Source organism: Cyprinodon tularosa, unplaced genomic scaffold (genome assembly GCF_016077235.1).
Source record: "Cyprinodon tularosa strain WSP-4 unplaced genomic scaffold, ASM1607723v1 ctg131, whole genome shotgun sequence".
NCBI classification, from domain to species: Eukaryota; Metazoa; Chordata; class Actinopteri; order Cyprinodontiformes; family Cyprinodontidae; genus Cyprinodon; species Cyprinodon tularosa.
The window spans coordinates 760626-832714 of record NW_024038126.1 but is presented as its reverse complement, the minus strand read 5'-3'; the positions used below and the strand labels follow the sequence as shown (position 1 = coordinate 832714).

General features: G+C 36.4%; 5 protein-coding genes across 6 annotated transcripts in view; 2 read left to right on the top strand and 3 right to left on the bottom strand.

Annotated features, from left to right (window-relative positions):
• Positions 1-5879: 5879 nt before the first annotated feature.
• Positions 5880-11321, bottom strand: cenpx (centromere protein X). Its single transcript, XM_038277445.1, has 5 exons — positions 11251-11321; positions 8951-9002; positions 8821-8874; positions 8634-8722; positions 5880-8289 (listed from the first exon to the last, which is right to left on the bottom strand). The coding sequence occupies exons 1-5, from the start codon at positions 11284-11286 to the stop codon at positions 8275-8277; spliced, it is 246 nt and encodes an 81-aa protein (XP_038133373.1). The 5' UTR covers positions 11287-11321; the 3' UTR covers positions 5880-8274.
• Positions 11322-41155: 29834 nt separating this feature from the next.
• LOC119778248 (heterogeneous nuclear ribonucleoprotein A0) lies at positions 41156-42236 on the bottom strand. Its single transcript, XM_038277393.1, has 4 exons — positions 42122-42236; positions 41942-42037; positions 41707-41841; positions 41156-41618 (listed from the first exon to the last, which is right to left on the bottom strand). Exons 1-4 carry the CDS (start codon positions 42203-42205, stop codon positions 41478-41480), a joined length of 456 nt encoding a protein of 151 aa, XP_038133321.1. The 5' UTR covers positions 42206-42236; the 3' UTR covers positions 41156-41477.
• Positions 42237-44304: 2068 nt separating this feature from the next.
• On the bottom strand, positions 44305-57470 carry LOC119778301 (transmembrane channel-like protein 6). Its single transcript, XM_038277467.1, has 20 exons — positions 57228-57470; positions 56757-56881; positions 56527-56658; positions 56298-56447; positions 56037-56187; positions 54003-54090; positions 53664-53921; positions 53410-53582; positions 53184-53328; positions 50460-50603; positions 49835-49989; positions 49136-49226; positions 48880-48977; positions 48708-48803; positions 48547-48622; positions 48316-48449; positions 46662-46838; positions 46495-46573; positions 44695-44776; positions 44305-44579 (listed from the first exon to the last, which is right to left on the bottom strand). Exons 1-19 carry the CDS (start codon positions 57281-57283, stop codon positions 44696-44698), a joined length of 2409 nt encoding a protein of 802 aa, XP_038133395.1. The 5' UTR covers positions 57284-57470; the 3' UTR covers positions 44305-44579; position 44695.
• Positions 57471-61308: 3838 nt separating this feature from the next.
• Positions 61309-66806, top strand: syngr2a (synaptogyrin 2a). Its single transcript, XM_038277444.1, has 4 exons — positions 61309-61532; positions 63638-63875; positions 65469-65602; positions 65690-66806. The coding sequence occupies exons 1-4, from the start codon at positions 61434-61436 to the stop codon at positions 65870-65872; spliced, it is 654 nt and encodes a 217-aa protein (XP_038133372.1). The 5' UTR covers positions 61309-61433; the 3' UTR covers positions 65873-66806.
• Positions 66807-67828: 1022 nt separating this feature from the next.
• The window catches only part of cant1a (calcium activated nucleotidase 1a), a 7653-nt gene continuing 3392 nt past the window's right edge, over positions 67829-72089 (top strand). The window contains exon 1 of one of the 2 annotated variants that reach the window (XM_038277443.1): positions 67829-67965. Coding sequence is in view for 1 of the 2 variants with exons in the window: in XM_038277442.1 (XP_038133370.1) it covers positions 71407-71446 (40 nt within the window). In the remaining variant the exon portion in view is untranslated. Of the gene's footprint in view, positions 67966-71289; positions 71447-72089 lie in introns of those variants that run through there. The other variant, XM_038277442.1, reaches the window with a different exon arrangement.

The following is a 72089-nucleotide window of genomic DNA, read 5'->3' as shown; positions in this document are numbered from 1 at the left end:
TTGTTTTGAGGGGATCAAACCATTAGAGAAATTCTAATTAAAGAAAAAAGCAATTGATATAGTTATCTAAGATTCAGCTGTCCCCTACAGTTGTAATTGCACATCTTGCAATCTATTTTGTAGGATTTTGCAATGTCAACTTCCTGTCATGAAAACATATTAAAAACATTAGAACTGTTCCGCATTTAATCACGTTACAATGAAAAGTAGAAGGAATATGGTACATGGGTCTCAAACTTATAGGCTTGGCCATTCTTTTATGCAAAATAATTGAAACTCTGTCAATAGGATGGGCTATCAATAATATAGAAACAAAAAATATTGTCTGATGAGGCAATGCCTGAGGCCTTCAACAAACTGTTTGAATATGACAGAGATTGAATTATCAAAAGTTTTCCATTTGCTAAATGTGTATTTTAAAAATTGGTTGCACTAGATTTCACTGAGGAGTATCAGAGTGAATAGGGAATAATACAAATGCACACTTGTCAGGTTTTCATTTGAAAAGTTTTTCGCTTTTTTTAAGAGCCGGCAAATTTTCTTTCCACTTAAAATGTAATTTTCATGAAAAACTGATTTAATTTAAATTTGATAGTGAATTTTAAAACAAAATATATATTTTTTTCTTTTTTATTTTCCTTAAAATATCATGGACAACCACAGATGACAGTGTATTGACCTAATGGTCCTTGATTCTCACTTTGTCTTTGATTAGGTTTTGCAGAGGTGAAGCAGCCTTTGTCTGTCGTTCATTTATCTCAGCATTGCCTCCCAACCAAGGGCAAGTGGAGCAAAATGCCTGCTCTTCAACTCTGCGGAAGGTTGCCTCAAACTCTTTGCTTTGAAGTGCATCTCAAGGGATTACATCTCAGGTTTGTGCAACACAGCAGAGAGGAAGCTGTTAAAGACAAAGACCAACACTGCATCCTGACCTCTAACCTTTACCTCCTGACCTTTATTGCATCTGGCATGAGGCCTTGTCTACATGAAAGCTGTCCTGTTGACTGGCCAGGGCTAATTTAGAGTCCCCTGACCACTGTGAGGACAGACAGCCGACATGCTGGTCCTGGACCTGTGGAGAAACCTCGGGCGAACTTGTTTGACCTTATGCTAACACATACTTAAACTGACCTAGTATGGCTTTAAGATAGTTAAAGTCAGAGAGGACACTGCATTGTCCTAATGGTCTAATTTCCATTCTTGTTTTAATTAGAAAGAATTCAGACACCTGCTTGTTTTTCTATCCTGGTACTACAGCACATATTGCTACCGTGGGCGGTGCTCCTGTAGAACTGGTTGTGCAGTAAACATTACACTAAATCAGTTTCATATGATGATGATATACTTTTGCACAGAAACTGTAGCTGATTGATCTCTTAGACAAGTATTTATGTTTTACTTACACATATAATATAATAATAATATAAAAAGTAAGGTTCTTCACTTTTAGCTTCAGATGTATTAGCTCACGATTTTCTTCCGCTAGACCAAGGTTTTCAGTCCCATGAGTTGCTCTTTAACTGTCTTGATATAATAAATGATTAACTATTTCCCTGGTTTTGTTATTTTTCTCTGAGCCCTATAAAATAAAAAGCCAGCCTCACCTTGCCTCCTTACCCCTAGTAGATTTGGGTCTAGAACCACCACTGATTGCTACACTTGGGCCTTTGATAATTTGCTGATACAGTCTGTTAACTAGTTTTACCAATGCCAAACCACACACTGTGCCACCAGCCAGCAGCTAAAGAGATTTCTGTCATTATTTTGGCTCCTTTCTTAACATCTTCAAATATTCGGCCCTTTCATCAGCACTAATGTGTGACCTTCATGTTCACAGCTTATCTAAGTATGATTGACAGACCTTGTGAGTGTTTTTTTGATTACCGCTTTTGATGATTCCTAAAAATAGAGCGCTCTGCTCACCTCCACCCCCCTAACACATCTTTTGTCGTCACTTCTTCTGAACTGGGACTCTATTTTTAGATGCACAGAGTTCATTAATTGAAAGCCCTTGTTTTGTAGAGATTGTGCAGAGTTATGTAAGGGGATTACCCTGTTTTTATCACTTATACCTCTCGCCATGCAGACCAACACACAGAATAGAAGTGTGCAGATAGGCAGAAAACTGGAACAGAGGTGGAATGTGAGGGTGCAGTTGCGGTAGTAGTAGTAATACACTGTTCCAGAAATAACCCAGCTGCAGGCCTAATTGCACTCCTGCTCTATTTTCTTCTTTCAGCTGCGTGCCAAGGTCTTCGACCTTATCATCCACCTCACTGGTTCCGGAAGAATCTTTTCCGCACCCTGTGGCTACCAAAGCTCTGGCCGATATACAGAGCACAGCAGCAGACCATCATTGGCCTCAGACTAACAGCCAAGCGACACAACCATTTAGAAGTGATCCCAACACAGTACCAAGTGCCTCAAACTGCCAGGTATGTTCTAATCACCCCCAGCATGGGCCTCGTGCCTCCCTAACAAAGCTTAGCCCAAGGACCCCAGGCCTCTTATAGGTGCCCTGGGCCTCCCAGAAACCTACATGTCCTGAATAAATATACACATTCACAAGAGATGCTGTGCATGCATTTGGAATCTCTTCACACGCAAGCTTCCTGTGAAATGTATGGAGAGTAAACATCTGTGGCAGGGATTGCTTATATTTATTTTCTTTACAATAAACATTAGTAAGGGTCTCACATGGGGCATCTGTGAGGAATGCACTTATTGTGTCCCCTTCAGCATTCCTTCATAGTAAGACAGTTCTGTGTTCATGGGGGGTCCACAAGGGCCTGTCTTCTGAGCACTAATACACTGTTGCTCAAAAGCATAGATTACTTTACATAAACGCTATCACTCACAAGTTTGGGATGACCTAGAAATGTGATGTTCCTTTCCTTGCAAACATATTGAATTATGTTTAATAAGAACATATTGCAAATGAACCAGGCATTCTGTTATTGTGAGAATTAGAAATTAAGATCTTAATAGAAATGATTAAGTAATCTTTGCATTTAGGGTTTATTTGGAGGCATAATCCTCATGAAGAATGAAATAGGCCCAAATCAAATGCTATGCACAGGGTGGGATATATTGGTGCACAAATCCATAGACAATCCTCCTTTTTTGAAGTACCTTCCAACTCTACAAATGCCATTTTAGCCCTTGCAAAGTACTCCTGAACCGTCACTCTGTTGAGGACTACTTGACACAGTTATTGTTAGGCTGACTTTTTGGACTGATGGTACTGAGAACTGTTCCTCCATCTTCAGTTCAGCATATCATAAATATTCTTCCATTTAATCCAAATACCTCAAACTTTGACTGTCATTAGAATTTCCTATCATTCCATTACACATGTGCCTTTTGTCCCTCTCCCCCTCTTATAGCATGTCCTGCCATGAAGGCCAACAACATGAAATTTGCTCCTTATTGTTAGTCAAAAACACTGGTGTATTTTTGCAGATGCTACCTCAGGATCCGTGAGGCATCTTTATTTGAAGTCACTCTCTAAAAAAGAGTGCGTTTTGAAGGCTGTGCATTGAGGCCTCTACTTTTTCCTGTCTTGTTAGATTGGGCCACTTTGTGAAGGGAACAGCATAATTGGAGCTCTTAAGAATGCTCATGCACAACAACAGACTGATAACTGTCCAAAGAAATCTATTTCCTTCTGCTAGTTCTTCAGATGTTAAACTAACCTTAATACAAAAGCAATTTGCTCCATTATCAGTGCAAGGGTTTTCAGCTGTTTAGATTTTCTAATAATAGACCAGCTACACACACGTGGTAGCCTTTGTTGAAAGAAAAAACAATGATGGTTATAGGAATAACTTTGATTTGAAAAAAGTAATAACCAATAAAGAAATAGGAAAATGAACAAATGACAGTCAGAGATCATTTTTCAGCCATGCTTCAATAGAATAGAAAAAATACACTTAAAATAGCCTTGGACAAAAAGGATGGTATCGTTTGCTTAATATCACTGCATTCAAACCATTCCTGTAGAGATGTTTGGACATCTCCGCAGCTATTTTGGTCTTTCCAGATCGTATGTTTCAGCTCCTTTTGAAGATGAAAAGATTTAGGCCAGGGTTCATAGCTCACTTCAGAATAGCCCGATATTTTCCTCTTGGCCATTCCTGAGTTTTTTTTTATCTGTGTTTTGGGTCATTATGCTGTTACAAGCCCCATGACCTGAGACTAAGACTAAGCTTTCTGGCACTAGGCAGCACATTTCTCTCTAGAATACGTTAAAAGTCTTGAGATTTTATTGTATCCCGTGTCAGATCAAGCAAAGAAACCCCTGAACATAACAAAGCCTCCTCCATGTATCACAGTAAGGACAAAGTTCTCTTCTTTTTATTCTTTTTTTTTTTTGTGAATATAGAGCTGATTTGCCTTAGTAAAAAGTTGAATTTATGTCTCATCAGTCCATAAGAAATTCTCCCTGAAGCTTTGTGGCCTGTCAACATGTTTTGCAAATCCAAGTATAATTTTTTCTTATGATTTATTTTCAACAGTGGTGTCCTCCTTGGTTGTCTCCCATTAAGTTCACTTCGGCTCAGACAGTGATGGATGCTGTGATCAGACTCTGATGTTCCTTGAGCTTAAAGTCCACCTTTACTCTGTCCTGAGGTTTTCTGGGCTCTTTTGTTACCATTGGTATTATCCATGTCTTTGATTTGTCATCGATTTTCCTCCTATAACCACTGCAGGGAGGTTAACAGCAGTCACATGAATCTTAAATTTCTGAATATGTGCAACTCCGTCACAAGAACAAAACTTAGCTTGGTGATGGTCTCATAGCCTTTACCTTTAAATTGCTTGTCGATCATTTTCATTCTAATGTCCTGTGACATTAGCTATTTATTTTGCTTTCTCTGGTCCATGTTGAATTATGTACACACCATGTGACCAAACAACGCAGTAACTACCTGTAGCCTTCATAGGTCCACTGACTGTCTACAAGATTTTAGACACCTGTGATGCCAATTAATGTAAACCTCTTTATTTAAAGGTATTTTGGAGGATTTTCACAATTTTTTTAAATGATCCACCCTATGCACTTAAAAAAAATTCCCATGCTCAACTCTGTACCCGCTTAAGAGAGGAAATGCCTATTAAACGCGTGCAAGAGCCCATTTCTCCTCATTAATGCTCTGTTTAAAAGTTGTTCTCATAGCGCATACAAGCTTACTGTGCCCTTACCTCCTCCTTAACCATTAAATGCCTAAATCACTATATAGAGAGGGAATATTTTGTTGACTTTATAGCAATTTCAGTTAACTGACTATTCGGACAGATGATCACTGCTTTTTGCTCTCCGTTGGTCACGTAACTCCCCTTCCACTACGCGGTGCCTGCTCCATCTTTGTTATTTGTCGCCGCTGTCGGGTAGCTACACCCTATGGCGACAGCTGCCCGCTGTGACAGTAAATCCCATAATGCTTTGTGAAGAGAGATCTCCGCACAAAGCATTCCGGGGTATATCTGCGTCGTCTTATGTGCTCATACACTTTGTAGATGCTTTTTTTCTTACGACCCTCTGCCATTTTCAAAGAACCTTGGTAAGAAAGGTGAGCTTCAATGAATGTCTGAAACCGTAGCTCACCACACATACGCCTGAAAGTGTACATGCACAGAAAAAGATAACAAAGGGACGAGCACGTAGGATGGCCTGACATAAACATATCAGCAGAATGACAATTAGGAGGATTTCTTTTAACTGACAGGGTAGCAATGATTTGTTTTTTTCCCATGTGTTTAAAGACATTACTTTAAATAACTACTGTTCTTCGATCAATAACAGAGACAGCCCATAAGTGTAGGTCTCTACAAAAATAATTTTATTTGTGAAATGGGGAAATGAAGGTCATTCAAACTGCATTGAAAGGTTGATTTATTGAATGTTACTATATCTTCAAAACATGAGCAATAGTTTGGCCTTACAGTAAGTCCCCTCTTCTTGCGGCAGTCACAAATGAGGGTGTGTTATGTTGACTGGTGTTTTCATTTGGAAGAAAGAGGTTATGAGATGACAGAGAGTTGGAAAGCTGCGTCAGTAAGGGCAACCGCAGACTAGTGAGAGAATTAAGGAGAAATCTGATATAATCCTGACGTATCCTCACTCAGACTCTTCATAGTAATCCAGCTAACTCCAGCTCAGAAAAACACTTCTGTAAATCATGAATCTTGATACCAACTTCTACGCAAATCTTTATTGTTTATGTAAAACTTTCCAAGACTTGATAGATTAGAAATTGTGACGATACTGAATTTTGTTGAATATAAAACCAACATGATGGAATTTATTTAACCAGGAAAGTCAATATTAGTTTTAATCAATACAATTAGATAATTATTTGCATGTTACTTTTGAGGCTGCCCAATAAAAGATGTCAGAAAGCTGAACACAGATCAGTTTCCTTCTATAAGGAGAGCTCCTACCTCTGGAGCTTCTCCAAATTGTATGGATCATCTGACAACACTCCTTGCCTTTAGTAATAATTATATTGATAATAATTGAATTTTATTAATCTCACACTGTTAGAATTCACCTCTGCATTTGACATTGAGAGTGTGGGGAACTTGCAAACTTCTCAGAGCACAAGTGCACTGCCCTAAACACTAGACCAACTCTCCCCTGAGGGGATGAAGCATGAAAAAAAACTTTATTACACTTAACTACTCAACCAGTCATTCTTTATCATAACCATTTTTGCAGGTTTAATTAAGCTGTTTTAGTATGTCATTTGCTCCAATATTATATTATTTTGGAACAAATATACCAGAAATAATAATTGACAACAAACTGGACAGCAGACGTAAATGTTAAGGGAAAGACCAGGTTGTTCTTCTTAAGGAAGCTTGAACACCTTCTTCAGTGTCTTATATTTCTGTTGTGGAGATCTGTGTGCATCTGATATCTTTTGCCATCATCTGCCAGAGTAACGGTATCAGAGCAAATGACTTTAAAAAGTTCAACAAGCTAATAAAGAAGGCTTTGGAGATTGTCTAACAAATTAGAATTCTTCATGAAATAAAAAGCATCATGTACAACAGTAATAGTAAAAGCATTTTCCAGATCTGGGCATGACAATCCAATGCAGAAAATCATTTCTAGATCCTAAAATCTGAGAGTTGTGGCATAGGAGGGTTTTAATTATGGGGGCTTTCCAAAGGAATAAAAAATTTCTTTTATTGAACAAAAATGGTGTCACTGTCCTGGTAGATACTATTACTCTAAAATTTCACATCACTCAACCCAAGCACAACTCTTTCTGACAGTGTTCTCTTGAAATCACACCTGGGAAACACTAATCCAATCTGGGCCTTTTAAATTATCAAAGGTTCTGGGTCAAACCCCCAGTGCTATGTCCTTGGACACCTACCAGACCCTGGATTCTTGACTTTCACTTAAGTTGCTTCCAGCTGTACGTGAGCGCAATGAGTCACCCAAGAAGCACACAAATAAAGAGTGAGGTGTTGTACAGCTATGCTGACTCACAGTAAAGATACTTGGGTCTAACACACGCTGCTGGAAAAATATACGAGCCACTTGGGTTTGAAAAACCCTACAAAAGCCTCTCTCTGGTAGGCCCAGAACCCCCCCCTCCCCTCCTGTGATGAAAGCAAAGAACACCTCTACTACTTGCCCGTTTTGTTTATTTACCTTCAGAATTACACCCTGCTCCTCTTGGACCATGTTCCGATGTGTTTTGTTATGTTTCCTTTCAAACAGAATGTCTATGCGTGTGGTCTTCGGCCATGTTTGGTTAACACATGCACACACACACACACACACAAACATTCAACTTTCCTCCCTGTGCCAGAGGTCCCCTTTGCCCTTCCCCCTACCTCTAACCAAACATCGCAGGACAGCAAAAGGGAACTTCAAAGTGGCCGGAGGGGGTACTCCTTTTTTCCTGGCACTTGTCATCATCTAAGGGACTGGCTGCTCCCCTTATTACTGTAATTGCTTCCAACTGCTCCTGGAGGCTTTGATGAAGGGCGCCACAGAGCATGCTGGAAGCACCTGTTGTTCCATAGATGAGCACAGGTGGCCCTTATATGGTGGTTGTGTTTGGACAGCACTCTTGTGTTTTTTTTTTTATATTTATTTTTTTAAATCACAAAATAAATGAAATAAAAACATGACACGCAATATTAATATGAATTAAGTTTTGGGGGCAAATTCTATTTATACTCAGTAAAATGAAATCTCAAAAAGCTTTTAGGAACATGTTAGCAGCCCTCTGGCTCCATCTTGTGGCTCTCCTAGAAATCCAGAAGCTGAAATGGAAAAAGAAATCAGACAACTGAATGAATAAAATCTCCTTTTATTCTAAAACTACAGTTTTAAACTGAACTTTTGGATTGAAGATGGATTGGTGACATGCTAATGTAATTTAGTCCACATCAGTTTATCATAATATGTCCAGTTCATTTAATTGGAATCTTAATCAATTTGGCCTAATTTCACCATTTTTGGTTGTTTTTACACATTTTGAAATATGACTCGCTAGGATAAAACCAGTTCTCATTCATAGGTTAAATAAGCTTTTAGTAAAAGCAACAATGGCTTTATTTATTAACACTTTATTCTACAAGAATAGGAAACCTGCTGAGCAACATACCAGCTGTGGCAGGATCTTTTCAAAATGCTCAAGCTCCACTTGGTTGCAGTCCTCAGATTCGGCCTGTTTAAGCGATCTCAAAGCAGCCTCTTGGGATACAGAAAAAATATACATATACTTTTATTGCTGCGAAGCTTAATATAAGCACAGCAGCTCATCATGTAATGAAGACTAGAAAAATCATTACCTTGCACAAATATTCTCAGCATATCCATCATGAGCAGTGTAGCATCACTACTTACTGTAACACAAAGTAAGATTTATTCAGTTCAGTCATGCAACTGGAACTCTAAAACAAAGAAAGAATATCAACTTACATTTGGTTTTGTCCTCTTTAAAGAAACTGCACAGGAGTTTGGTCACTGTTTGCTGTGGGAAGTAAAACAGCACAAGACCGCATGAAGGAGACCAACATTGCATCTACCTAATCAGATTACCAGTTAAAACATATTTATTACAGTTTTTTATTCAGTTTACCCAAACCCTGACGGAATAATATAGGTCAGGTTGATGTTTCTTGTTTTTAGAAGTTTATGGCAGGAAGTTCATTTACGACACATTGAAACCAGTGTTTCAGAAAATCTAAAATAGGACGGTTACCTTATACATTATGGCTGATAGGTCAAAATCAATTAATTTGACTAATTTTCATCTAACCTTTAATTTATCAGTTAAGACAATATATAACACAGATGACCTAAAATACAAAAAAGAAATGCATACCCTACATATAGGCTGAGCTACTACAGCTGATGGCATGAAAAATAATTGCATTTAAGCATATGAAGGGAAAGTTAAGCAGAAGTTAATAATAAGCATAAATAAGAAACCTCACCGAAGGATTTGCTTCCTACAAAAAAAGTGTGACCTTTCACAGAAGATGGTGAACTTTCACACTGCCATCATTATTCGATTCAAACTAATTAAATACCTAAGGACTCTTTAGCTAAAGTGGAAGTGCATCAGAGTTCACCATGATAAGTGCAGTCTGAATAATGCTGGTAGTAAGGAAGGAGGTAGGAAAGGGAGCATGTATGCTTCCTGTCATAGTTCCTTTGGCATAGAAATCTCACAACAATCCTATCTGGCACAATGGGGAATCCTGCAGTCTTTTGCAAGACATAGCATATTATTCATACATAATACATTCAATTTAACAGAAATACATTACTGTTTTACATGTATTGAGCATTGCAAATGAAAATGCAGCACCTTAATATATTTTGGTTCGTATTAAAAGGAGAGCTTCAGACATAAGGTTTGTGTCACTTGCACACTTCACACATCAGTTCTTTATACTTGAATTGACACCTGAGAATCGTATGGTAATGAGCATGATGATTACTGTGGTTCTATTGATTGTTAAAACTGAGCTAATGATCACTTATTTAATAAACTGTAGTACTAGACAATATAAATGGCCGTGTAATGTTTAAATAATGATAATATAAAATACTAAGAATCAATACGAGCGAACAAATTCTGTTATAAGGCAGGTTTTTTTGCTAAATTCTTAGATTTCTAGCATCTTCTGTCTATATATTTTTGAGGAATCAGTATTAAGGGATCATTTCATAACGAGCGGGGGCTTTGAAAGCAACAGAATAATAAAAAATACCACATTCACTTGACAGTGAGTGGACTCACTGTTTGCATCCTTTATTTTCTCTAATAAAGGGAGCCAATCTTACTTTAAAAACAACATCCATGTGTGTCTTTGTCATACAATGACATTCTAAAGACTTTCCTGTTTTCTGGACATTTCAGGGATCATTTTACAAAAAATGAAGAGTGTCTTGATGTCATAGAGAATGCAGATAATTTTTGCTGATTTTATTGGAGCTCGTATGGAGCAGTTGCTTGACAGCATTTAGTGCTGACACTTAAATATTTAGTATAAATATATATTTTTTGCATGCTTCAATCAGACTACATTTTGGTGATAGTTCTACTTCTAGATTGCAGATACTATAATTATTAATTGACTACTTTAAATTAATTTTATTTTCATCACTGATGGTATGGGAATACATACAATTAGAATGATTTAAATAACATTTTTATCTATAATGAAAAATTTTAAGCTTTGTGTGTGACAAATTGCTTTCTTGATCCTCCCTTTGCAGAAAACTGTATCATAAATGCAACATACTGCAACCATCTAAATGCGAAAATAAGTTGAGCAACTTTTTTCTAAGTCAGAAGTGACTTATAATTTATTGGTTTTGAATAAGTGAGTGAATCATAAGCAAACATTAAGACACGCGCTCGCTTGTCTCTATTAAACCAAACTAGCCTTGAAAAGTGCATTCTTTTAAATATCACCGAAGTTTCCAATTTGTATCAAAAACAGAATTGCATAGAAAATACTTTTTTTAAGTGTTTAGGAAATGCTCGTCAATTCGGCGTTACAAAATACAAAGCTCAATGTCAGCATAATTGCTTTTTGTTTGGTTTAAGTTAAACAGGGAACGCTTTACAGGGTTGGGTTTGGAAGAGGAAGAGCTCGAAACGAAAGCAAAATCCAGAGGTATGAGGCAAGACTTGTTTATGTTCACATTCAACAGAAAACTATTCAATATAAAATGGAATTTATGAAGAATCCTCCCGCTCATACCTTTTTAAAGCTGACTTCTTCCTCTTTATCCGCCATGTTTTTACGTAGCGACTCCTGCGCCACGAATTTGATTGGCTGGTTATGTGTGACGTTACTCGTTACGTCCCAAAATATGGTTATAGTTGTATTTTATCTTAAATAACTATTTTTTTTTTTTTTTTTTTTTTTTTTTTTTTTTTTTTTTTTTTACATCTTACGCCTAAACTAGCAAAGTCTGCTCTAAAAGTGATTTTACTTTTAAATTGCAGTATTGGTCGTTTTTATTAATTTGTTATCAATCGTAATGCAAAAAGATAGAATGATACAACTATTATTTTAATTTGGCCTTCTTCTAGTGCTAAATGTAAACTTTATGGAATTTAAAGCTGCAGGTGTGTCACTTTTTTCCACAAACTGAAAACAATTTAAAACAATTTTTATGGACTACACACCGTTTCACTATCTATCTATCTATCTATCTATCTATCTATCTATCTATCTATCTATCTATCTATCTATCTATCTATCTATCTATCTATCTATCTATCTATCTATCTATCTATCTATCTATCTATCTATCTATCTATCTATCTATCTATCTATCTATCTATCTATCTATCTATCTATCTATCTATCTATCTATCTATCTATCTATCTATCTATCTATCTATCTATCTGAAGTAACGTATTTTAATTATACTGCAATGTCTTTTGTGACACATGTCAGAAATGGACCGTATAGCCTATTCAAAAGTCATAATGATGTTGCTTTTGATCCTTAAGACTCTAAAAATTGCTAGATTTAAATAATGGAGTAACTGATGGAATTAAAAACATTTTCTGGAGTGCATGTCGCTGAACCCACCTAGAAGTGACTGCTCAACCTCAGTATTTTTGAGTCCCAGAGTAAGGCCCTGACTCTAGTTGTTGATTATTATGGGATTCCTTGGTTGATGATGATAATGCCCCTGATTGTGAGCAAGGCTCAATGATGGACAAACTTTTTTTTTTTTATCTTCCTTACAAAATAAATCTTGTATTCATCCTTCTTGGTATTTATCCTGTGATTATTATTTTGTTTTCTTTGTTTTTAGCTCAGCTTGAGGAAATGGACATTCATCTGTGGTTCCTGCTAAAGAAGAAAAAAAGTCCCTTATACACCTGCATTACGTTTCTAAGGAAAATGACCCACATTTCAGCCAGAGATGAGGTAAGCCGTATTACTTCCTTGTACATCAGCTGATTTCTAAATGTTTGAAGTACTGCATCATGAAAATGTTTCCTTTTCTCTCTAGGGGGAATTGGCATTTCCTTGTGGTTTGATAAGCCGACTGTTAAACAGTGTTATCAGTCCTAAGTTGCTTTGACTCTGAAAGCATTACTCATACACAGCGGTGCATATGTTATCTATCTATCAGTGTGTGTGTTTATGTAATAACATATACTGTTAAGGACTAGTTGTAACAGAAACAAGAACTTGCCAAAGGTTTCCGTTCACTGAATGTGTAATAACCAGCACTTGAACAATGCATATGCTATCTTCTGTCAAATTGTTTTTCAATGGCTCCCCATTTATGCAAGAAAGAAGGGAGATTTGATTTCCAAGTTCCATAAACATTAATAACTTTAAGAAAAACCTACTAACTTGAGCACTTCTCAGAAAGTAAAACATGCAGTTGTTTTAGGAGGCAAGGCTTCTTAAAAACTAATTTCTGTTCTCTTTAGAAGTCACTAAACACTACAGGGAGTGAACAACACTCTGGAGTACTTTTTTGATATCTCAAATGCATCTGGAGATCTGGGAGGCTTCTTGCTGTTTGCTGACATTCAAATAATGGAGGTCTATGGTGCCCGAGGCAGAAAGGTCCATAAAAGTCCACAAAAAACGTGTCAATATTCCTCCATACTGCTAGTCCAATGTATTTCAAGTGTCCTGAGTGGGTAGCGTCCATAATTTACTCGAAACGAAGTCATTTAGAATGTTTTTAGAGCATAAACAGTAGTGTATAGGATTTCCTAAAACGAGTCTACGGAAACCGCGGCAGAACAAACCAGACAAAAGTGCGCATTCAGCGTCTGCTCTGCCGATAATGCAAGTGTAGAAGAAGAAATGTGCTGTTTACCTGTGCAAAGAAAGAAACAACGAAAGAAAAATGTCTGAGGACTTCAGTGTTGAGGAAGAGCATGAGTTCTTTGCCGAGCTGAATGCGCACTTTCGTCTGGTTTGGTCTGCCACGGTTTCCGTAGACTCGTGAACGTGCTTTTAGGAAATCCTATACACTACTGTTTATGCTCTAAAAACATTCTAAATGACTTCGTTTCGAGTAAATTATGGACGCTACCCACTCAGGACACTTGGAATACATTGGACGAGCAGTATGGAGGAATATTGACACGTTTTTTGTGGACTTTTATGGACCTTTCTGCCTCGGGCACCATAGACCTCCATTATTTGAATGTCAGCAAACAGCAAGAAGCCTCCCAGATCTCCAGATGCATTTGAGATATCAAAAAAGTACTCCAGAGTGTTGTTCAGCATGGGGGTGAGTAGAAAATGAAGGCTAATCATGTTTTGGGTGTACTATTCCTTTAAGTTATCACTTAAATAGAACCCATCTCAAAGATGGTCAATATGCCAGGGTGGTGAGGATGTGATGACAGAAACATGGGAGCATTATGTAAAATACTTATAACAAGGTAGACAGACATTATACTAATAAGCATGGATTATTTTGAGGTTTTCTTCAAAAAGCAAAGTTTTGTTATTCCTTTAAAAGCAACCATAACCAACCATTTAAAATGACAAGGTGTCACTCTCATTGTTTATGGGTTTTCACTGAAAACATATTGTTATATCAGAGTCACAGGTAGCTTCAACAATATGAAATGTGTAGTAAATTTTTGTTAGTTGTGTCAGTATTCAATAAAATTGGTTAAAAAAAGATGAATTATGATTATGTACTAAATAATATAATAACAAATGTACCCATTGATGTTATGGAAAGACCCTCTTAATACAAGAACAACATTTTTATTAAATTTCACATTTTGATACAACATTCTAACATTCATAGAATAGATATATTTCAGTGTTAAAATGTCATTATTTTCTGATGGAGAACTTAATAATTTTGGTAACATCTGCATGAAAACTTGTGTGAATTTGAGATAGGTGTTAAAACATATAACCCAATTCATATTCACATGATGTGTCATGATTTTTTTCATACCCTAGTTGAGTTCCATTGCCTTTCCTTTCAATTTACAGAAAGATCTTAAAATTGCAAATGTGTCAAGCTAATCATTTTTACAAACTTCAGATCTTGTGAGACAAACATTTTTTAAATGCTCAATCACTCCTTAGAAAGGCCCCTGATAAACAGGTTTTTTTTGCAGAGGGGAAATTTGTGTCATGGCCAACCCCATTGCTCCGCCCCTGACAGCTTAAATAAGGCCTGCAGTGCCGCGTATTCTACATTGATCTCTCACATCTCCACCTGGACAATAACCTACGGTAGGGGAAACCTTTTCTTTATTTCATATTTGTTTGCCAGTTATGTATGTTGGTTTTAGCCTATCTTTATTTTTGCAGCAAATCATAAAACGTGTCCACGTTATTTTTTTTTTCAGAAAACATGGAGACTGCACCTCGATCAAGAGTTTTCATAAGTCTTTCAAAGAACCATATGGCTGGCTTGTCCCACTACTATGATATGGTAATGTTCTTCTAATGCTAAATGGAGCTATTTAAAGCTAAAATTGTAATCATCGAGCTTAATGTTTGTATCTATTTAAACAGGACCATGGCTTTTGCATCACAGAGCTGAATTCCAATATCAGTGGAGGAGATCTGCATGCCTATTTTAATCAATGGGGCAATATCACCATGTGCGATGTAGGTTCAAATACACATTTTACAAATGCATTTATAGCTTTAAGTTTGTCCTTTATTACACACAACTTTATATCTATAATCCAATTAAGATTCACACTTGTGTTCTTTGTTGTAATCCAAGATCAAGGCCTGTCCCAGCTCTCCGGAGAATAAATTGGCCTTTGTGATGCTTTCTACCAAAGAAGAAGCTGACAGAGCAGACTGGGCTGGTCCTCACCGTATCAAGGGGACAGAATGTAAAGTTAGACGGATTGTTAATTTAAAGGTGAGTGGAATCTACTTCTCATAAAGGAGCAAAAGCAATCATGATCACCACGTTATCTGAAATAGAAATGTGTCTTTTAGATGAAGGAGAAGTCAAATGATGAGGCCATCCCATCCCTGAGCAGCACACTGGAAGATACTCAGTGGTTCAACAAAGACGCTGATGACCAAAGGAAGGGGGGCTGAAATGAAAGAGGCTTTTTGAGGAGACTTAAGAAAAAGGCTTTGGGGAAGAATAATGTCCTCTACTCAGGAACATCTTACCTCTAAACTTTTCCCAATATTGTATTAGGTCTGTAATGTGTTGTGGAGACTTAACACATCCTTTATGGTCTAAAAAGGTTCTCACATTCAAATCCACTCTCAAGGAAGCATGTTTGAAGGGGTTTACAAAAATGTGAATTGTGCATCATTATGCATTCTCAGGTTAATGCCTCATATTTATTATTTTTGATTAGTGTTTTCTACATGGAGTTCTAGTAGTCTGTGTTGTGCCGTAGATCGATAATAGATTGAGCAAGTATTTGGTTAAACAGGGCTTCTTTTCTTTTTGTCGAAAATAACTTTGGGTTTATTGTTTATATTTGGACTGCTTTAGATAAGATTTTGAACATTTTTCTGACAGTGTTGCTAAGAATATTTGACCAAAAATAGTCATAATTTTTTGCCAGAAAAGTATAAAGTTAGACATTTTGACAAAACTTTTTTTTTTCTTCAAAGCATGCCTATAGTGACTTATTTTTTTGTAACAGAGAATTCGTCAAACAACTTTAATTAGTGATGGTTATTGATTGATCAAGGTTGTATTCAAATTTTTATGGAAATTGTAAAAGAAAAAGTTAATCTAAAATACACTGTTAGGAGACAAGGAGAAAAACAAGGGAAACCGTATAGCCATAAAACTAAAATAATGGATTTCCCCATCCTAGAGGATGACTCCAAATCTTACTGCATTTATTGTTAAATAGAAATCTGAGTGCAATAGTGCAACTGTAATTTAAAAAAAATGGCTAAGTAACATTTACTTTTTCCTGTTTCTTTGTGCACTTCTATAAATTATAGACATAAGTTATTATCTTTGACTTTTCAATATATACTTAGTAGTTTGTAATGCTAACTCTTCTATTCTTTAATGTTTTACAGATTCATGCTTGCCTGATAATAACTCCTTGGGTAAAAATTTATTTTCTCACACAAAATAGAGTTTGGGACAGGATAATGTGTTTTTACTTTTGTGATCAGGCTTTTTCTTTTGTTCTTTGGTCCAATGTTTACTATAAAAATGTTCTCTTAAATAACATTGCATGTATGCAAAATGCTGTGAAACTACCTGTATCTTCAAAGTGTATGATTTCATGTCTAGCATTAAAATTATATGTCAAACTGAAATGATTGGTCTGTGTTGTTTTCATTTATTTGTAATCAAAATGATAAAAACATTAACTAAAACCATTGAGATTACATTGACATTAACAATAACATGAGTTAAAGCTTTTATTTCCATGTCAAGATACTTTAGCAAAAGAAGCAAAATCATATATAGGGTGAAAGTTGCTGAAATAGGCAAAAGAATGTCTAAAATGCAAGAATGTTTAAGATTTCATCATCAGCTTCATTTCATTCTGATTTTTTTAAGTTGTTTTGTTTTTGCTGTTTTGTGAAGAATGAAGTAATTTGACAAAAAAATTATAATAATAAAATAATTTTCAAATTTTCAAAAGATTAATTGAACCAAAATCATAATTACCAGCCAATCCTTGAGCATTGTTGCAAGAGTCACTGGTGAAAAGGGGTCGATGAGGAAGAAGTTGGCTTTAAAAAGGTAAGAGTGTGATGGTGATCCATTTTCATACTGATTTATTTTCACTTTAATCTAAAATAGACTTTCCTCATAGCTTTGTTAGAAGCTCTGCCTCTGTCAAACTCCACCTTGTATAAGAATTTGTTGGTATTTAAAGCTACAGTGTGTAATTTTCAGCGACATCTAACGTCCAGACTACAGACCGCAACAACATGAACATCTCCCCCCCACTGCTTCTCCCCCCCAACAGTACGGCGAGCGTTACAGGACAAAATGTCTTCCACGATGTCCGCATCACCTACCTTCTCAAGTGATGAGGTTTGTTTACATAGATAATTTTACAGATAGTATTTCATTAGTCTGTGTAGGGTATGGATTTCATGTAGACTTAAGATAATAAATATACCCGTTATTTTTTCTACATCGTTGTGACGTTTTGGTGAGCTGCTTTGCAGGGTGATATAAACAGACGAAGTAATTGTAGTCATTAGTTTAACAGCAAGATTGTGTTCGCTGGAAGAATATATATTCCCCGTTTACAGAGTCCAAGTCTTGTTTGTGGCACGGGGGTTACAAGGCGAGGAAAAGGAAGAGGGCGAGAAGGAGGGCAGAGAGGCCGGGGTGGGCGTGCAGCCAGGGCCAGGCAAGGGAGAGGTGCCAGCGGGGTGACTAGAGCAGAGGAGGAAAGGCTTGAAGATCTCCAAAGGAGCCGGAGAGAGGTAACCGAGGTATATATCCAGAAAATTATTTTACAGAAAATTACTGAATCATTAACTGTGAAACGTCAGGGACGTTGCTGAATAAGTATACTGGAGAGTAACAGCATCATCACGCAGCATGTTATTGTAATGGGCGATCTCGCAATCGCTAGTTTGTTGGCTCTGCGCTGCCGTAGCGCAAAGATGTCTGCCTCCATGGCTGCGAGACCCGCTCCTATGTAATTATAAATAACGAATTCTAAGGCAACGCAAATATTATGGTTAAGAGGCTGCGCCCGTAGATGATGAAAAATAACATAGTTATGTATAATATATTACATTTCTGACTGTATATCCCTGTAATTATTACACACTGTAGCTTTAACTCTCGACCAAATAAAAAAGCTATTCTTTTTTTTTATTATCATTATTTTTGTTTTTTATACAGTGTCCTGACTGGCAATGTGGCAATAAGAATAATTGTTTTGATGCCAAAAAGAGCCCAACAGATTTTACTTTCACAAGAGGATCAGTACAGCTATCGCCATAGTGTTCCGCTTGTTTTATGCATATAAATTGCTTTATTATAATTATGCAGGGAGTTTCACAGACTATATGGACACTGCAATGTAAGTAGAACAGGAAAGGAAAAACAGAAAAAAAGGAGAAAAGATGAAAGAAAGAGGAGATAAAAGAGAGATAACGATAAAAAAATCTTCAGTCTGCTTCATCTCCTGCAAAGAGATGTAAAAAGAGCAGCACAACCAACGGACCTGGTACAAGATATACAATAAAGTAACACCTTGATACTATCGCTGAAATAAACGTTGTATTATGTATTCTGTGTTACCTAAAGATAAGAATATGGGCTTTCTGTGTGGAAGTGAATCTCTTAGTACCTGGAACCAAGCACCTGTAGTTGTTTGTGAAAATGCACTTGTGCGTGTAAAGTTATTTCAAAAAAAGAATTAAAAAAGTAATTCAGCTGGGATTCAGTAAGCGATATATAAGCATTTTAAAAATGTTTTGTCTTTGAAGACATTTCTTGATTTGACAACATCTGAAAACGTTGCTGATTTTTCAAAGAACATAGTTTTTTTTTTTTTTTAGATTAGGTTGTTTTAAAAGAAAAAGGGAAGCATGTACGTTGCTTTTATTTTTCAATCATTATTAAGACCCAGAACAGAGCAGACAATCAGAGTGCAGAGCATCCAGAACGTTGAAGTGTAAAATCAACTTGATCATTGTTTGACCCAGCATCCACATTTCAGTGTTTTATGTTTTTTTGACCCCAAAACGTGTTCAGTGTGAAAGCACCATTACCCTTTCCCAAGGAAAGCAGAGACATTTATCTTTGATTCTGAAAACTCTGTTTTATTTTACTGCAAAATCTTCCAGTGAATTGTCTTTAATAATCTTTTGGCCTGGCAAATAAAGCGTACAGATGGGTATGTTAGAGGGCTTATTCTTTCAGTTTTGTTTGCTGCCTGAGTTGCTGAGCTGGAAGTTCTTGTTTGGAATTACAGGGAGAGTTTTACATGTATCTTTTAGGTATCCAGCATTTAGCTCAGCATTAACCTCAAGTTAGATCGTATATTTTCATTTACAGATTTGGTTTGAGGGTCTTAATTATGATGAAAAATAAAAGCAACATACATGCTTCCCTTTCTCTGTTAAAACAACCTAAACTTTAGACAAAAAAATTTTCTTTGAAAAAACACCAACGTTTTCAGATATTGTCAAATCAAGATATGCATGCAAAGACAAAATATTTTTAAATGCTTACATAACGATTACTGAATCCCAGCTGAATTGCTTTTTTATTCAGTTCAAGGTTAAAAAAATACCAACAAATTCTTATACAAGTTGAAATTTGACAGAGGCAGAGCTTCTAACAAAGGTATGAGGAAAGAGTTATTTAGATTAAAGTGAAAATAAATCAGTATTAAAAGCAGTTCATGAGTCACCATCACACTCTTACCTTTTTAAAACAAACTTCTTCCTCATTGACCCATTTTAACCAGTGACTCTCTCAACAATGCATTTGGATTGGCTGGTAATTATGATTTGGTTGAATTGCTATTATAATTTTTTTGTCATATTACTTCATTCTTCACAAAAGAGCAAAAACAAAACAACTTAAACAATCTGAATGAAAATAAGCTGATGGAGTAAATCTTAAACATTCTTGCAGTTTAGACTTTTTTTTTGCCTATTTCAGCAACTTTCACCCTATATATGATTTTGCTTTGTTTGCTAAAGTATCTTCACATGGAAATAAAAGCTGTAACTGAGAAATTCTATATAATCTCAATGGTTTTAATACATTTTATATAATTTTGATTACAAATAAATAAAAACAACACACACCAATCATTTCAGTTTGACATATAATTTTAATGCTAGACATGAAATTATAAACTTTGAAGGTGCAGGTAGTTTCACAGCATTTTGCATACATGCAATGTTATTTAAGAGAACATTTTTATAGTAAACATTGGACCAAAGAACAAAAGAAAAGCCTCATCACAAAAGTAAAATCACATTATTCTGCCCCAAACTCTATTTTGTGTAAGAATATAAAGTTTTACCCAAGGAGTTATTATGCAGCAACTATAGCATTAAGGAATAGAAGAGTTAGCATTACAAACTACTATGTATATATAGAAAACTGTCTATAATTTATAGAAGTCCACAAATAAATAGTAAAAAGTAAATGTTAATTAGCCATTTTTTGTAATTATTTTTAATACTATTAATATTATTCTTATTATTTTTATTGTTATTATAGTAAGCCTAGACTAAAACCAAACTGCTCAAAGTATATTTCTTATTTGAAAAGGTTGAGCCATATAAAAGCCTGGTGAGGTATATTAACAATAGTATAATACAGTACAGTATACCATCAGCACAATGCTTCAACTGAAAAAATCTTAGAATATAGGTGTAGCATTTGAATTGTAACCAACACTAGACGGATGTTATTCATTTACATATTTTACAGCAAAAGACAAGCAAAGGCTAAGTGTGCACTAAATATGTTTGCACATTCTCACCACCACCAGATTTAATTGGAACAACAAAAGACATGACACTTGTCATTGTTCTTTTTTTTTTTTTTTTTTCCGATCATGAATTTGGCCTAAGATTTCTATTTTAAAAGTTTTTCCCTGGTTTTTGGTCACCCAACTGTGTATAAGAATTTTAATATGACCCTTGATTATTCAGTGATCATCAATGATTAAAGTTGTTTGACCGATTCTCTTTTAGAAAAAAATGAGCTATTATTGGCATGCTTGTTAAAAATTGTAACTCTCTACTTTTCTTGCAAACGATGATGACTATTTTTGATCAAATATGCCTAGCGACACACTGTTCAAATTGTTTAAAATCTTGTCTAAAGCAGCCCAAATATAAAAAATGGAAATAATTCTGTTTTTTTACAAAGAGAAAAGAAGCCCTCTTTAATTAAATACTTGCTTAATCTATTATCAATCTACGGCACAACACAGACTACTAGAACGCCATGGAGAAAACACTAATCAACATCAACAATAAATATGAGGTATTAACTTGAGGATGCATAATGATGCACAATCACGTTTTTGTACGTCCCTTCAAACATGCTTCTTTGAGAGTGTAACTAAATGTGAGAACCTTTTTTGACCATAAAGGATGTGTTAAGTCTCTACACCACATTTCAGACCTAATACAAGATTGGGAAAAGTTTAGAAGCAACATATTCGTTGAGAGTACATTATTCTTCAACAAAACCTTTTCCTCAAAATTCCTCTTTCATTTCAGCCCCCCTTCCTTTGGTCATCAGCGTCTTTGTTGAACCACTGAGTATCTTCCAGCGTGCTGCTCAGGGATGGGATGGCCTCATCATTTGACTTCTCCTTCATCTACAAGACACATTTCTATTTCAGATAACGTGGTGATCATGATTGCTTTTGCTCCTTTATGTGAAGTAGATTCCACTCACCTTTAAATTAACAATCCTTCTAACTTTACATTCTGTCCCCTTGATACGGTGAGGACCAGCCCAGTCTGCTCTGTCAGCTTCTTCTTTGGTAGAAAGCATCACAAAGGCCAATTTATTCTCCGGAGAGCTGGGACAGGCCTTGATCTTGGATTAGAACAAAGAACACAAATGTGAATCTTAATTGGATTATAGATATAAAGTTGTGTGTAATAAAGGACAAACTTAAAGCTATAAATGCATTTGTAAAATGTGTATTTGAACCTACATCGCACATGGTGATATTGCCCCATTGATTAAAATAGGCATGCAGATCTCCTCCACTGATATTGGAATTCAGCTCTGTGATGCAAAAGCCATGGTCCTGTTTAAATAGATACAAACATTAAGCTCGACGATTACAATTTTAGCTTTAAATAGCTCCATTTAGCATTAGAAGAACATTACCATATCATAGTAATGGGACAAGCCAGCCATATGGTTCTTTGAAAGACTAATGAAAACTCTTGATCGAGGTGCAGTCTCCATGTTTTCTGAGGGAAAAACAAATTTTGGACCTTTTAATAAAAACAGGCTAAAACAATTACAAAAACAACAAATATGAAATGAAGAAAAGGTTTCCCCTACCGTAGGTTATTGTCCAGGTGGAGATGTGAGAGATCAATGTAGAATACACGGCACTGCAGGCCTTATTTAAGCTGTCAGGGGCGGAGCAATGGGGTTGGCCAAGACACAAATTTCCACTTTGCAAAAACCTGTTTATCAGGGGCCTTTCTAAGGAGTGACTGAGCATTAAAAAAATGTTTGTCTCACAAGATCTGAAGTTTTTTTTTAAAATGATTAGCTTGACACATTGGCAATTTTAAGATCTTTCTGTAAATTGCAAGGAAAGGCAATGGAACTCAACTACAGTATAAAAAAAAATCATGACACATCTAAGGCTCATCATGTGAATATGAATTAGATTATGTATTTTAACACCTATCTCAAATTCTCACAGGTTTTTATGCAGATGTTACCGATATTATTAAGATCTCCATCAGAAAATAATGACATTTTAACACTAAAATATATATATACTATGAATGTTAGAATGTATCAAAATTTGAAATTCCATAAAAATGTTGTTCTTGTATTAAGAGGGTCTTTCCATAACATCAAGGGGTACATGTGTTACTTTTTTTTAGTGCACGTTGATAGCCAGTTTTGCAAGTTATTTTTTCTTTAGCATGTAGGAGCAGTGGTGGGCGGTCAGGGCCTTCAGGGCCTTCACCAAACATACCAAACACTAACCTACATTCATAACATAAACTTGAATTTTTATGTATTAATTTAATCAAAACAATCCGTTCTCTTAATTCCATAGCATTACTCTTGGCTGCGCTGTTTCCATTAGATTTATTTTGTTGCCATATTTTTTGTCCAATCAGATTTTAGCCTTAGTGCATTGCTATGTCAGTAAAATCTGTCGAGGGCAAATGGAGATACTACGACCATCCGCTTAAAGACAGAAGGATGGATTTTGGATTAGAAATAATTACCATCTCTGGGGAGTGTGATATATTTTCTTTTCATGCTTTACTATGTGTTTTATCTGGTAAGTAGATTCATTTTGAATCTGAACGGCTCCTGATAATGTAATTTTGGCGAAGCCGTGGTTATAGAGTGGAGTTTTACCATTGTCTTAACTTTGCTACTTGCTTAATTGAGCTCAGTACCTCTATATTGAGCTCTATATCTGTGTTTGTTACATTTCATATTTGAGCACTGTTTGGGCTGTATCTAATTAAAATGTCAAAGTGTTGTTATTAAGCCCTTAACATCTATCATTGCATATATGCATCAAACCCTTTCTATTACCAAAATAGTATACGCCTTCCCTAAGTGGCAGTTATTACATATTCAGTGAACAGGAACATTTGAAGATTAGATAGTGAACAGGAACATTTGAAGATTAGATAGATAGATAGATAGATAGATAGATAGATAGATAGATAGATAGATAGATAGATAGATAGATAGATAGATAGATAGATAGATAGATAGATAGATAGATAGATAGATAGATAGATAGATAGATAGATAGATAGATAGATAGATAGATAGATAGATAGATAGATAGATAGATAGATAGATAGATAGATAGATAGATAGATAGATAGATAGATAGATAGATAGATAGATAGATAGATAGATAGATAGATAGATAGATAGATAGATAGATAGATAGATAGATAGATAGATAGATAGATAGATAGATAGATAGATAGATAGATAGATAGATAGATAGATAGATAGATAGATAGATAGATAGATAGATAGATAGATAGATAGATAGATAGATAGATAGATAGATAGATAGATAGATAGATAGATAGATAGATAGATAGATAGATAGATAGATAGATAGATAGATAGATAGATAGATAGATAGATAGATAGATAGATAGATAGATAGATAGATAGATAGATAGATAGATAGATAGATAGATAGCAAGCAAGCAAGCAAGCAAGCAAGCAGCTGGCTGTTCAAACAACAAGGAAATGCCAATTCCCCCTAAAGAGAAAACAAAACATGGCCATGATGTACTGAGCAAAACATGTTCACGATGCAGTACATGAAACATTTAGAAATTAACTCATGTAATGAACAAGGAACTTTAAAGAGAGGGGGAAAAAATATCCCCTAATTATCCTCTCTTGCTGAAATATGGGTCATTTTCCTTGGAACAAGATTTCATTTGCATGAGGGACTTTCTTCCTCAATACACAGGAAAGAGAGACACGAGTAAACTCAGTTTACTAGCACCTTGCAGTGCTTTATCTGGAACCACACATGAACGTCCTTTTCCTCAAGCTGAACCAATGAAGTCACAATCACCAAAATCATAATCACAGCTTAAATATGTAATCTAAATCCCCTTATTGTGCCACAATGGGGAAATACGTTCTCTGCATGGCAGTGGGCTGCCACAGTGCGGCATCCAGGGAGCAATCAGGGGTAAAAGATTTTGCTCAGGAACCCAGAGTGGAGGCTGTTGGAATCTAACCAGGTACTTGCAACCTTCTCAGAGCACAGGCGCACTGCTTGAACCACTAGGCCAACACCCCCCAAAGTAAATACTAAGAAGGATCCAAACAAGAATAATTTTATACAGGAAATTTAAAACAAATCTTGTCCTTCCATTGTAGATAATCCATCTTAGTAAGAACATCTGTCACTTCAATCATACTCAGGTCAAGAATCAGTCACTGCTAGGTGGGTTCAGCGACAAGCACCCCAGAAAATCTTTTATATTCCACTATTTAAATCAGGCAATTTTCAGAGTTCTAAGGGGCAAAAGCAACATCATTATGATTTTGATCACGCTAGGTGGTATTCCCCCTTCCATGCCAGATATTTCAAGCATTATAAAATTGTAAACTTCATTGTTATGTCATCTTTCTTTTGAAGATTCTATCTACAAGTGGTTTGACATGTGTACCAAAAGACATTCCAGTATAAGGAAAATAAGTTACCTCATATCTACTTCAGTATTTAAAATTAACACCCTAGCCCTATTACATTATTATGTTGAAAATAGTGCCTAATCTGCTAACTGTTGTAATGGAAAGCCAGCTTTTGAACATATTTCTATTATCCTTTTAAAAAATAATTTAAGTATCATGCAATAACAATTTGACTTTTAATACATATACATTTTTAGGAAGGTATCTCCAGATGAAACTGTTCCCATAATTTCCCCCACAGAAACATGAGAATATTAATTTGCCTGTACGAGTTTATCGTAAATAAATCACATTTGTTTAAGTGGATTCCAGTGTATGATTCTGCATCTGCCCCTGCTCTGAGTTGCCACCTTACCATGGTACCCTGAGCTGGATTGTCAAGGTTGAGAGATTAAGCCAAGAAATAGTCAGACTTTCCTTGACGCATCATCATCTTGGTGCCTGTATGTTGGGGTTTATCCTGTTGAATGAGAGGGTGGTCTCCCTCCGTTTACATACTGTAAATGTATGGGGATGGGTTCTGATTGTTTTTTGGGCTTATGCGCCAAATGGCAGTTCAGATTTCACAGCCTTTTTGAAATCCTTGGAGGGGATAATGGAGAGTGCTTCTCCTGGGAATTCCCTTGTTCTGCTGGCAGACTTCAATGTACATCTGGGCAAGGACAGTGAGACCTAGGCTGTGGTTGGGGAGAAAAGCCCACCTGATCTGAACCAAAGATCTTTCACTTCTGTGCTCACCATGGATTGTCTATAACAAACACCATGTTCAAGCACAAGGATGTCCATATGTGCTCTTGGTACCAGGACACCGATGGCCATAGTTCAATTACCTTTGTTGCTGTTTCATCTGACCTGTGGCCAAACACCGACCACTACCTGATGGAGAGCTGGCTTTGACGGTGGGGGAGGAATTCAGTCAAACTTGGCAGGCCTAAACATATTGTGAATTTTCTGGGAGCTTCTGGCAAAGCCACCTGTGAGACAGAGCTTTAAACACACTTCATGAGTGATGTTGCCACTCCTACCTTTTTGGAGCCAAATTCTTCCACTTTTATTGCCACATTTTGACCAGCAACACATGCACTATGCACTTGGATTGGTTGGTATTTATGATTTTGGTTTATTTGACTTTAAATGTCAGTTTTTGTTTGTATTTTTTCATATTATTCGATCCTTTAATCCCAATAGGATGGCCGGGAAGGCAGTGGCAAAGGAGAACCTCTGGAGGACGGTGGCAAAGGAGGACCTATGGAGTCTCAGCAGCAGGAACCTTGGAGGCTGGCATCTCAGCTGCAGGAACTCACAAAGAGGTGGCATCTCAGCAGGGTTTCTTGGTGGCTATTGCAGTTGAATTTTCCTATTGATTCAAATGGTAGAGTTGTGTGACTGGTACAGGCTATGATGTTTATACCCAATGTCTTGAAGCAAATGCCTCAGACTGATAAAGCGCTGGGATAAGTCACACTTTAAGAACCAACAGAGGCACCATCCACTGAACATCTGGGGGAGTTTATCTGATGGAACACATTATTTGACAGTTAATTTTGCATATATTATGTTTTGAGTCCCCAGTGGAACACAATTAATGACTGGCAACAATGATGTACCACAAAAACTCTTTAACAAGGAACACTGGAATAGACTCTCCTTAAAGTGATGCTGTTTTGAAGTTGTCATCAGTAATACATTTTTAGTAAAGGAGTTTTATAAATTCTCTGCCCAACAGCATGAGACAACATGACAACTATGACACTCTGTAATACATGTTCTTGGATGATGTTGCCAATATAAAAGTCTAACTCAAAATCCTTTGTATATCTAATACAAGATACTTGTGAGTAATGTTATCAGTTTCATAGGAATCTCAGAACTTCAGAACTGAAAACACAGTCTAGCAGCCAACAACACTTCCTCAAAAAGAAAAGCCTACCTTATCTCTAACTGGATGCTGATGTATTTTCCTTATGACATACGGCTGTTGGGTAATAAGGGTATTTTCTCTTCCTCCTTACATGGAAATCAAAGACCCATTCAAGTCAACTCAGTTTACAGGCATCTTGCAGGTTTACTTCCTTTTGAACCTTTACCTTGCTGACATTTTTCTTTTCTCTCAAAATATTATTATTTTATATATATTTAATTTTACTTCTTGGATTTGCATTCTGAATTGGTTTGAATGCATGCCAATTGCTCTAAATTAGTTTAAATGCTAATTTGACCTCATTCCAAACCCTACAAGATAAACTTTGGTGTTATAAAATGTATACATCCTAATACATTTTTTTTTCATGTTTACATAGTAACTTAATTTACCTGAGGAGTTTCACTAGTTTAGTTTTGAGTTTATAATTCAAATATGTTTGATATTGTGTTGAATAATTTTTGTTAATAAATTATATTAAATTGTATTATTAATCAATAATTTTTTTAATGACTGTTGTTGTGAATGTATTCTGAATGTGTACAGAGTTCATTGTTTGACCATAATTTGATCTTCAATACTCTTTAATTAATTTTCCTAATACACAGCCAGTTGTGTGTGTGTTCAAAGAACAACAGTTTTTCTCTTATCCTGGTATCAGTCATACCATCTTTCTTATTAGATAGGTATTTTGCTGGCCAAATTTACACAAAGATGTCAAAGATTATGGCTCCATCTGAATACCTTAAATTGGTAAGGACACTAAAGGCTGAATTATACTCAGAAACTAGGTCATCTGTGTATATGTCGCAATTAAAACAAATATGCCCCCGCTCCTTCCACAGACACTTTAATGCACCTTTCCGAAATTGGAGTCTGTAGTGAAGCTAAGTGAGGCAGATGAATAATGATTGATTTATTAGTCCTGCTATGGCTAAATTAGAATAGCTTTTTTTAAAGCTAACTACAAACCTTGCTAGAGCCTTTCCTACTTCATCCTTTGTAAACATTGTATTACCTACTAACCAGCGGCAGGGCTGTCAACTCTCCACCATTGGGTGTGAGATCACTTTTCTTCATAAGCTCTCCCTCCAAATCCGCATATTTGGACATTAAAAATGATGGACATTGAAAATAAACTCCATTCCACTTATTTATTTATATATATAAAAAAAAACTACGCTGATAAAAATCAAGTCTGTGTTTTCAACAAAATCTTAGTGCTAAGACACCAAAGGAAATGCCAGGTTTATAGCCAGACCGCATTTTTGCACCAGTCCACCTATTCACTGTACTGAGAGCATCAGAGCTGAAAGACCTGCGCCAGATGTTAAAAAATACTGGGATATCTGAGCATTTATTACGAGGAATGTCATGAACTTTTATCTTATCTTTATTTTATCATGAATAAGATAATTCACTTTGTAAATCAATTACTATTTAAGCAATATGATACTTGAGTAGACTAGAATATAGTATACATATTCAATAGGTATACTATATAATGATCAATAAGTCTACTTATTGATCAAGTGATCAATAAGTAGACTGATAAAATAAAATCTGATTTGATAAAATCAAATTGACATCAAATGGTTTGTTTTCTCTGTGCCTAGTGTCACGTCTTGGTTGTGGTTTAGAGGCCCCAAATGCAGAGGCAGAGAGGCTGAGGTGATTTCTTGTAGTTTTAATGATGAATGCAGTTAACAAATGTAACAGAACAGAACCATGGAGACATCAGGGGAAAACACGCACAAGGAGCCAGGGAGAGACGAGGTGAGAGGACAACAGCAACAACAGGACCAGCAACAACCAGGAACCAACAAGGAGTGACAGCAGAGGAAGCTGACTAAGACAAAGGCAGGGCTAACAAGCTGACAAGGAGCAGGTGTGAGAGGAGACAATGAGGGAGCCAAGAGGAAAGGAAAACACAAGAGGGCAACAAAGGAAAACAACAGAAAAACCTGAAAGCTAACATAAATCTAGAAACTACAACAAAATAGGAATTAAACCAACAAAACTAGGAAACATGGAACAAGGTAAAGCACAACAGAACCAAAACCATGACACCTAGTGCTTTTTTTAGTGACTCATTTTTTTTACACTTTGATTGTTCTATTTCTGGCATCTGATTTGGTCCCAGTTTGAGTCCATGTTTTGCTCCCCAGTTAAATAATTATTGCTCAGTCTTGTTTAATAAACTATCGTTGGAATTTAGGACTAATTAAACCAACAGAAATATCTTAATTCTTAAAGCTTTCAGGTTTGCCTCACAAACCCATAGGAGGTCCACAAAAATAAAAATAACCATTGCATTTTATTTTTCAAAAGATCAGCCACCCAAGACAAGACCTACTAAAAAAAAAAAAAAAAAAAGGGCAGTCGTGGGTGAGCGGTTAGGGTGTCAGACTTGGATCCCAGGTTGGTGGGGAGAGTAATTAACCAGCGCTCTCCCCCATCCTCCTCCATGACTGAGGTACCCTGAGCATGGTACCGTCCCGCCACACTGCTCCCTTGGGGCGCCATTGAGGGCTGCCCCCTTGCACGGGTGAGGCATAAATGCAATTTCATGGTGTGCAGTGTTCACTTGTGTGTGCTGTGTCACAATGACAATGGGAGTTGGAGGAGTTTCCCAAAGGGCTTTCACTACATACAGATAGAATGTGCAGAATAACTCAGTTATCCAGGACTGACAGAGGAGGAACCACAGGAATGTCCCTAAACATATTAATTGTCTACACACCTTTTATAAAGTGTTGTTTTTGACAAGACCGGCTTTTCCCATAATTTTCTTAATAAATTCACTTACTTATCTCTATTGATTTTTGAATTTCACAGCAGTGACTCCGTTACAATTGCCTCCCCATTATGATCCTTGCATTTTTTTGTTGTCTCTCATATCCAGTCTTTGTCATGTCTCTTCCCAAAGACCTGTTCATTTGTAATACAGAAACACCATGGGTCACAATTTGTTACATTCATACATTGGTGTAACAGCCAAATGAATTGTGTCATAGATATTTTGTTAGAATAATTAAATGTAAAAATCATTGTACAATTTTTATCTCAGCAAGAAAAGAAGCGAATGCCTCTTCCCTATTATCTTTCTAGACCATTTCCACAGCAATGATCAGTTACAGTAAGCACAGCCTGACATAATAGTTCCTCATTCCAGACATCTATAAACAGACATCTATAACTTTGCTAATAATGCTTCCCTTGGGTTTATGCTTTCTTTAAATATGAGGATTATCTTGATAATTCTTGGTGGGGAGACAAAATCAGGTCAGGATGAGCTCCAGATAAAACAGTTTTACTTGACAGCAGTCACTTTGAAAACTATCTAATATGTATCCAATGTCGTACTACACAAGTGTGTTGTCAGGTTTCTGTTTCTGTTATGTTTTTTCTTTTGAGTATCCAGTTTTGCTTTGCTCCTTGTTTTCTAGTTTTAGTGGGTTAATTCTTAGTTTATTGAGTTCTTTGGTTTTTTCCCAGTTACTGTCCTAGTCTTGGTTCTGTTATGTTTTCTTTTGAGTGTTTAGTTTTCCTTTCTCCATGTTTTATAGTCCTAGTGGTTTAATTATTATTTTGTTGTTATTTACAGTCATTTTTTTTGTGCCATTTTTTGTTTTGCTTTTCGGATTTTTGGATATTTGGACTCCTGGTTTTCAGTTTGTTTTGGACTTAGTTTTTTGTGTTTGGATTTTGGATTTCACTGCCTCTGTTTTCTGTTCTTCTTTATTAAACCCACAAGATAATCATCTCTGCCTCCCTGCCTCTGCATTTTGGGTCATCAATCCACAAACAAATCATGACGTGTATATAAAAGTCCCACTCAAAAAGACAAAATAACAGTCCCTAGTCTTCTCTTTCTCTAAAGAATGTACATGAACAATAACCACATTCTGTAAATGACTGGTCTTTAAAACCTGAATCTAATAAAGTTGAATAATAGTTACAAGTTACAGGTATTTGGCTCCCTCTGTTGCTTCAATACCAGGTTTGCATGCAGAAAATAGAGAGAATAATGACATTTCAAATGTTTATACTCTACGTGGGCTTTATTATCCTACATCAAGGAAGTTCAGTTTTTAAAATCATTCAGATGTTTAAGCTGTGTCAGAACGTTTTTGTTTTTTTTTAATCTGCCGGTTTACCACCATTAATCCCCCATCGGTACACTTTCAGTGTAACATTTACCCTTCTAATTTCTACTGTCACAGCATGCAATGAAAATAATAAGTCTATATATATATATATATATATATATATATATATATATATATATATATATATATATATATATATATATATATATATATATATCATTCCGCATTACCCCCTACAGTGGGCCCTGGCCCATAAATATTTGCATCACTCATATAAGTAACTGTCATCATGATGCAAAGGATCTTCTTGAAATATTCATATTTTTATTGTTTTTGTTAGATTTTTATATCAGTTATACAAAAAACAAGTAAATGCCAGGTGTGTATAAGGACATTATAGAGGAGAAAATATATACAAAACAGTAAAAGGTTAATAAGTCAAAAAAGAGGAAAAAAAGACTAACACATACATTGAAAACTATTCATTTTGTCAAGAAGGTTTTTTGATTTAACTGCTTTTTGGTTTTCAAATTGTTTCATTGTGATGTTTAAGTTCTATTTGTGCTCTGAATTAAGCCCACAACAGATGATTGGCTGCTGGGTGGAGTGTTTTCTAGGATTCAGATAAATCCTGAAAGCTGGCCTCTGTTCAAAGTATGTTACCATGGTGATTAGCCTCGCTAAGAATGAATCCAGCTTCGTCGTACCGGAAAGTCAGGGTTAAACCTGGATTTATCTTGCTAATCATTCTTCGTGGTACAAGCCTCAGGACACGAGGAAACAGAAAAATATAACTTAGCTTTTTTTTTGGTTTTATCAGCATAATAAAAGCTCTATTATAAGCAAAACCTATCTAAAATTGATTTCTGATATTAAATGAATGACTAAGTGGACCTACTTGAGTGTCCAGCGAGACATAAGAATTATTATTGCTTCAACTCTGTCAGATTGTGTTCAATTATGTGATGTCAGTTTTCTGGAGATTAAGTAAATCACACCTGATTATTATGTACAGAAAAACATTGATGTAATTTATTTACACATTTTACAGCATAATGTGAAGAAAAGACAATGTACAGTATGCATATTATGACCAACACTAGAAGTTGCGCACAGTTTTTAATATTGCAATAATTACAACAAGCATTGGACCTCCAGCACAGGTGTAATCCATGATTTTAGCTCTCTGGATAATTTTTATATTCAACATTTTCAGCATGATTTTGTCTCATGACATCAAATCAGAGTTTAAAGTGAAATTATATCTTCATATACACTATATTGCCAAAAGTATTTGCTCACCCATCCAAATTATTGGAATCAGGTGTTCCAATCACTTCCATGGCCACAGGTGTATAAATTCAAGCACCTAGGCATGCAGACTGTTTTTACAAACATTTGTGAAAGAATGGGTCGCTCTCAGGAGCTCAGTGAATTCCAGCGTGGAACTGTGATAGGATGCCACCTGTGCAACAAATCCAGTCGTGAAATTTCCTCGCTCCTAAATATTCCACAGTCAACTGTCAGCTGTATTATAAGAAAATGGAAGTGTTTGGGAACGACAGCAACTCAGCCACGAAGAGGTAGGCCACGTAAACTGACGGAGCGGGGTCAGCGGATGCTGACGCGCATAGTGCGAAGAGGTCGCCAACTTTCTGCAGAGTCAATCACTACAGACCTCCAAACTTCATGTGGCCTTCAGATTAGCTCAAGAACAGTGCGCAGAGAGCTTCATGGAATGGGTTTCCATGGTCGAGCAGCTGCATCCAAGCCATACATCACCAAGTGCAATGCAAAGCGTCGGATGCGGTGGTGTAAAGCACGCCGCCACTGGACTCTAGAGCAGTGGAGACGCGTTCTCTGGAGTGACGAATCGCGCTTCTCCATCTGGCAATCTGATGGACGGGTCTGGGTTTGGCGGTTGCCAGGAGAACGGTACTTGTCTGACTGCATTGTGCCAAGTGTAAAGTTTGGTGGAGGGGGGATTATGGTGTGGGGTTGTTTTTCAGGAGCTGGGCTTGGCCCCTTAGTTCCAGTGAAAGGAACTCTGAATGCTTCAGCATACCAAGACATTTTGGACAATTCCATGCTCCCAACTTTGTGGGAACAGTTTGGAGCTGGCCCCTTCCTCTTCCAACATGACTGTGCACCAGTGCACAAAGCAAGGTCCATAAAGACATGGATGACAGAGTCTGGTGTGGATGAACTTGACTGGCCTGCACAGAGTCCTGACCTCAACCCGATAGAACACCTTTGGGATGAATTAGAGCGGAGACTGAGAGCCAGGCCTTCTCGTCCAACATCAGTGTGCGACCTCACAAATGCGCTTCTGGAAGAATGGTCAAAAATTCCCATAAACACACTCCTAAACCTTGTGGACAGCCTTCCCAGAAGAGTTGAAGCTGTTCTAGCTGCAAAGGGTGGACCGACGTCATATTGAACCCTATGGATTAGGAACGGGATGTCACTTAAGCTCATATGTGAGTCAAGGCAGGTGAGCAAATACTTTTGGCAATATAGTGTATCTTTGATAAATTCTTAATAGCATTTGGCAAATTTAAAATTGACCAATATAACTTCAAAGTGACAGTGATTAACCAATTACCAGAATTGGCTGAATAATAATCTTATATTTAACTGATTCTCTATTGAAAGATAAATTAGTTAGTAAAATGAGTGGGAAGAAAATAATTTGTCAAAAAATTTAGATTTTTACTTCCCTGCCACCAAATTACAGAATAACACGTGTTAAAATGGGGCAAATGTTGTAGAGAGCAGTCCAAATTTTAATCACCCACACAAAGTTCTGTTTTTTGCAGCCCATTATGAGTAAAAGAAGAGCTTTTAATGAAAAAACCTGCCCAATCTGGCATGTAGTGCAATTACAATTCAATAAAGAAAGCTCAAATCAAAGACAATAATAAATATGTTGCAGTAATGTGTATACATAATGATGCACATTTCCCATTTCTGCTCATCCTTTATTTACACATCCCTAGAACTAACCCAGAATGTGAAAACGTTTTGTGAACATAAAATAAATCTGTCATGTCTCCATAACACATTATAGACCTAACCAGATTAGGAAGAGTTTAGAGGTAGCTCCTCCCTTTAATGTTAAAATTGCTTGCTTTGTTCCTCATCATCGTCTAGCCATTCTGGGTCTTCCAGCATGTAGCACAGCCCCCGAGGACGTTGACGAGGTAGAGATTTTCTTGTTTGCAATGGGACGGGCTCATCGTCTGGTTCATCTTTGCTCTACAAGAGAGATTTGTAATTTAATGATGATCAAGAACACTTAAGCTATTTTATGTAATGTAGATTAAATTCACCTTTGGACTAACAACCCTTTTAACTTTAATTTCTGCCCCACGGATATCATGTGGACCAGCCCAGTCTGCTCTGTCTGCTTCGTCTGCTGTACGAAACCTGACAAAGGCAAGTTTATCCTTTGAAGAGTTGGAACAAGTCTTGATCTTGGATAAAAACAAAAAACACAAATTTAAAATCCGTATGTGAGTATAGAAATAGTTTTGTGAATGATTCAGAATAAAACCATAGTAACAGAGATTTTTTAAAGGTATTTAAAAATGTGGGTTTGGATTTACCTTGCACATGGTGATATCCCCATATTCTTTAAAATATGCGCGTAAGTATCCTTCATTTATGTTGTGACCCAGATTCATAATAAGCAAGCCATGATCCTATTAAAAGATATTTTAAAAAAAACAGTGAGCCTAAATATTGCAACGTTAGCTTGCTTCAAATAGCTCCGTAAAGTAAAAAAAACTGTTACCAAAGGATAGTGTTTGGACAAAGCAGCCATATATTTCCTTGGGAGAGAAATGAAAACTCGCTTTTGAGGTGCAATCTCAAGATTTTCTGAAAGAAATAAAATACAATTTAGGACCTTTTTTCAAATATAAAATTGTAAGAAAAAAACATCCTCAAATTAATAAAATAATGAGCAACAAAACATTAAAACAATAAGAGTTTTTCCTACCAGATGCCATGTTCCAGATCTAGGTGTGTGACAAGCTTGAACAGCAAAGAACATTAATGAACGTAAAAACATGAAACAGGCCTCTTTTATTTTTGACAAAGGAAGCTCCTCCTACATCAGAAGTTGTTATCAGTCAGTTTAATGTTGTAAGACCTGTTAAGCAGCCACGCTTGAAATTTGTTAAGGCAGTTGTGAATGGCTTGCAGCTTTTTCAATTTGAATTATATCAAGGTGTTTTCCAATACACCCAATCATTCAGCACCTAATCATTCAAACATTAGTTTGCCTATGGTGGTGAACTACAATTTTCTCCGAGATTTTTGATAGAAGGAGATTGGCTCAAAATTCCCAGAAACAGTGTTATTGAAAACAAGCTTCTTTTGGAGGAGCTTCCTCACAGCATGTTTAATATTGCGTAGTAGGAGCTACAGCAGGCAACAGACTGCTGCTAAAAAAGGAAAGAATCAAGTGAAATATCCTGAATAAAAAAAACATGGTGGAAAATCATCACAGTGAAAAACAGAGGGATTAATAAGGGCAACCACTTTTTTTTTTATTACAGGCTCTATGTGATAAAAAAAAAATTGCAGATCAAGGAATGCACACAAAGAATATGTGGGTAATTTGAGTTTACCTTATTGATGAAATACATGGGGATTGTGACTGTAATAATATTCAGCTAGAGGGTTTTTCTTTTTGATTTTTAACTGCACCAAAACTTTTAACAATTTAAAGAGATGCATGGTACTTGCCTTTTCTTCACTTGTGAATGTCACTCTGTGACATTCCTGGCAAGCAACTCAAGTCCTTTCATTAAAGTCCAGGTGAAGTGATACAATTTTTGATCTGCAGGAGAGCTACAGCATCCAGCAAAGTCGACAGGATAAGTGTAGACAAAATTAAGTTCAAAGAACTACGGTGGACAGAGCTGGAGAACCTCACTGAACTAGAGGAAGTTACGATGAAAGGGAGGGGAGAAATGGAGAGGGGATACTAATTAAGGGGAGACAGAGAGAGAGAAGGAAAGAAAACCAGAGAACAAAACAAAAAACAAAGAAAATATAAAGAAGCTCCTAGAACTCTGGGCCAGCACCTTCATGAAGAGGGAATGAAAATAAAAGAATGGCAAAAACCCAACACACTAGCCATAAGAAGAATGAGCATCAATAGACACACATTCTAAGCATGTATAATTAAGCAAACTCTATGATGATTAATCAATATTGTTCAGAAATGTAATTATCTGTAGCTGCAGTTTAGAATTTAGTCTTAATGTGTATCTCTGGACACCTGGAACCAAATGCAAAGATTTGATTTACTTCCAGCAAACTCAAAATGAAAGAAACTATTTCTGGTATGAATAGGGGATGCCTGTTGTTATTGTTACAGAACCTCACTTTAAAACTAATCCCATATATCCCTCTTGTAAGTTATTTTGAAAGTAATGGTTGAAATGAAAACTGGAATCACTAAAATAAACATATGTAAAATCTATTTGTTGCCAATGTTATTAAAGTCATCTTTTGTTGTAGGAAAGATAGCTGGGTTAGTGCAAGTTTTCAACACCTGTCTGTGATTCAGGCATCTTAAGAAAAAACAACAGGTCTTTCCTGATTGTTATCTGGCACTTTGAGCACTTTCTATTTCCCATTTGATCATGTTTGTTTGACATCCATCAACACTTATAACAATCCACAGAAACTCTTAAGAAGGCTTTTGTTCTTTTGAAAGATAAGAGCATCATTTAACACCCCCCCAAACACACACAAACACAAACACACGGAATCTTGTCTCACTATCTTTGCAGGGCCTTAATTTCTAAAGACTAACTGTGACCCTAACCCAAACCATTATGGGTTCATACCAAAACCTAACACCCCGGTGATATTTTAATTCACATCATAGTCCTTAATGTGACCTCTAATGCAAAAACAGCAATTCCCCGTGTGGGGTCCAGGCATGGGACCCCACAAGGAGCAGTAGGTAGGCAGTTGGTCCCCACAACGTTTAATTTTCCCTGACAATTGGCCCCACAGTGTTTTAACAGCAAGAGCACCCACACATGCACACGGATAGAAAAAACATATCCCTAAATATTGTTGTATCTTTTTTAAGAAAGATTTTAAAAGTTTAGAAATCAATATAATCTTTTGTTTTTTAACCCTAACCCAAACAAAACTGATGACATTTAGTTGTAGTTAAGACACTAACACAATATGCAGCCGGACAGCGCTTTTTTTTTTTTTTTATCTTGTGCATAAAAGCAATTATCATGTCAATGAAAAGTTTCCGGAAGGCCACTGTCACCGCTCAAAGTGGTAATCTTGACCTTTATACTTAATCAGAAAACAAGACGGAGAAAATGATGTGGAACCTTATCTGTCACCACTATCTCAGAACTGATCGCACAGTTTAAAAAGCAGCATGCCAGGTATGGGGAAATATCATCTTCCTCTGAAGAGAAAAGAAACCAGTACTCTGCCCACTTAAAGATGAGGTTACATACATAACAAGGGACTTTCAAACACTTAAATGATTTGCTGTCCCATCTGTGATGAACACCTCCCTTAGTTTTCATGCTTTAACTATAAAAATCTGTTACCAATACCAACACATTTAAAGTGAAAACATTGCACTTATATAAAGACTGTATACCTGACAAAAATGACAGCATTAGAGATGGGGGAAGAACAGCAAAGTAATAATTAATGTTGTCATGTTAATTACTCTCCAGGGTTTTGCCCTTTGGAGATCAAACAAAATGAAAGAAGAAGCAATCTGTCATTCTGTTTTCCCAGCTATAAGGAAATAGGTTGATCAGCATCGTTTAATAAATTCTAAAGTAGGAGTTTTGCCTTATATGAGCCTCAGCACATTAAGAGCATTGTCAAAAACAAGCTTTCTGTAGGCCTTAATATTTTCTTGAAGAATGGTTATTAATTTCCTCTAGCTATAAATACCTAGAGGAAATAAGGTATAGGTATAAATACCTAGAGGAAATAACAGTCCAGAATATGGTGTCTCTGTATAAACTCCCCTGGAAAATGTGAAACTTCTAGAAAACGTCTAGATTAGAAGTAAAACAACGTTAGGGCTCCATAATAATAACCTTCGTGGAGCATGGTGAAAGAACTGTATTATTCTTTTGTTTTGATATAATTGATGTAGTTTCACATTTCAAATAAGTTATGAAAGGTTTATACGTAGTAAATTTTGTAGCCTCTGGAGGTTGACGCTCTTGTTTTGCAGCATTTTTAACAAGCCAACAGCTACACTGAGCTTCCTAAGAAGACGGAAGCCCAGCATTTTCAAGTTTAACATCCAGGACAAAAACAAGGTCCAAATAATGTTGGTATGCGTTTCCCCATTTCAGCTGCCCCATTGCAATCTATTAAACTAGAATCATTTAAGCTTATATAAGGTCTCAAATTTTGAGTTGTTTTAGAAAAGACTTTTGCTGAACAATTAATGCCAATCAAAAACTCAATGTTTTCTGTAAGGATTGTATAGGCTGGTATTCAGATAGACCCAAACCCAAACTTTTAACTTTTTATGTAATAACAGAGACAAGGAGCTGGAATGAATGAAATAAATGCAAGTCTGACCGTTAGAGAAACTTTGCTGAACTTCCTACCCATTTTGTGTTGAAGATGTAATTTCAATAGTGTCTTGATCTCTCATCGTTATTTCTATTGATGAAATAACAAGAAATTTAACCAATGTTCTCTGGATGCCGATATGCCAGCTGCAGGTGTAGTGACCAATAGGTTGTCGAATAAAAATGTAATTTGCATAATATATAATAAAGCAGCCTAAAAATTAAGAATTGATTTAAAAAAAAAAAAAAAAAAACTAAGTTTGGATAAAAGGTGAATGATTGAACAAGACCCCTACGTCAAGTGTGGAGCACTCGTAAAATGTGTTTGTACCATTTTATCGATTTAAGGACGAATCCGTGGTTACAAACAGTTCTTTCATGAGGCCATTTGATTGAAAGAAAAAGAGTTTACCTCTCTCCACTGTCTTTTTCTCTGTCTGTCCACTGTCAACCAAAAAGCTTTAAGTATACACTGCCAGTCAGCATTAAGCAGCCAGCTTCCCAACCTACTATGAGGTAAATAGGTAGATGACATATAAGTAGCTGAACTAATAGACATTTCATTTTAGGAGAATATGAACAGAATGAAGCAGAAGGATGAAAAGTGTTATCTATGTAATCCAGCAGCCTAAGCCTCTAGCAGCATTACCATAAAAATAGTTCAGGATGACCTGATCCACTCTAACTATAAGCTTTATCAAATAGTAAAGTTTTAAGCCAAGTCTTAAAAGTAGACAGGGTGTCTTTCTAAAGGACTGAAACTAGTTGGTTCCACAGTGGAGTCGCCTAATAACCACAACATCTGCTTCCCGCTCTACTTTTAGAAATTCTTAAAACCACTTGTAAATCTGCAGATTAGGTTGACCTTGTTTATTTGGTGCTTTATACGTACATTCTAGTCTGGATTTAACGATGTGGATCAGTTGAAGGCTCTTAAGAACAGGTTGTAAGATTCCTGATAGTAAAGAATTACAATAGTCCAGCCTTGAAGTAATAAATGCATGGACTAGTTTCTCAGCATCACCCCTGGTCAACACATTTCAAATTTTTTGCAATACTCTGGAGATGGAGAAGTAGATTCTAGAAACGTGCTTCATGGAATGAATTAAAATGACAAGTCCAGATCAAAAATAACACCAAGGTTTTTTACTTTATTTTCTGAATTTAATGCCATCCCGATTACTAGTGGCTGACTCATTAGCTCTGCTCCAAAGACAATATATTTTGTCTGAAGTCAAAATCAGTAATCAGTACAATCAGTATAATCAGTACAAGTCATCCATGTTTTTATACCTACAAAACATTGTAGTCTATGTAATGGGTTTGTTTAATCAGGATTTATTGGCAAATACAACTAAGTATCATCAGCATGACGGTGGAAATTAATCCCATACTTTCTGATTTTATATGTCAGATTTTATAACCCTACATAAATGTAGGGTTATAAAAATAAATGTAAACCAACTAATTTCTGTCAGACAAATAAGATTTAAATTAGCCTAGTGCTTTTTAAATATTGTGATCAACAGTTCCACTAATCCATACTGGTAAGATGAGAAGTAAACCCTGACTAGTATATGATTTGACAGAAAACAGCTAAAACTTGTCTCCAGTAGGGCTTTATTAAGTGTTTAAGAAATGTTCTGCAATTCAATGCAAATGTAAACTTAATGCAAACCAGCATACTTTGCTATTTATCTGGTCTGAAGTTAAAATGGGTCTGTAGGAAGTAGAGCTCATTACAAAAGCATGTGAAAGGGATAAGGCAGGTCAAAAATAAGTTGGCAAAAAATTCAATTTATGAGAATATTATTTTCACCACATTTTCAAGCAGCCAAATTTTGTTCTGTGAAATTAATTTCCCTGTTAATCCATGAAGTAACTGATTGTTTTAAAGCTAACTATTTTAGTTTTAACTTTTTAAATGGAATAAATTTTATTCCATAAGTAGACTTTGCTTTGGTGGCTAAATTACATATAAAAATCAATGCTTTACCTTGAATTGGCATATTTATTCACATGACCAGTTTTAGCAGTTCCTCCAATTTCGCTATCCATTTGACGACATATAAAAAAATAAAAATAAAAAAAAACACACACACCAATAATTTTAATCATTCCAAAATCTATATTTGAAGTTGCTGTTATTTTTTACAGTATGTTACAAATTTGTTTGATGTAATCATGCAGTTAGTGTACAAGCTTGGCTTCTCCAATTTGCATAAACATACAGTGTATACTGTTTATCAGCCCTTGATAATACATTTGGGCAATACATTTTTCAAAAACCTACATTGGCAAACTAAGCCCAAAACATGAGAAACTTTTGTGAATATTCTACATACATTTCAGGACCTGATAGCAGATTAAATGAAGTTTTGATGTATGACGTTCCTTCATAGAGGACATAAAACAACTCAAAGACCCAAAGTTCCTTAAATCTTCTCAAACTCAAGGACCTATCTCAGAGCTTGTTTCCTTGTTCATCATCATCATCCTCTAACCACTGTGGATCTTCCAGTATGTAGCCCAAACCCATTGAACGCCTAGGTCGAGGTTTTTTAATTTCCGCAGGGATGGCCTCATTTTCAGACTCGTCATCCATCTGCAAAACATATTTCTTTGTCAGCTAACATGATAGTAAATGGGAAACGCACACCTTTGCAATTTTGTGTAAGATAGATTCCACTCACTTTTGGACTTACGACCCGCTTAATCGTACAGTCTGTACCCCCAATATAGTGAGGACTCGCCAAAAATGCATCGTCTGCTTCTTCTGCTGTAGAAAACCTCACAAAAGCAATCCTACACTTTGAAGACGTTATGATCTTGGATCAAGACAAAAAACACAAATTTTATAGATTTACTTTTGTGAATAAATCACATTATTAAAGTAAAGGTATTTGCAAAATGTGGGTTTGAAACTACCTTGCACATTGTGATATTTCCCCAGTCTTTAAAATAGGCGTATAAATATCTTTCATTAATACAGGGGTGCAGCTCTGTGATGAACAAGCCGTGATCCTATTAAATGAAAAAAAAAACATTAAACTTAGAGATTACTTTAGTTAGTATTGAATAGCTAAATGAAGCATCAAAAAACATTACCAAAACATAGCATTTGGAAAAAGCATCCATGTGTTTCTTTGGGAGGATGATAAATCTTCTTTTATTTGCAGTCTCAGAGGCCATCTTCCAGATGTGGATGTGAGACAATCGAGATCCGTGAAGAAAATGTGTGTGCAAGCATGAGACAAATCCTTCTTATAAATACAGGAGGGGTGGAGCTAGAGTTTAAAGGAAAGCGGCAGGTTCCTCTTGCTTCTACTTTTGTTTTAATCTCATGTTCAGAGAAGAAAAATGTGTTTAAAAAACATCAAAACCTTTAGCAGGCTGGAAATTTTCATCAAGGGCTTCAAGCACTGTAGTTGTTTAGTAGGAAGTGATAAACACCATATTTTTAAGCAAGGCACCTGATGATGGTAAACAGAAACAAGTAGGGTAAGTTGATAGGATGACAGGGTTAGGATCTGAAAAAAAAAAAAAAAAAAGAAGATTTAACCATTTTTGAAGGGTATGTTAGATGAAATCATACACTGCTTTTCTGCAAATGTCATGTGAATATGAGTGACAATATATAAAACAGTAATAACAGTAATGAAACATTTAATTTTATAATTTATGAAGCCCACATCATAGGTTTTCCATAGCAAAATTCCTGTTTCCCCTAGTCTGAAACAAACAAAGGGATTTTTTGATTAATCTTCTTAAAAAAAAAAAAAAATCCCTTTTAGTCCAGAGTCCTGGCTTCTTTTTTCTTTTATGTCCAACAGGTTTTCTCAAAGATCAAGCCCCTCATAGAAGCTTAATTTGGTGTCTCATAAACCACCTTTGCATTTTTTTAGCCATATGTTTTGGATCTTTGTCCCACTTTTTAAGACCCCTTTTCAACTTTCTGATGCCATATCTTTTTTTTTTTTCTTTTTCTTTTTTTTTTTTTAGTTTTTGTTATTTCAAACTTTCCATGACTTTAATCCCTCTAAACAAGTTTTCAAAGCCTTTTAAAGTAGCTAGAGGTCCATTACATCACATCTTCCACTGTCCCGAAAATGAACATGACACTTTTATTACATATTTATCTTTTTTTACACCAGAAAGCGACATTATCACAGTAAAACTCTGTATTTAGACAACTAAACAGAACAGCAAAGGGCCTTTATTCTGACATGTTTCCAAAAACTGGTTGGATGAACTCAATGACCCCAAGATATCACTCTTTACTAGAGTTTTAATGCATGGTTATTGTTCTAACTGTATAAAAAGAAAAATGTGGGACTTGTACGGTGCTATTTCATAACATATCAAAATAACTTAAACAGCCTCTTTAATTTGGCTTTGCTTTTTGTAGATCGCTCAAGATTATTCATTATTTGTGAAATATTAAATCGATCGCTTATGTAAAATGTCCACACATTTTGATGGATACCAGTGATATTTAACAGCTGCAATATCTTAAGATACCATCATAGGTTGAACTATAGAACAGAAAAAACATGAAGTATAACTATTTTATAAATGTCAATGTTTTATGAGCAATCATTCCAAATGGTAAAATGATTAAAGGCAGGAGAGAAAAGTGTGCCAGGACTCTCTCCCAATGACTGTTGGCAACAGTTTTTTTTTTCTTCTAAATTTAGCACCACTTTCTGCCCCCGAACGACATCCGCATATGAAACATTAGTTGCCAACTGTTTCAGTCTAACGCATCTGATGACTTTCAATTTTAGCTAGTTTCTAACTCTTTGATGGTTTATTTACTTTCCAACAAACTCAAAGGGAAAGGATATCTAATTAATTAGGGGAGCAATTAAAAACAACATAAGGCAAAAAACAAAAAAAAAACGATTATACGTTGAAGTTAATCTTTGAGGAATTGTTGGGATAACCGTACAAACTGATACTTTTTTTTTTAAAGATAAATGTATTATTTAATCACAACCTCGACACACACCCAGAAAAATAGTGTTCCTGTACTCTTTAAATAAAAATTGTTAAAATTAAGATTTAGTCTAGATTTCTGGTTTATGCCCATACCTGAATCGATGAAATATAGAATTGTATTGTTGTTAGGACACTGACCCTACAAAATATTAAATAAAATCTCAGTCATAGTCACTGGAATATTTTCAGAAGGCTTCTAATTTCACACCTAAGAATAATAATCTGGCTTTTTCCATCGATTCTTGATAAATGTTCTTTTAAAAAAAAATGAATCAGAAACACATTCACTCGATTTTATTTTTGCATTTCCATTACATGTATAAACTCAACATAAAGGTAAAAAATGTGTTGTACCTAAAACACAAAGTTTATTTTACAATTACATGCAGAAGTCAGCCTATTTCACCATTTCATTTTAGAAATCCAGAAGTATATCAGAACTTCACAAATGTCTTTGCTACTTATTTTTCAATTCTTTGCTTTGACATTCATAAGTCTCTATGTCACATGCATCTTAAGAATGACAACACCGTTAAACAGTAGGGCAACAGGGAAATATCTTTCTCCGAAAAGAAAAGAAAACATGTTTATTATGCAGTACTTGAATATTTAAGAGATTTGCTCACGTAATTAAACAAGGAAATAGATCAAGACAAAGAAAGAGAAAGAATATGGACTACCTCATGTCTGACAGGAATCCTGATTATTTTTTTCACGCAAATATTGTAGTTGGCTGATGAGGAACTTTTTGTCTTTACCTTCCTGATTACAAAGAAAACACACACAAAAATAAAATCATTTTACAGGCATCTTGCATGTTTTCCCCCTGACTAATAAGCACATATTCCATATGTATTTTTAATAAGGATAGTACCTTTCAGACACACATAGGTACAGATTTGCTCAGAAATTAACAAACTTTCCATTCAACTTTTGTAAAAGTAAGTCTGACCAGCAGACAGCAATATGAGGATATACTGAAATAAGCTTGAGGAATATAATAAACTTAATTTGAATTAGAACAAGCAAGCACAGTAAGTTTAGAAATACTTTAAGTAATCAAATACTAATAAGAAGCTTTGAGAAGCAGCATTTGGCATTTTTGTGAATGCTGTACAAACCTGTATTTGTCTGACAATGAAAATATGAATGCAGAAACCATTGCCTACAGCACCCATGCAATTATATACCAACAAAAAAATAGGCTAAAAAAACGCATATAGATTTTAAAGTGAACATATTTCTGATGTGGGAGGAAACCTTTTAAAAACTGATGGATGATCTTACTTCGATCTTATCAAACACTAGACAGATGAGCCATAGTGCTGTGGCTACGGCAGATAAGGCAACAATGCCCATTGGGAATTTGTTGGTACTGTACACAAAAGCCGAACGCATTTGTGTACCAACTATTTTCCTTGATGGTCTATCAGCATTCCTTCACAATTACTCACCTTAGTAAGTTCTACACTAAGGAGTTTGAGGTGTTAAGAGTCTCGAGATTGATGTTTAACCTAAAGCTGAAAGCACATCATTGGATTAATTCAGGCAGATGGGGTGTCCTAAATGTTCCAGATGTTCGTTTTATTTTGCAGGGTTTTTAAAAAAGTTTTTTTGAAGCATTTGAACTTCTCTATGTTTTGTCACATTACAACCACATTCTGCGATGCATTTTATTTAAACGTGACAGGCCATGCAAGAAGAGCATTTACCCAAAAGGCCCATGGTGACTGTTAGTGTGCCCTTCCACATGTCTGGTCTGTATCAGGGAGTGGCAAAGAGAAATCAATGCCTTAAAAAAAGGGTATAAAATAGCTCCTTTGTTTGGGGCTTATATAGCCATTTTAACACAACCTTTCTGCTGTGAAATTTGGTATTGACAGTATCATGCTGTGGGTATGTTCTATAGCATACGTTGTGATGGAGTTTAAAGCAGAAAAATGCCAGAAGATACCAAATGCTTATAGTGGAGCAGAGGTTCACCTTCCAGTCACAAGAACTTAAACCTTCGTTCAGATCTTTGGAAGCATATTTTTTTTATCAGAATTGACCAATAAAAGTTTAGACCAAAAGCCAACTTAAAGCTTGAGTTATACATTTCAAAGCTGATAAAGGGAAACCTCACTTTAAAATGTTTTTACAACTAAGGTTTGTTCAAAGTGGGAATTAGATTAATGCTAATGTACGACACACTTTTTAGACTTATGTATCCTTTTCCTTCCACTAGGACCAGTTCTTGCTGATCTATGTAAAATTCCAGTTAATTATGTGGTTCTGACATAAAAAAAAATAAATAAAAAAAAAAAACAGTGATTATACAGGTACTTCTTAAACATTTGCAGAATACATTTTAAAATTCCCATATCAGGGTATTACACTTTTTACGAGTGCACCAGCGTCATGCTTTTATTATGCTAATGCTCTCTAGAAAAGTTAGAAGGGCTTGTATACCTTTAAGACCAAAGTAAGATTTCACTTACATTTTCAATCTGCTTTTCAAGCCTTCTAATGATTTTCCTTTGGCCATCCACTACCTGCGCATGGAAATATATCACCAATCTGAAGATGGAGAAAAGAACAACAACAAATAACATTATTAAACATCAGATAAATATAATCCAGTTTAGTCTTAATCATAAGAACTTACAGAAAGATACCAGTTGGCAGAAACAAGAAGATTGGATTATCTAAAAAAGTGTTGTATGCTCTAATCAGCCATGCTAGAATCTGGTGAGAGTCCTTCATCTTCTTGGCCCACAGCCTCCCGGACTCAAACATGCTGGTTAGGTTTCTGAAAGGGCCACATCCTGGTGAAGGTTTGATCCTGTAAATGAAGGCAGTTCTTTGGATTAAGGTCAAGACACGTACTTTCCACTACCCACGAAATAGGTTTAAGAGTCATTTTTGTTTGCCCTCCATTAGTATTTTAAACATTGATTTTTTTAAACAAAAAGCAACTCAAACATTTGACCCTATATATATATATATATATATATATATATATATATATATATATATATATATATATCTCATATATAGAGAATGCCAAGACTGTGCAAAGCAGTAATCAAAGCAAAAGGTGGCTACTTGAAGAACCTAGAGTGTATAATTCCAGATGTGTTAATTCATAGTTTTGATGCCTTTAGTGTGACTCTATAATTTTCATAGTCATGAAAATAAAGAAAACTCTTTGAATGAGAAGGTGTTTCCAAACTTTTGGTCTGCATTATCAGATGTGTAAGATGTAATTACCATAACTATGTAATAAATACATGTATATTATCAATTTAGCACTTTTGAGACATTTGTATTATTAAGCTCCATTAACACATTAACTTTATAGTGATGGAGTTGTATGTTATCTTACATGATTTATAGACTTAATTGACTTCATACTGACTATGCAAGTTGATGTGCCCATTTTTATTATAAGTTAAAGTAATCTACTTATGCTAAAAGGTAAAAGGTAGGCCAAAAGTTTATTCAACTATTGTCCAGGTAGGCAATAAAAAGTTCTACTGGATTCACTTTGTATTAGTCTTTTTCCTGCTTCACAAAGGTAGGCAGCAGCTTGACAAAGCCATGATGGCAATTATTTTACATCCAAGTAGTATGCAGTTCTTCATATATACACACATGAATTTCGAACAGATTGAATCAGTATGGGCCGATACTGCACAGCCAGGTATCGGGTATCGGCATCGGGGCCAAAACATGGCATCAGCGCAACACTAGTATGTGGGACACATTTAAAAGTGGGATACTGGTCCTTGAGGATTTTTAATTTTGAGACCAAGGTTCTTGTAAGCATGTGTGGCATACAGCAGCTAAAGTATGCGTCCATTCGGTGTGTTACACCCAGTTGAGTTCAAGCAGTCCAAGCTATGTCGGTATACCCCTTACTATAAGGGAAGTGAGTTCATGTAGCCATCTTTTTGCAAACCTTCAATGGCAACAAATTCTAAACTTTAAATAATTGTAGTTTAGTTACTCTACAAGCCTTTCTCATATTTGGGGACCTTCATTTATCATCTGTTTATCTGACATCTGAACATCTAAGCAACAGATTGATGCTCAACAGGTATCGTCAAGTGCTAGTTAGTTGTTAATTAAATGAGCTACAGGCCACATTGCTAGTATGCATGTGTGTTAAGTTACATGTAGAGAATCTCTGTATTATAAATGGAAAAACAGCCCTTAGTTTATTTTCAAGAAATTATCCCAAATGTCTCTCTGCTTTGATGCCATAATTACATTTAAACTTACTTTTTTACCATTTAAGAAGGAAACATGGCACTTACATCCAGATTGTGTAACCGACAGAAACTGCAGCACCAACAAATGAAGGGAAGCAGAGCAGCGTAATAAACAGTGTTGTCATCTGAGTGGCTCTCCAAGGCTTTTTGGATGCCTGACAATTATGCATTAGACTGCTCTATGGAGACAAAAAGAAAACGAAAGGAGAAGGAATGTTTGTAATCCTGTTTCTACCAGCTTTAAGGAAACGGTTGGATGAGGAAGGCTCTGCCAACCTTTTTCATATAAAACAGTAAAAACAGCTTTGCGATTTGGACCGCAGGAAGAAGAGGAGCAAACAGCACTCCAAGCCTGGAAACAGCAAAGGGAAAATGTATTATTAAAAAAGGTATTTCTCTTAATAGCTCATCAATTATAAAGATCCCCCCCCAATCACCAAGTAAGAGTTTGTCCGTATATGAGTTCCAACACATTACGAGCAATGTCAAACACGGGCTTTCTGTTCTTCTTTAACATTTTCTTGGAGTAAAGCCTGGAGAGAAGACAACACAATTTGAGCTGAAAATCATTTCCTCAAGGTAGAAACATCAACATGCAGGTTATATTACCTCCATAGAAACTCCCCTAGAAAAGTATAAAGCACTGTGAAGAGGAAGTCCATCAACAGCAGACGGTAAAGTTCCTGCCCCACAAAATTCTCCCAACACTATCACACAGAGACAAAGTTTAATAAAATCCAAGCATATGTTTTTGATTTACATGTGACGGATAGTGAAGAAACATAATTATTCTTTTGTTACAAGATAATTCGAGTAGTTTCACATTTAAATTGACAAAAAGTGACTGTATGGGGAAGTGTATAACCTCCAGAGCTTGATGGTCTTGTTTCACAGCAATTTTACCAAACCATTGGTGACACAGCACTCCAATAATGCTGATCTTCAGAAGCAGGTTCCTATGAAGTCAAGATATGAAACCAACATTTTTACATAAGACTTGCACCTGGAAGACAAAAAAAAGGTGGGTCCCCCCCCCCCTTCTCAGCCACCATGTTGCATTATATATACTAGAAATATTGTGTTTTTATTAGTTTTTAAGTTATCATATAAGCAAAGAAATTTGCTAAACAATTCTTGCCGATTTTTTTTTTTTACTTTGTCATCCTATATTCAAGGGTTCTTGACCCTGGTCCTCAGGGCCCACTGTCCTTAATGTTTTAGATGCGTCTACTCAAGAACACCTGATTCAAATGATTGCATTTCCTCCTTGACAGCCTTCAAATGCTACAAAAGCCTGTTATTTACCTTTTCATTCAGGTTATCTGTGTGGAGGCAGGGAAACACCTAAACCATTTAGGACAGTGGGCCCTGAGGACCAGGGTTAAGAAACCCTGCTATAGTCAATGTATCCTGTAATGATTGTATGAATAGGATCGCCCCCTTCAGGTTTGTTGCTGTCTTACAACTGAGGATGAAAAATCAAAAAGCATGTACTCCAAATTAAACCTTATATAACTGTAATGAGATAGCATTCACATAGGTGAGAATACTAGCACCATCTCACCTGAAGATGGAGACATACACACGTGTGATGGGAGAGTTGTGCTTCTCGAACCAACAGCATAAATTAAAGATGCCAGGCAGCAACAGGTTGATGCCAGACACCACTGCAGACGTCAACAATAGTTTAAGAGTCACATACTCTGAACTGATGGTGTTCTGCAATTAAATGAGAAGGATTTAAAAATATGGGATGAGTTCAAGACAATAAAAGATGCATTTAAAACAAAACATTAATGGTGTTTTCAGTCCTTCTTTTTGTCTACTTTAAATTGTCTTGCTGCTGAAATGTGCTTTATAAATAAACTTGCCCTACCGTGCCTTATTTAAACTGATAAACTGGTAAACTGAAACAGTGCGAAGGTTTCTTAGAGGAACTTTGAAAAGAAGGACCTATACGTTAATCAAATCTACACAGAACAACGACTCGGTTTTGAAAGCCGTAAAAACGTGGCACCCTGTATGAAGAATAAATATAATTGTGTACTTCCGTAAAATGTTCATGGGAGAAAAGAAAAGCGGAACTAAATTATTGTAACAGGAAGTGTGTTTTTGTACGCCTCAGTGGCGATGTGAATTAATGTTCCTATGTATGCATGGAGCCTGTCACATCTACAGATTTTACAAACCTTGGATAAGAAGTAGACACCACAGGCGCTGAGGAAGATGCTGGCAAGACAAATGAGCCATGCTATGAAATGAACAATAAGGTTGCAGAACCGCTGCATGGGGCTCCTTTCATCTTCTCCACTGGTCAGCTCAGATAGTTGCTCCTGTTAGAGAAGTTGTCATTTTAAAGTGGAGCAAATGACCAATGGCTGTATATTAACCACAGACATCTGTCTATAAGTTTATTTCTACTGTATACAAATACACTTAGCATGAAGTTCAGTCATAGAGGAAATAGGTGCAGCCTTCCTGTGTTGATAGGATTCAAAAGGCAAGAAAAAAAAAATACTAGCCCATAAGTAAAGGTGGTTCACCATGAATGGAAGACATCAGCAATGCAAATATCAAAGAAGCCACTTCTTGTACTACAATATGGTTCTGGAAACAATTATTCAGGGTCCTTTGCAAAAAATTGAAAATTGAACATTTATGGAAAGATTAATCAGCTGCCAGTTAAATAGGATAAGATTGACAAAAGTAATAAAGATAAATGCAAATTGTATGAAAATAACATTAATAATGAATTGTGGTTCAACAGAAACTATTAACATTGAGCAACACTCAATCACTGCATTTGGCTTTTTTCTGAAATGTTCAGTCATATTTCAGCATCTGTTGATGGTTTGTTGGTAAATATTCATGAGCAAAGTGCTCCAATGTGTCTGGGACAGTTTTGTTTGTTTTTAGAACCATAATTTAAAATCAATATTTTTAATTCGCTAAATCATAATTTAGTCAACATTTTCATATTTTTTTAGTTTCCTGTCATTTCAATTATTGTTGTGAATTTAGCCTTTTCTTTAATAGGATTTTTTTTTTAAACAACTATATGTTTTCATCTCCTTACATATAAAACTTTTATGATTGTCATTCCAAAGGTGGGTTTGTGTACGAGGGTGAGGAATGAAGTGGGTGCAAATGCAAGGTCAGGAAAAAAATAAATAAATAAATTGACAAATAGGTGTTCCCTCTCGGGAGCGGGTACAGGGTTGTGCATGTGCTTTTTTTTTAAGTGGAAAGTGTGGGTGTTTTCAAATATTTACAAAAATCCTTCTCTATACCTTTTTAATATGGACATAACATCCATGATAAATGTGAAATTACCACGTGAAATGGAGGTTTTTCTTTGTCAGCATAACAGCTGCGGATTGCTCAGCTATTAAACGTATGCGAGAGCGTGCACAAGCCCATTGCTCCTTGTTAACGCTCTGTTTAAAAGTTGCTGTTTGCATCGCTCATACAAGCTTACTTTCCAATTTTTTCACTATGTCAGACTCGCCATCGGTAAGTGAAAATTGGGACAAGCACATAGGACGGCCTTACGTAAACATATCACCAGAATGATGGACAATTAGGAGGACCACTTATTTTGATGATCCACCCAGAAAAAGAACATCCTCCACTATACCTTTAATTGATTTCCAGAAGCACACATATACTTTAGTGGATTTCTGTTTAAACAAGACATCTTTACAGAAGAGGAGACAACATACCAGCCACCAAGCTAAAGGATCTCGAAATTGGGGATAAGTACCGATGCTAAACAGAACTGTTCTAGTTTCCACTCACAGTTTGGAACAACAAAAGCCTTTCAGAAAAACTGGTTCTGAACTTTAAATGGATGAGATTTTAAAAAATTACATAATTTAAAAAAGGAAAAAAAAATCTATGCCATATTCTACAAAAAAAAAAAAAATGCAGCTTTCTGCCTTGCTTGTCAGATATTTGGCCAAATTCCACAAAGCATTATTGAATGATGGAGTCAGTAATTGGCAACAGGCACTGAGCAAGTTTCAAAAACATAGAAAATCTATGTAGAAAAGAGTTACATTTATATTTACTGGCCAGACAACACTATGGGTGCTCAACAACCCTAAACCTCTGCTCCTAGATCCCTGGTTGGAACAAAGGAAGTGGATGTTCCCATTTTGTAACAAACCATTTGGAACTGATGTGTAGAAGACCATCAGGCAATAAATTATGTACTATAAATAAACTAAAACCCACTATCCCACTGTTAAACATGAAGTTGGTAGAATCATGTTTCAGCTCTGCTTTTCTTGAGCATGGACAAAGAAACTGTCCTGATGGAAAGATAGGCGAGATATACAAAGAAGCGCAGAATTATCAACTACTTTTATAGTGGTTTATGAAATGCATCCCCAATAAAATACACCAAAGAGTGGAGTTTTACTGCAGATCAATTAAAAAAGCATTTCTAGGAGTGTGGGTACTTTTAAGACTTTGTTTATGGGAATATGGTTAAATCAAATGAGGCCACCAGCAAAACTCCCACATAAACAGAATGACCCAAATGTTGCAGAAAATCTACAGCAGAAGGTTAAAAGGTGAAAATAATCACATTTCAGACCTCAGCCTGGTTTAAACACTAAACAATGATCGAAAGGTAGGCCAACACTCCTTTACAGAAACTAATGATCAGAAAACGACCACTTCAACTCATTTTTTAAGTTTTTTCTATACGCTCATTACCTTACTATGAAATCTTTTTAAATATGATAATTTCCGTATTTTTGGGATAAAAAAAAAATGCATTAAAAGATCAACAACAAAAAAAAGTTTTTTTTTTAAAGGAACACGAAGGATAGCTGTAAGAAAACACCTACTCACTGCAACTATTAACCTGAGAGATTATTCATTTTATAACTAAAATACTTGCGTACTTTGAGCTGAGTGCTGATTTTCTCAGACTGAAGTCTGATAGATGACTTCTTGCTGACTTTAAAGTCCCAAAAGCAGAAAACCTTTTCAGACAGATTTCCGTGGGGTTTGAACACCCGAAAACTTCTCCCAAAGGACTTTGACATACTGTAAGGAGAAATACCATTAGACAAACACAACAGGTGGATAAATATTAAATATGTTAAAATCACTGAATTATTCACGGACCTGTAAACCAGAAGGATGCAGATAATAAAGAAAGAAACCGTGATGGTAAAGAAATAGGCTGTGGGTATGCTGTAAGGCACCAGCTGTGTAACTGCATTGCCAGCTGGATGGTTAGTTTCAATTGTGATGTTTGAGTAGTAACCGTAAAACATCAAACTCTCAGAAAGGTAACCCTATCAAAGACAAAAAGTTCCAGAACAAATTAGAGAAATAAAAAATGTAAACAATGGCCAAAGCTAAAATAAAAACCTCACCGTGCCTGTGAGAAGATTAAGGGCTGCGAAAGAGTGTTGAAGAGAATCATTAGGAGGAGAGTGGATGGCTTGAGGAATGACCAGAAACAAACAGGTGATAATGAACAGGAGCAGATTGATGGACAGGAGGGTTCGCAGAAAAAGGAAATAGGAGAGAACTCCGGTTCCATAACGTCCACTCAGCTTTTTCATGGAAGAGTTCCACAGCTTCAGGTAGCTGAGGAAAGGAAGTCCGTTGAATGTGCAATGGTGCCACATCTTAAAGGAGGCAAATGGAAGCCAAGTAAGCAGCTAATATTTAAACAACAATTCAAACCTCTTAGGAGCAGGAATACCCACCCTTGAGATGTATACACATTGGAGATTGTAGCAGGGGAGCTTCTTTCTGATGAGTGATTTCTCAGCTAAATGGCTGAAATAATGTTTCCTTTGGAAAGAACACAGTAATATAAATTAATCCAAATGTTGATTAAAAAAAAAACACACAAAAAAACTTGACAATCCATCAATTACTTTTTAAAACAACATCCCTGTCCTTCCCATTCCAAATCAATACGCTTTACATCACCATGTCACCAGGTGATTATGAACCAATTCAAGCACTGAGGAAATGCTTGGAAGAAATCAATGCCTGGATGTGCCATAATTTTCTTCAACTGAATAGAAACAAAAGTGAAGTAACAATCTTTGGACCAATAGAGGAGAGATCAGCGATCTAAAGTTAGCACACAGCTTCAGTCGCTTCAGCTAGTAACCACTGATCAGGCCCGAAGTCTATGTGTAGTGCTGGATTCAGACTTGAACCTCCAAAAGCATTTAAAGGCAACTACAAGATCGGCTTTCTATCACCTAAAGAACATTTCTGGGATTAAAGGACTAATGTCTCAGCATGATCAGGAAAAATGAATCCATGCGTTTATTTTTAGTCGAATTGATTACTGCAACGATGTTTTCACAGGTCTGCCTAAAAAGTGGATCAGACAGCTGCAGCTGATCCAGAATGCTGCTGCCCGTGTCTTCACTAAGACTAAGAAAGTAGAGCACATCACCCCAGTTCTAAAGTCCTTACACTGGCTCCCTGTATCTCAGAGAATAGACTTTAAAATACTTATTTTAGTCGATAAATCTCTGAATGGCTTAGAACCTAAATACATCACAGACTTGCTATCATCAACCCTCCAGACCACTCAGGTCTTCTGGCTCCAGCCTGCTCTGCATAACTAGAACCAGAACTAAACATGGAGAAGCAGCATTTAGATCCTAGGGTCCACCTATCTGGAGCAAACTTTCAGAAAACTGTAAAACTGCGGTAAGCCTGAGATCCTTTAAATCAAGACTAAAAACACATTTGTTTAGGATTGCCTGCGACTGTTCTAGTTAAACAATTCAACTGAATCATCATTAGTTAAACTTTTTTATCTTATTTTTTTGTAGACCAACTGTTTTTAATGTTCTTTTTTGTTTCTGCATTTTTATTTTTTTTCCTACTTGCTTTGATTCTGTTTTATTTTCCCTTTATTTTTAATCATGTAAAGCACTTTGCATTGTCTTTGTACTGAATTGTGCTATACAAATAAATTTGCCTTGCCTTGCTATCTACATTTCTAAATGTCCATCCATCCATTTTCTATCAAGCTTATCCTTGCTGGGGCTGCGAGGGGTGCTGGTGATTATCTCCAGCTGTCTACAGGCAAGAGGCGGGATACACCCTGGACGGGTCACCAGTCCCTCGCAGGGCAACACAGAGACAAACAACCATTCAGACAAACACTCACACCTAGGGAGAATTTAGAGAAGCCAAAAAAACCTAACAGTCATGTTTATGGACTGTGGGAGGAAGCCGGAGTACCTGGAGAGAACCCACACATGCTCCGGGAGAACATGCTAACTCCATGCAGATAGACTCCGGACTGGGAATCGAACCCGGAATAATCCTAAATAGTTTGGGTATTTTTTTCCCCATTTGAATGGCTTATACGCCGATTTTTTTTTTGTTGAGATTTTTTTTCCCCAAAATTTTATTAATCTATCCATCCATTTACCTATCCATCTAAAAGCAAAGTCACAATACCTCCCTATAGCCATTTACAGAGGCTTTTTCTTTGTATAACCAGAAGGCATCTTGGTAATTCTTCTACTGGAAGAGAGTGACTTCATGAAAGTCAACAATCTTGTAGAGCTTCCTAGGATGGGTTCAGATATCTAAAGCAGTTGCTCTGTTACACAAATTATCTGCAATTAGTTTCTGAGCCAAAGTTGTTTTGTAGGAAACTGTGTTAATGTTTAAGAGACTATCTACTGTATATCTACCTTGTTAGATTGTTCAGGATGATTGTTTAAAGCAGTAGTGAATAAGATCTTCGTCCCATTTACCTGATTTCCCTTTTGTCCGCCAGGCTGAGTGGTGTGGTCCGCAGCTTTCGCATACCTTCACTCACAGTGAGGCCCCTGAGATGTGACAGCAACTGCTCCATATGGTCTCCAACGCCGCACAAGCTTGAACCAGCCACATTTTCTGCTCTCTCTGTGGATACAGCAAACATCTTCCACTTCAGCTGTTGTGGCAGAAAAGGTCCGTTGCATTTCAAAATAAAAGAAACTTAAAACTTGTTTTGGGTTCTGAAAATTTGCAACCTCCAGTACTGATTTCCTCCAACTCAGGTTGAATGATACAATCATGGGTCAGTCTCGCAGTAAGAATGGAGTCACAGGATGAGGTCTGGTGTTGCTGTATTGCATGTGTTTGTCTGCCTTGTAAGGCTAAACCTGCAGAACTATGCATCCCTGTACCCAAAACAAAAAGAAACATAAAAAAATTCAGTTGCATACACTATTTAAGGTGAAAATTTAAGCTTAAACTCACCAGATTTACGGCTGGGCATAGAGGATAGCACCCTCCTCGTTTCGGCTGACCAGTTTTTTCTTTCCAAAGACCTCGTCGGTTTTCTGCGAAGCGATTGTTTGCTTCCTTCACTGCTGCTTGTTGATGTATTGTCTGAAAATGAAGTTAATCTTAAAGCCATTTCTAATGATCAAATATACAAATATAAAAAAATGGTTCTTTGATTTGAAAGCTTTGGTTGAAGTAAATACCAGAGGTGTCTGAGTATTCTGTAATCATTCCCATCTGTATGGCTTCAGGATACCCCAGGACACTGAATGCTGGTTCTTTGATGAGCTGAAAAGAATCCTGCCTAGGCTCACCTTCTTCAATGTTTCTGCATTAAATGGAAAATAATACTGACTAAAAGAAATTCTGCAGTTTTTCAACCAAACAGTCCCTTGCATAACCTTTAATCAAACCGAAAGCAAAAATGTCTTTGGTACAATAGTGGATAAAGAACTTTTATTTCACTGAAGAGCGTCCCTGCAACTTCATTAACTTTTTATACATTATAATGCTGAACAGGAGTAAAGGATCTTAATCTAACGCAAGCCTTTAAAAAGATATATATTTACGCCTTTTTCTAGGTCGACAGAATTTTGGATCAAGATCTCCGATGCCCTTTAAGATGTTGCACTTCCTAAAAAAGAATGCGTCGTACAGAAAGAAGAAAAACTTACTCATAGTCACAATCCTTTTCACAAATGTTGTCATTCAAGTTTCCACCGTACGCCATCGTTAGTGATGATCACAATTTGCTGTAGCTGCCAAACTAACACGGTTCTCTCAACATCTAACAGAGAGCATTGCTGAGGTTGAAGGTTTCTCAGAAACACTTAACATACATCACCGAAGCTTACCAGTTCCTTTTCAAAATGCAAAGCCTCTGCTTAAAGAATGTGTAAAATGTTGCTTCCTGTGATATACTCAAGAGTTAACACTCCTCTGTTTTTTTTTCTGCATGTTTACCATGGAATTGATAGGTCGCTCAAAATAAACCCTGTGTTAAAAAAAGAGAGAAGTAAGTAATTAAAAAAACAGACGGAAAGATCATTTTCAAACATTCACTATCTGAAGAGGTGAAACCATGCTTCCTCTTTCTCACAGCTGGGGCTTATTTGCAATTAGTTAATGCTTGTACATGCATGACCTGCCCTGTTTGGAGGGAACATAGGAGACAAATAAGCTTATAATATTGAAGTTGGGCTGTTTTCACTATTAAAGTCCCATGTCTGTTAGTTTGCTAGAAAGTGGCTGGCATTTTCTATTTAATGTGGCTCATTTCAAAATCCTGAATTCACACTGTAGTCAAATAGTGAACGGTCAGGAACTTCTGCTTCACCTTTAGCGAAAATGAGGGCCAGTAAATAGGACAAAGGTCATTCTATACTATTCTATTCATGCTTCTTCTCACTGCCTATTTTGTCAGGTCCGCGATGAGGCCAATGCCTATTTTTGGCAGTCTATGGGCGAGAGGTGGGCTGCACCCAGCTGCAACAGACTGCCCTCTATTCTATTCTATCCATCCAGGAATTCAGAAGTCATAAGTGCTATAAATGACCTGAGTCATTTTTGACTGAATCCATAAGAGGAGAAGGTTCGCTCTAATGGCTAAGACTTAGACTAGACAAGTTTTATTAACATTATGCATGCACAGAGTGTATACACAACAGTGTTCTGATGCAGACAGCTCTCCAACAGTGAATGAGCAGCTTAGCTGTGAAATGAACATCTCCATTTATAAAGTGCAGCAGTGATCAAACTAACTAACCAGTTTTCTTATCTAAAAATGCCCCTTTACAGATGTCTATGTGACAGACCAGCTTCGGTCTGTTTCTTAGAGTTGGAACTATAGTGTCTTATTTTCTCAGTGAAACTTGGCATTTAAACTTCCTCATTGTGAAAAAAATCAAGCTACCCAAAGATCTTGATCAAAGTTCTTTTTTTGTTTACAGTCACTCTGTTGTCTTGTACATTTATTTTAACGGTATGGTTTTGTTGTTTCCAAAACACAGAAAATCGCTATGTTTTTCAGTTCCTTTAAAAATGACTACATTCTTATGAAGTTATTTTGGCTTTAAAATTCATATCAGGTCAAATGACATATTTTATTGCTCATGTTTCAAAATTAAGGAGTAGGAATTGTAATGAGAAAATATACATTTTCAACGCCAGACATTGACAGAGAGATTGGTGTGGCTGCTGCTTTAATTCAGACGCTTCACCGGTCTGTTGTGGTGAAGGAGGAGCTGACAAAAAAAACAAAGCTCTCCATTTATGTTCTTACCCTATGTTATTAAAATCTAGATCATAAGCGAAAAAACTAAAACCCGGATACAAGCAGGTGAAATGAGCTTCTCCTCCACATTGAGAGGCCAGCTGATGTGGTTCGGATATCTTTTTTGTTTGTCCTAATCAAGTCACCCTTGGGAGGTGTTCCATGCAGGTCCTAACGGGACTAAGCCTAGAGGATGACGCAGGACATGCTAGAAGGACTAGGCTATCTCTAGGTGTCTGGGGAAAAGGAAGTCTGAGAGGCTCTGTTGAGACTGCTGGTCCAGTTACCTGCTTCCAGATAAAGCACAAAAAGACAAGCACAAATTCAGGTCTAGATTCATTTATTGTTTTCAAATATCACATTTATTATTTCACTTGTTCTGCATTGGTAATGATAGCCGTGTACCTGTCATCCCATTGCATGATCTGCAATAATTTGCACCGTTAAATCAAATCAACATCAATATTACATCAAACACTAAAATCAAATGTTCATCACAATTCTAGTCAAAAACATAAATCAACATAATCCTTTGACATCAACTTGATGTTTGTCAAAGATTTTATTGATGTCATTTTGACATTACTTCAATATCACACTTCTTTGACTTTTCACTCAAATAAGGACATTGATATTATTATTTTAAGATTGTGTTTTATGTCACTTCAGCAAATAAAATAATTGATCTTTGTTTAAAGATTATGTTTTAGGCTCTAGTGGTCTTTTGTTATTTTTGAAAGTAGCCTGTCATGATACTCCAAGGGTTTGAACTGATGTATCTATCTACTATTATATTTTTATGTAACAAGCTCATAGTTTTTAGATTCATATAAAAGAAGTAATGGGATTGCAAAGCAGCTCCGCCTTTCTATTTTTATTTGCATATTCAACTAAAATAGATTTGGCGCCCGCTTCTGTCCTTGTCTGTGTAAAGCAGTTTAAAAAAAAACAGTGCACCACAGGTGGTAAAGCAGTAGGGGACATACAAATAAAGAGTAGACCCCGCATTGACGGTCGCGGCGGAGGAATTACGGCGGCCAGCTTGGGGCGGTCGAACTTCTACCCTATCCCGCTGGTTTAAAGCTACAGTGTGTAATAATTACAGGGATATAAAGTGAGAAATGTAATATTATACATAACTATGTTATTTATCATCATCTACGAGCTCAGCCTCTTAACCTTAATATTTGTGTTGCCTTAGAATTCCTTATTTATAATTACATAGGAGCGGGTCTCGCAGCCATGGAGGCAGACATCTTTGCGCTACGGCAGCGCAGAGCCAACAAACTAGCGATTGCGAGACGCTCGAAAGTAACTACAGCAAGTTGAGAGAGATGAACTGAGACAGTACTGAACAATAGATGGCAGTATTATGCCTGAGAATGCTATCTGTAAAATTATCTATGTAAACAAACCTCATCACAGAAGGTAGGTGATGCGGACGTCGTGGAAGACATTTTGTCTCGTAACGCTCGCCGTACTGTTGGGGGGGAGAAGCGGTGGGGAGGAGATGTTCATGTTGCTGCGGTCTGCAGTTTGGATGTTAGATGTCGCTGAAAATTACACACTGTAGCTTTAAGCTGGTCAGATGAATGATGCTTCAACACTGTGCACTTTTTTCTGTTTAAATCGACGGACTATTGGGTCAGGGCTTGATGGATAACTTTCCACAAGTCAGATGAACAGAAGATGATTTATGAAGATATGGCTGCACCACATTGCCAAAGTCACCACTCTTGAACTCCAGAAGGGGAACACAAGAAAAAAGCTCTGCAAAACAGTCCTTTTTCAGGGCTTTTAGCTAATATTAGAGAGATGTATATATATATATATATATATATATATATATATACATATGTATGTATGTATGTATGTATGTATGTATGTATGTATGTATGTATGTATGTATGTATGTATGTATGTGTACAACCATGTGTTTGTATATGGTAGTAAAAAAAATATTAAAATGTGTGAGTGGCTGTTATTTGCAACATACATACATCCTGTCTGAATATTACATTAGTTTTAACCACACTAAGAATATTTAAATGCACTGAACCATTTTGGTAAATTATCTATAGTTTTAAAGTTTTCAGAAAAAAACAATGTGAAACTTAGTTCAATATTCAGCGAGTTAAAGTTGATTAAAATTAATTCTGTGCCTGGTCAACACATTACACTCAGCAGAGCAGTCGACCGCCCCAAGATGGCGCCCCTAAATCTCGTCAGCCACTACAGGCGAGAGCGGTCGATGCGGGGTCTACTCTTTATATATGTCTATGGTAGGGGACGTTAGTGGTTTATTCTAAAGTATAGGGCTATCTCATCGTTTACTGGGTCCTGAAACTGAATCTTATTTAGATTGAAATGTTATATAATTATAACTTTGCCAGACTGTAGTACAGGTGTAACGAAGAAATTGCAACATATCAGTATTGAACATATCTTAGTTCCGAGTGGTTCCTTAACGCATCAAAAAAGGGGGCGGTCTTCAAAAAGTTATCAGGAAGCAGATTGACAAATTGAAACTCCTCTGGAACTTAGAGAGGAAGAAAGTTTACAACTAATCTTTAATTTGTTTGCCATTGTTTTTTCGGTGGGTTAAATCATGCAGGGCAGCGCGTATGGGGCCTCTCTGGCCGGCGGGGCCTTTGACTTTGAAAGTTTTGTGAAGAAACCGCAGACTATTTTGCGCTTCCTGAGTTGGGTGAGTGACCTGAACTAAACGTTAACGTTAGCAACCGTCACATCACAGCCTGTGGTAACATATGTCCGCTCCCACCATTCACAGAGAGATGTTTATTAAGCGTCTTGTTGTTTCTGTGTGCTCACTAAGTCGCACAAAAATGATATTCTAACTTTAAACTATTTATAAACTTTTTTAAAACGTATAAGTAATCAGTGTCAGCTATCGTAGGTTCATAGTAGCTTGTAGCTAGCATGTCCACTGCTGTGTCACTGTAGTAAAAGAGCCAAACACTTTGGAGTTGTTCACTACTTGATGCTTTGAAGGTGCTCTATTTCTATTTTAAATAAAATAAAATTCTACATTAATGTACATTGTTGTTCTGTATTGGTAGCTACTAGGAATAGAAAGTTTCCCAGCGTCATCTGTTGCTTCCTGTCTGCCTCCTGACTCCTACACACATGCTTAACATAAGAGTGTATGTTTATTATTTTTATATTATTATTATTGTTATAGAATAGAAAATCCTGTTATTGTCCTACAGCGGGGACATCCTGGTGATTACAGCAGCAAAAAGATTATAGAAAAAATTGTTAACACAAATGTGGACCTTAGAAAAGTGTTTAAGAATAATATAATAGTAACGAGTTTGAAAATAAAGTAACTCCATGCAGAAAGACCAGAACCTTCTTGCTGCAAGGCAGCAGTGCTACCCACTGCGACACTGAGCAGCCTTATTATATATATATATAGTATGAAATTGTGTTATATTAAACTGGTCCTATAGTCACTCTATTACAGATGTAGTAATGTAACGAAAGTAATTTCTCCCTGGGATTATTAAAGTATTTCTGATTCTGATTCCTGGTCGATGGGACAGGTGTTGTGAATGAAATGGTGCCCAGCTTGAAAGATCTCCTGTGTGATGCTGAATGTGTGCATTGATGACTGAAAGACATCTTCAATGCCCCATTTACTACGGGTGTTGAATTCACATTGATGTGTATTTAAAGACATTTCAATTAGTGGAAAAAATTGCACAGGGGAATATAAAAAAAAAAAGTCTAATCAACCAAAACTGTAGCACCCCCATGCAGTGCCTCCGTGGACCCCCTGTTGAAGACCTCAGCAATAATGAGTATTTGAAAAATGGCAGCAACATCAGAGATGTGCAAGATGACAGCAGCGTGTCATTTAACTGATTAAAGTAGAAACTACAAAATCAGCCTGAAAGTAACAACTTATTGGGGTTGTTGGGAACAGTGGTGGTTTTAGAGTCTTACAGCTGCTGGGCGGAAGGATCTGTGATAACACTCCCTGGTGCATTTAGGGTGCAACAGTCTGTCACTGAAGAATCTTTCCAGTTCTGTAACTGCAAAATGCATGGGGTGGGAGACATTATCCAGCAGAGATGGATTTTTTTTCCTTTGCATATCTGCATTAAATAAAGTGAACATGACAAGTGCGAGCATTGACTGTTATATGAGAAGCACTCATGGCAGGAATACCTTTTACAATATATTACAAGACATTTTAAATGGCAGTATTGGATATAAATAAAAGTTCTTATTCATTCTCTAAGGTCAGTTTAGAGGGACCAAAGGGCTTAACAGTGATGCTCTTGGACTGTGGGGGGGATTTGAAGAGAATGGTAACAAGGAAGAGTATGAAATCTAAACCGAGAGAGGTTGGAAACTTTCAAGGCAACTACAAAACCATTGTTTTAAGTGTTTTGGTTGTTTATTTTGTCACCATTCTAGTAATCATTCAAACTTTTTAAGAATAAAAAAAAAACATGAAATTGACTTTGTATGACTATTGATGAGAAATGGTCAAGAAAAAAGTAATTATTCATAAAATGATTGTTTAATGGCAGAACATTAAAACTCAACATTGTGCCCTGAGTCTAAACGATACTCTGCATGCAAATAGATACTAGAGATGTGAAAGACGTGGTTAAAAAGGTGCTAAGAAATTACTTGCAGACCTGTTCCTCCTTTTTTTTTTTCTTTTTTTCAAAGGGCAAGGAATTGAAACTTACAAGAACAATCAGCCTGCTTGATATAGAGGATATTTTTTGTTTTTTGTGGCTTCCATGAATGACCCACTTCGTTTCTTTATTCCAGGTATTTTCCATTGTGGTTTTTGCAAGTATTACAGCTGAAGGCTACATTAACAAACAAACACAACAAGATACCAAGTGCATGTTCAACAACAACGACTCTGCCTGCAGCTACGCCGTGGGAATCGGAGTCCTGGCCTTCTTGGCTTGTGTTGCTTTCCTGCTACTGGACGCCTACTTCCCAAATATTAGTAATGCCAAAGAGAGAAAATTCATCGTCATGGGAGATCTGGTCTTCTCAGGTAGTAGAAGGGGGGGTTATATTGTTTTTTAATGGTAACCTGGTTAATTTTCTTTCAAAGATGTCAGTGTGAACAAAAAAAAAGAAAACATTTTAACAACTTAAGCAATGTTTAAACCCTTTTGTGTTTCAATTGTTGGGATAGCATAATGGAACAGTTTTATTGTAGAATAAAAAATATATCTAAAAGGTTGATCAAGGTAATAGAAAAATGATTAGGTCTAGTATTCACTTGCAGTTTAGATAGTGTGCTGTGCAAGCTGCAACTAAATCATTAAGACAGTCCCAGAAAATGCAGATTTTAAAGCTTTGATTTATTAATGTAAAAACTCCAAACAAGTTTTTAAAGGGGTCATAGAATGCAAAACCGAGTTTACATTGTCATAGATGAATGATAGTCCAGTGGGTGAAATGGAGGTAAAGAGAAGTTCAAACCCCATCGACACCTCCTTTCTCTGCAAATCTCACAATTCTAAACTTCCACCATAAAACGGGCGAAGTCAAACAAAGCCCTGAATTGACGTCAATTTGGATCCGCCATTGTCCACGCCACCGTCACAGGGTTGGGTCGGGTCGCTCCGTCTCCCGCTGGCTCCCTCATTCTACTCCGTGCTGCACTGCAATCGACCAAAATCCCGGACGATTTTGAAATGTCTCCCGGACATTTTATCAGGTATGAAAAGTAGAACATGTCTGGGGAAAAGGAGGACGCCTGGTCACCCTACCATATCAACAATTTGATGTTTCAGTGAGTGAGTGCTTGTTGCTATAATGCATCTTTTCCAGCAGCTTCACTCGTTGTAAACCAACCAATCAGCACACAGCTCATCTAAATATTCATGAGCATACCATAAAAGGAAAAAAAAACTTGTTTCATTCTAGGGCTTTTAACCAGGCTTGCATTAGGGCGCAAAGAACTGCAAATATGCCATTTTCAGCTCAACCAATGTTACACACCCTATTAAGCGACCTTAAGGACCCACCGACTACCCTATAGAATCATTCTATGACCCCTTTAAAAAAACTAATTGAAAAAATAAATACTTAAAACACACTCCCGAAATGTGGTTAACATTTTGGGAGTGTGATAAACTACACTTTTTTTTTTTTTTATGTCTTCAAAGGTCTTATGCAACTGATAAAAGACAAAAATCTGTGCAAGTGTTTTTGCATTATGATTTTATAACTAAATATTACATTTATTTCATTATTTGCTTCTGAGAAAGCCAAGTTTTTTTTAAATATAACTAAGTGGTATTTAGGTTTATCCTCTGTTTTGGCAAAGAAACACCACAGCTGTAAGTTTCTTAATGCTTTTACTACATCATCTAAATGACAACAGTCAACAGCTTTTATGTTTAGCCATCCTATCAAACCTAAAAGTTATCTTGTCACCAAAAATGTTGTGACAAGCACCGTTTTAGATGTGATGTGTTTTGCTATCCCAATCTAAGGTAGGTTTCTAAGCTGTTTGAGTGAAGAAAATTGAAATATCTTTTTTGAAATGTAAGCTTTCTCTACTTTTTAAATCATGCATATGCTGTCTTCACTAGACCCTGTTTTTCTTATCTTTTATTTCTTGTCCTTTAAATAGCGTTTTGGACATTCCTGTGGTTTATCTGCTTTTGTGTCCTGGCCAACCAGTGGTCCAAAACTGATGCCAAGTTTGTCATGGCTGATGCTGCCAAGGCTGTGATCGCCTTCTCCTTCTTTTCTGTCATCACCTGGGTGAGTCTCTAGATCACCTCTTCAGAGTTCGATCATGTTTAGATTTCTGTTCTACTGAAACTTCCTAACACAAACATCTCTCTACAGAGTCTTTTGTCCTACTTTGCTTTCGGAAGATATCGCCAAGGAGTGAGTGACTTTAACCAGGATTACACAGACCCCGCCCAGGATCACACCTCTCCGTACCCACCTGCCCCTTCCAGCTACCAGCAGGCGCCTTTCACCAACAACCAGGCTCAGCCGGGAGAGTATCAGCCTCCAAACTACTGAAGGACAGATTTACTCACATGAATCCTAATGGGAGGGGGGATTCTTCTTAAAATAAACAAAAAAAAAAAAAAAAAGGCACTTGTACCAATGATTTTGTTTAAAATCAGCACTGTCCACGGCACTCCCCTTTTTCTGGCATATTTTTCTGGGCACTGACTTTCAGTTTGCTGCTTTGTGGCTGAACTTTTGTTTGGTTGATGTTTTATTGTAATGTTTGACAAAAATTGCCCCAAAAGAAAAATACAAAAGATTGACTTAAAACTAAAACAGCTCTCATAGATCAAACCTTGTGTCAATTTTATTTGCAAATCAATCTACTTAGATTTACTCGTACCTTAAGAAATGCATTCTGTATTTAAAAGAAGGGGAAGTTTTCTTTGAATATGTTACTGTTCAGCACATTTTTTTGGTTTGCTCATGTTATGTGATGGTGATCCACATTCAAGTTTAGTTTAGAAATTATTGTTCTAACAATAAATGCATGATTTAATAAACAGGTTTTCTTTTAAATGTACCTACTTGAGCTACTTATCTTTTTTTTTAACTATCCACAACAAAAAAGCTTTAATTCTCAAAGTATTTTTTATTTTGCTGTCCAAGGGATCTGCCTTTAGCCTCAATCGTTACTTTTTTCTAAGTGTATGGTTTAGATTTGCGATTTTATTTTTGCATTTTGCCCTAAGCTACCTGGTGGGCATGTTTTTGGTTCAAGTTTTCAGTTTTTAGCATATATTTTTTTGGGAATCTGATCTGAAAAATTGAAGATGTATTTAATTTGCGGGTGTCTGACACTGCAATTGATTATTTTCTTGTTTGTTAATTGAATCTTTTCACTGTTCTTATTCAAATAGATTGAAGTACATCTGGTGAAGTGTTTTGTATCAGATGGGATTTGCCAAATAAAAACTGCTCCAGGTTCTCTTGTCAGCCCATACATGATATCCTGCTGTGTGCTTCTTGTGCAAATATTTGTGTTGAGAAGCATTACACAGTAAAGGGGGGTATATTTTGTTTGTTTCTGTTAGGAAATAGGGGAAAATAGAAGCTAATTGATACATTTTTATTATTAAGTGTAATTAAATCCCATATAGAACAAACAAAAGGATTTGTATGTACCAGTATTATGCCAGGTGATGGATGTATTTATACATGATAGGATGAATGCACCTGTTGTCAGATAAAGATTGAAGATGGTCAAAAGGCAGCCAGAGTAGGTGGAATATGATTTCTGAACACAAAGACTGTCAAACCTCGAATCAGATAGGTTACCGCAGCATCAAACCACAACTGGTTTCATTTCTTTCAAACTTGAAGCTACAACACATCTCACATCTGCCGATTTTACTTCAGCATTTACATTTTCAGGTGACAAAGAATTGGTCTTATTTGCATGACATGTTTAAGATTCTTTGCAAAAACAATGTGTAAAGTTCTCATGCAATTTTCATAGTTCAGTGCTTTGCCCAAGGGCAAGTAGACATACGAGGCGGTAAGCTGGAATCAAGACATCTATTCTAAATAAAGCAGTTTGATGGATCGACTATCAGTACATCTCACTGTAGTAAATATGTTTATTTTATAAAACTTGTCTAAAATGTTTTTTGCAGTCAGTAACATGTATTTGTAGCAAACAAGAAAAAAAATTATAATTTGAGGTAAGGAAAGTAGGCAAAATTTCGATTGCACCTGAACGCAACTGGTACATTTCTTGTGACATAGAGGGTTAGAAGCCCGACTCCTCTTTAAGATCCTATATATTTGGCACAATTCTTTATGGCCCTAAACAACTCTTCGTTTCTAGCTAATTCTAACGGATATCGATGGTATATTTTTATAATGGTTACGTTTAAATCCAAAAATTAATGAAAACTGTGTCTTCTGTCATTTTATTGAAATCCATCAACTTCCAATTTTGATGGAAAGGAACTGGCGCGCCTAGTCGGCTCGGTTACGAACCACACATCAGTTGACACGTCGCTTTCGTCATCGGTCATGACAGGAAGTAGGGACCGCTTGTGAGTAAAGAAGGGAAAAGGAAGCGACGTGATAATGACAACCGAAGCCTGCTGTCAAATGAGGATTTAAGATCTGAGGTGAGTTTTATAGATGTTCCTTTAGTCATATGGGATTTATCACGGCATAGTTGCTTTTAATAAGCTATATGGCAGAACACAAAACCGGATAACATAGCTTTAGAGATGTGTGTGTGGCAGTGGCGAACATATGTCCGTCCCTTTACCTACAAACTACGTGAACACATCAATATGTAACATTATATGACTTCCTTCTATCCTTCCTAACAGCCTATATTAAGCTTTTGTAGTTTGTATCTTTGGTTATTTAATATTACCGTCTGTAATGAGTCCCGGATATAAACCTGAAACGTCCTGGAGCAGAGCACTAACTGGACAACACATCCATTAAATTGCCTTCATCACTTCAGGTGTCTGATAGGTAAACGACTGAATGTTACCTTCACGGATGCCGTTCCGTGTTGGAAGTTTTAGCTTCAGTTGATTCAGAATCAGCTATATTGGCCTGGTTGTATAGAGAATAAAGGGATTTCTAATTAAATAGGAAAACTTTTTAGAAAATAATAATTGAAGTTCATTGATCTCACATTGGAGAAATTGACCTCTGCATTTTGGCAGTATCTGGAAATGAGTTTCGAACTCACAACCTCAGCATTCCAAGCTTTATGCCCTAACCACTAGGCCGCCACTCCCCCAGATGCATTTCCAAGGAGGTTGAAATGAGCAGTATGTGCATATTTGCACATGTGTGCGTAGTCATTTGTTTTTTTAATGTTCAAATAAAGTAAACATGGAGGTTGTGATTGAGCCAAAATGATTTTTTGTTTGTTTCACAGCAGTGTAGCCAATGACAGGCTATGAGGTGTTGATTGTGTTAATCAGAGTAACTGTCCAGGGGAAGAAACTCTCTCTTCCATTTTCCAGATTGTCTGCCGAGATGACAGTTGTGATCCTCTCTGCAGTTGGGATCTGTTTCATTTTTTGAATGAGAAACGCAACGATGGACAAACTGGCAGCATTTAGTCTGTCGATATGTGAAAGTTTATGAGCTGCCTTTTTTAGAATATTCTAATACAATTTAATGCAACCCCAAACCATTAGAAAAAAAAAAAACATTTTTATTTAAACAAATAGTCAAATAAAAGTAACAAAAATCATTTTATAACATTATCAACATGCTATATTTCACCAGGAAAAAAATGTACCATGTGATGTAAATTCTTTTTATTTATAGACTTGAGTAAAAACAAAAAACCGGTTGTTTTTTAAAGTCTTTTTGTACAGCATGTTATATCGCTTTGCCTTTCTGTTGCAAACTGATGCTAGCTGGTTATTTAGGCAGATATGCTTCAAGGATCATATCAACAAGCGTTGCTTTACTAAAAGCAACATGTGGTTTTGTATTTGTAAAAAAAAAAAAAAAAAAAGAAATCCTTCTAAGCTAAGGAAAAATGTCTGGATTCCCCTTAAGCCAGGAAATGCAATGTACAGGGAAGGCTAAAACTAAACACTACACATTTGGGATCTTATTTAGTGGAAAACTTTCAGTATTTTGAAAGTGTAGAGTTTTTAAAACCTTCGTTAAACCTTAATAGGCTAACTAATCCTTGCATATTAATCGGTAAAAGTGAAAACTATTTTTCCCCAGCTTAAAGGAATAGTACACCCAAAACATGATTAGCCTTCATTTTGCTGTCTGCTGACATTCAAATAATGGAGGTCTATGGTGCCTGAGACAGAAAGGTCCATAAAAGTCCACAAAAATGTGTCAATATTCCTCCATACTGCTCGTCCAATGTATTCCAAGTGTAAATTTCGAGTAAATTCTGGATGCTACCCACTCAGGACACTTGGAATACATTGGACGAGCAGTATGGAGGAATATTGACACGTTTTTTGTGGACCTTTATGGACCTTTCTGTCTCGGTCACCATAGACCTCCATTATTTGAATGTCAGCAGACAGCAAGAAGCCTCCCAGATCTCCAGATGCACTTGAGATATCAAAAAAGTACTCCAGGGTGTTGTTCAGCATGGGGGTGAGTAGAAAATGAAGGCTAATCATGTTTTGGGTGTACTATTCCTTTAATCTCAGCTGGTGTACATCAAACCCCAACATACTGCATTTTCATCATCTTTGGTGAAATTAATGAAAACTTAATTAACCTAATTGTCTACAAACCATAGTGAATACGCAAGACTTAGTAAATATTTGCTTAATAATGTGCTTCTAAAAATGCTGAAAAGAGCCCTCAATCAGCAGTGAGTCCAGTAGAGGGCAATATTTGATTTAATTCCGATTAGGCTGTAAAATCACCTCCTGTCTCTGATTCTTTCTCTGAAGTTGGTTGCAGCTTTCTGTGAATGGAGGTGAGCTGCAAAAATTTAACTTGCATGTAAAAACTACATCTAATAGGGGGTGTTTATTTATATCAACCAGCAATAGAGAGGTTGACAACCACTGTTTTCATCACTCAAGTTGTTTATTTGTTTGTTTTTTGCCAGAACAGCTCAATGATCTTACCACATCTCGGTTTGTCCTACGGTTTCAGGAACTGAAAAGCAGACATGCAGGTCTTTAGGTCATGTGTTTCTTAGTAATGCATCAGATTGTCAAATTGATAGTTGATAGCCAAACCTGTTATGTTGTTTTTGTCCTCCTGAAAACAAGGGAGTGCAATCAGAAAAGATTTAATTGGCACATATGAAGTTCTCACTAATTTTCTTTCCAAAACCAAAAACTAAATGTATTGATTCTTAATTCGTCTATATTTTTCTTTTGTGCCACATACTGCAGACTGGCCTCACCATAACCCTGTGTTGAAAGAAGGCACAAGATCAAACCTCTGCAAAAGGCTTATTTCACTTCTCATGGTTTAAGTTTCTAAACTTATGAATAATTTTTATGTATTTTTCTTTCAATTGCTTGGGGGGGAAAAACACAATTCCCCATAAAATATACTCTGATTATAAAACATTCCTTGTGTGCCCTTTGGATACAGACTAGAATTTCCTTCTGACCCAAAGCCTAGAAGTAGTTGGTCAGTAATTGATAGAGGGTTCTACAGGTCAGGAATATGGACTATGCTGTTCCAAACAGAGTGATCTATGGCCTCAATAAGCTCACGCCGTTCAGAGTGATGGTTGCATCACAGCGACAGCCCTCTTATGTAAAATCCATTCAAAGATTTGCGTTTGTTTTCTCCTTACCAAGGTGCCGCATTTCACCTCTCACCTGCTTGTGCTCTTGTTCAGACTACAAATGCCTCCCTAACCCCTCCTCCTTTATGGATTACTCTGATGAATTATAACTAATTAAACCAGCTTGGTCAAGTTAAAGATTTGCCCCTTTGCACTGGGTGGTAATCTTCCCAGTGTAGGCAAAGTTCACAAGCTTTGTGCTTAAACAGCTCGCAGTCATGGCTGCACAGCAGACCGTCAGGGAGCAGAGGGAGAGTTTGGAGCTCAGATCTGACTGCGGGGGTCTTCTTTGGCGACTTCAATGACTCAGGTTAAGAACTCTGGAGGGCGGAGGCGAAGAGGTAAGATCAGGTTTTTGTGTGGGGTTGGAGAGGAGCTGTTGGTGTGGCCCCTGATGCCGCGGATATAATGGGCCACTCTCTGGCTGGGATCCCTGTAATGAAAGGGGCTTTCAGATTGGGGTCCCATGTTGGAAAAATGCAGGATGTGTTTAGGCCGAGTCAGAAGCTCCCAAAGCAAACAGAGCTTCTGCTCATATTTACAGAAATCCACATATTCTTATTAAACCAATGCTCCAATAAGTTATGTCCATAAGATCTAAAAAAAGAATCCACATTTAAAGAGATCAAATCAATTACATTTATTTGGATTTTTTTTTTTTAAAGGCATAGTTGTAGTTTATATGTATGTTAATGTGAGTGCAGCACCCCCCACTCTCATTGGCTTTAAAACCGTGGAAAGAGGTTAAAGGTTAAATGTCATTAATAAGTCATTACTAAAATCCACCATTTAAAAACAAAAAAGTTTATTGTTTCGTATAGTCACACATCTGAATAAAATCGAAAAGAAATTTGATTTTAGACATTTCTGTTTGATATGAAGGATTTTTAACAAATTTGTTACCCTGGCAACAATTTCAAAGTCAAATTAGGCAGCTGGAGCAGTATTTCTTGGTTTACCCAAGGGGACCTTTAGATGTGATCA

Coding starts and splice junctions, on each gene's coding strand:
- cenpx (XM_038277445.1), bottom strand. CDS start 11,286: ATGGCGGATAAAGAGGAAGAAGTCAGCTTTAAAAAG. Junction 9,003..11,250: donor AAGAAGTCAGCTTTAAAAAG/GTATGAGCGGGA, acceptor TACTTCCCACAG/CAAACAGTGACCAAACTCCT. Junction 8,875..8,950: donor TAAAGAGGACAAAACCAAAT/GTAAGTTGATAT, acceptor TTTGTGTTACAG/TAAGTAGTGATGCTACACTG.
- LOC119778248 (XM_038277393.1), bottom strand. CDS start 42,205: ATGGCCTCTGAGACTGCAAATAAAAGAAGATTTATCATCCTCCCAAAG. Junction 42,038..42,121: donor TTTCCAAATGCTATGTTTTG/GTAATGTTTTTT, acceptor TTCATTTAATAG/GATCACGGCTTGTTCATCAC. Junction 41,842..41,941: donor GAAATATCACAATGTGCAAG/GTAGTTTCAAAC, acceptor TCTTGATCCAAG/ATCATAACGTCTTCAAAGTG.
- LOC119778301 (XM_038277467.1), bottom strand. CDS start 57,283: ATGGCGTACGGTGGAAACTTGAATGACAACATTTGTGAAAAGGATTGT. Junction 49,990..50,459: donor GTGTCTACTTCTTATCCAAG/GTTTGTAAAATC, acceptor ATTTAATTGCAG/AACACCATCAGTTCAGAGTA. Junction 46,839..48,315: donor GTCGGTTACACAATCTGGAT/GTAAGTGCCATG, acceptor CTTCATTTACAG/GATCAAACCTTCACCAGGAT.
- syngr2a (XM_038277444.1), top strand. CDS start 61,434: ATGCAGGGCAGCGCGTATGGGGCCTCTCTGGCCGGCGGGGCCTTTGAC. Junction 61,533..63,637: donor TTTTGCGCTTCCTGAGTTGG/GTGAGTGACCTG, acceptor TCTTTATTCCAG/GTATTTTCCATTGTGGTTTT. Junction 65,603..65,689: donor TCTTTTCTGTCATCACCTGG/GTGAGTCTCTAG, acceptor ATCTCTCTACAG/AGTCTTTTGTCCTACTTTGC.